This window comes from Elaeis guineensis, chromosome 1 (genome assembly GCF_000442705.2).
Source record: "Elaeis guineensis isolate ETL-2024a chromosome 1, EG11, whole genome shotgun sequence".
In the NCBI taxonomy this organism is placed as follows: domain Eukaryota; kingdom Viridiplantae; phylum Streptophyta; class Magnoliopsida; order Arecales; family Arecaceae; genus Elaeis; species Elaeis guineensis.
The window spans coordinates 91,128,556-91,200,644 of record NC_025993.2 but is presented as its reverse complement, the minus strand read 5'-3'; the positions used below and the strand labels follow the sequence as shown (position 1 = coordinate 91,200,644).

General features: G+C 36.3%; 1 protein-coding gene across 2 annotated transcripts; it reads right to left on the bottom strand.

Annotated features, from left to right (window-relative positions):
- Positions 1–18,968: 18,968 nt before the first annotated feature.
- On the bottom strand, positions 18,969–44,047 carry LOC105038166 (transmembrane 9 superfamily member 8). Of its 2 annotated transcripts, XR_830670.4 has the most exons (14): positions 43,723–44,047; positions 32,063–32,227; positions 31,836–31,945; positions 31,635–31,743; positions 31,385–31,497; positions 31,119–31,269; positions 29,732–30,942; positions 28,822–28,953; positions 20,552–20,668; positions 20,088–20,444; positions 19,929–20,010; positions 19,729–19,813; positions 19,545–19,645; positions 18,969–19,465 (listed from the first exon to the last, which is right to left on the bottom strand). XR_830670.4 is itself a non-coding variant. In XM_010913878.4 (7 exons), the coding sequence occupies exons 1-7, from the start codon at positions 43,840–43,842 to the stop codon at positions 29,785–29,787; spliced, it is 1,926 nt and encodes a 641-aa protein (XP_010912180.2). In that variant the 5' UTR covers positions 43,843–44,047; the 3' UTR covers positions 29,439–29,784. The 2 variants fall into 2 exon arrangements, 1 of the variants encoding a protein (XP_010912180.2); XM_010913878.4 differs by lacking the exons at positions 18,969–19,465; positions 19,545–19,645; positions 19,729–19,813; ... (2 more) ...; positions 20,552–20,668; positions 28,822–28,953 and having other exon boundaries at positions 29,439–30,942.
- Between the last annotated feature and the right edge of the window lie 28,042 nt (positions 44,048–72,089).

Here is a 72,089-nt window from a genome sequence, read left to right as displayed (position 1 = left end):
CTAGGGCAGGTTGGGTGGAGCTAGGGCGGGTCGGGTCCGGTCCGATCCGATCCATGCCGGGTCAGGGATGGTAGGGTTTGGGTCGGGTCAGATTAGGATGAGGTGGGTTGGGCCAAGTCGAGTCGGGCTGGGGCGAGTCGAGTGGAGCCGGGTCGAGTTGGGTCGGGGTCGGTCGGGTGGAGCCGGGGTGGGTCGAGTCTGGCTGGGGTGAGTCGGGTGGAGCCAAGTCGAGTCGGGCTGGGGTGGGTCGGGTGGAGCTATGGCAGGTCAGATCAGGTCCGGTCCGATCCGTGCTGGGTCGAGGATGGTAGGGTCCGGGCTGGGTCAGTTTCGGGTCAGGCCGAGATGAGACGGGTCGGGTAGGCCTGGGGTGCGTTGTGTGAAGCCGGGTCGGGTCGGGTCGGGTCGAGGTGGATCGGGTGGAGCTGAGGTGGGTCGGGTCGGGTCCGATCCATACCGGATCGGCTAGGGTCCAAGGAGTGCCGGGCCGGGCTAGGGCACCTGAATTATTATAATTGTTGCATATTATTATAATTGTTGCATATTATTTTTTAGTGTTACTGCTGAAGTTAGTTAATTATTTGACTGATTATTTTTCTACTAACACAATACACATTGCTGTTACTTGTTACAATTAAATTATTTTATGTGCTATTTTATATGCTGCTAAAATTATAAATAAAAAAAATATTTTTATTTTAGAAAAAATTCTATTGAAATTTTTGATCAAAAAATTTCAATACAGAGTTATTCTTTTTTGATAAATTAGAAATTCATCTTCGAATTTATGTTCAAAGATGGTACTTAAATTATATTGAGCCATAGATTTCTGTTCAAATTTTGATCTTCATCGAGATCAAAACTTGGATGTCCCGTATTCAAATTTTTTAAAAAAATAATAATATTATTGTTGTTAATAGTTGATATTTTATTTCATTATGTGATATTCAGTAGTTATCTATCTATTGTTCTTCAGGTATGTGGTGGATAGGGTGCGTGGGCACCATATCCACATCATATACTTGAAAAACCATGGAGAGATGCTGTCAAAATTTTTATAAAAATGAGATGAAATATCTACTAATAACAATAATGAGATTATTACTTTTTTGAAAGGGATAGGACCGCACTTGTTAGTAATGATTTGAAAATGATAGGATCATGTACTTTTACTTCATAAAGGGATAGGACCACACATTTTTTGTGTTAATGTTCAGTCTGCATGTTTTTTTTAATATGTGTTATTTTGTATGAAGTGATCCGGATCTGGATCCGAGTCGAGATTTTACCTGAAATTCAGAATGCGGTTTCGTCTGAAATTCAGATCGGGATCCTAAATATCACAGAACTTTTTTTGGTTGTTAATGATTTTGTGTTTATTGTTAGATGAATATCAACAAAAGTTGGATGAATGCTAGAGAAATTTTTTTGCCTAAATATCGCAAAGGAGTTTGAGATTTCATTGACTTTACATGGTATAAGGCTGACAGTACTAGTCGGATAAAGTATCCATGTAAGAGATATGTCAATATGGTATATTATCACATAACACTTGTTGAGGAGCATTTGCTACAATATGGTATGGATAAGAAGTATACTTGTTGGACATGGCATAGGGAGGGTGATCCGAATGAGATGGTGCGTGACGATGACGATACTGAAGATGATAGTGATGCTGATAGACCTGTCGAACATAGTGGTATAGAAGAATTGTTAGATGATTTACATCAAGGTGCTTGTTTGAATGTATAAATGAATACTGCTGCATGTGAAAGTAATTCTGATCATAAACAAAATATCCAGCTTGAAGTAGAAGGGATCTCTGAATAGTTTGCAAAGCTTGTAAGGGATGCACAAGAGCGACTTTATCCAAATTATACAAAATTTTTTAAGTTAGAGTTTTTGATAAAATTGCTTCATATTAAAATCATGAATCGATAGAGTCAGAAGTCATTTGATCAAATTTTAATATTGATTAAAGCAGCTCTGCCCGATGGAGAGAGACTGTCGAAATTATATTCTGAAGTAAAAATATACATGCAAAAAATTGGACTTGGCATACTCCCATACATGCCTGCAAAAATGACTACATATTATTTTATAAGGATAACGATCAAGCAACTGAATGTCTGAATTGCGGTGAGCCTACATACAAAATCGATAATAGGAAAGGAAAGAAGATACCTTAAAAGATTTTGAGATATTTTCTATTGATTTCAAGACTTCAAAGGTTGTATATGTCCATAAAGACAGCTGAAAAAATGAGATGGCATTATGAGCAGCAGATTTTGGAGGAGAACATATTTAGCCATCCGACCGACTCTTTAGTGTGGAAAGACATCGATGCAAAGCATCCGCACTTTGCGAGTAACCCGCGCAATATCAGGCTTGGTCTAGCGACAGATGGATTTAATCCTTTGGCAATATGGATACCTCTTATAGCATGTGGCCTGTGATACTAGTTGTATACAATGTGTCACATTGGAAGTGCATGAAAGACCATTTATTTTTATGTCACTGTTGATTTCGGATTCAAAAGCATCAGGTAATGAAATTGATGTATATCTACGACCTTTGATTGATGATCTGAAGGAGTTATGGGAAAATGAGGTTCAGACATATGATTCTGTGAGTCGAAGTAATTTTAAGTTGCATACTTTGATTTTATGAACTATAAATAATTTTTTGATATATGAAAATTTATCTAAATGGAGCACCAAAGGATATCTGGCATGTCCAATATGCAATAGGGATGCATCCTCCTTACATTTAAAGTACGGACGAAAAATATGGTTCATGGGTCATCGATGATTTTTTTCTGCTAATCATTCTTGGAGGACCCATTATAATCAATTCTTTGATGGTAAGTTCGATCGACGTCCGTCACCCAAGGAGTTAAGTAGATCAAAAATTTTAGAACAACTTGAAATCATTGAAAATATCTGATTTAGAAAAATATCGGGTACTCGCAAGCGGAAGCGTACTGAAGCTGAGCTGAATTGGATGAAGTGAAGTATTTTTTTCGAACTACCGTATTGGAAGTAGCTACTACTTCATCATAATCTAGATGTAATACACATTGAAAAGAATATTTATGATAATATCATCAATATTGTATTGAATATTTTAAGAAAAATAAAAGATGGTATAAAAACTCGTCTTGATCTGTAAGAAATGGAAATCCGATTGGAGTTGCATTTAGTTCATCGAGGTGAGAGATTTTTTATGCCACCCGCATGTTATTCGCTGTTTGGAGAGAAAAAGAAGAATTTCTGTGGATGGTTCAAAATCGTCAAATTTTCTGATGCATATGCTTCAAATGTATCGCAGTGTGTTGGGAACAACGACGGCAATATCTTTGGCATGAAAAGTCATGACTCCCATGTGATGATACAAGTTTGCTTTCTATAGTCATGCATGGCTATTTGGGTGGTGATGTTCAAACTGCATTGATTGAGCTGGGAGTATTTTTTTGAAAACTATGTTGCCGAAAATTGAAGATTAACTTACTTGAGAGATCAGAGAAAGATATCGTACTCATTCTTTGTAAGTTAGAAAAAAAATTTTCACCATCATTTTTTGATGTTATGGGATATTTGGCTATCCATCTTTCAAAGGAAGCTCTTTTGGTCGGATCGGTACTGTTGGGTAAAAAATACCCCCCGATCGAAGTTTGTAAAAGATCGACCCTTCCAGGGCTTCTCCGACTTCCGACCTTGTGTGGCATCTCTCTGAACCCCCCCAACCGTCTGAGCTTCCGGACTTCTCTGACAATGAGCTTCTCCATCCATCTACCGTGCCACTCCAAAGGCTCTCTAGGCCTCACTATCAGCCAACCTTCTACAGTGACCAACTATTCTCCGAACTTCTTCCGGACTTCATCAATATCCGAGCTTCTTCGACAACGAGGTTTCTACAGTAATCAAACTCCATTTGAGTTTCTACGACGGTCGACCACTTTCAAGATTCTAACCGAACTCCTACAGCGAGCGGTCTACTCCAAACTTCTACTGCGAGCGGTCTACTCTGAACTTCTACTAGAGCGGTCTACTCCGAACTCCTACAGCGAGCAATCTGCTCTGAACTCCTACAGCGGATGGTCTACTCCAGATCTCTACTGTGAGCAAATTCCATTCGAGCCCTTACTGTAAACACATCTCTTCCGAACTTCCATTACAGGTAGACTTTAGCCGAGCTTCTTTGTAGCCGAATCCCAGACGAGCTTCCACATCAGGCGAATCCCAAACGGATTTCTCTAGCAATTAGACTCCTATCGGGCTTCACTAACAGAAAGTCTCCATCCGAGCTTCTACAGCGGATGACTCCCACCTGTAGTATCAACGCCTAAGGTATCCGACAGTAGTAGACTCGCCAGCAGCTTCGGAGACATCCGAGCTTCTCCCAGATCGATGGGATAGAGAGCTATTCCGTCCCATCAGACGTCCCAGCCGAGCTTCAGCCGACAGATCCGAACTCTTTGGCAAGTCACGACAATGGCCACTACCCTGCTCCACTCTCTGCAGCGGATTTTGCGTGGCTCCACTACTCTCTGGCAAGTCACGACAATGGCTACTACCCTGCTCTACTCTCTATAGCAGATTCCGCGTGGCTCCACTACTCTCTGGCAAGTCGCGACAACGGACACCACTCTACTCTCTGTAGCAAACTCCACGTGGCCTTGAACGACCCCTGACGCCACTACTCTTCGTAACAAACTCCGGGCGGCTTTGAACAGCCCACTATCAGGTGGTTACAGACGTCGCTGTCACTTAGTTACGCGCTCCGTCTATAAAAAGAGACCCCCAGATACATTCTTCTCTAAGCTCAAAAACTCTATCTCAAAACTCTACTAAAATTTTCACTCGAGCACTCCATTTCTGTTGAAGCAGAGTACTAACTTGAGTGTTAGAGGGTCTTGCCGGAGCACCCCCAACTCCGGTTTAGACTTCCCTTGCAGGTCCCGGCAGCGGCCACAGTCATCTCGACTCCAGCAACTCCGACTTCGACGGAATTCTGCACCAACAGTATGTATGTATGTATGTATGTATGTATATGTGTGTGTCTATATATATATATGTGTGTGTGTGTATGTATATATATATATATATACACACATATTAAGTTGGTAAAGTCTTTGATTGTTGAATCAATTGAAATAGGATTAAATCTTACCTCCGCTTTTGGGGGTCTAGGGGTATTTTGGAGAGGGCAACCTCAAAACACAAAATGGACTAATCAAACAAAGATAGGAAAAGATTTTAATCGACATACTCATTTTACTCCAAACCAATATTATATATTAATTTATATATACAAAATTATATGTTACTTTATATAATATAAATAGAATAATATTTTATATCTTGCACTAAATAAATTGATATTTATCTGTCTTATTTCTGGATCAAAACTAAGGGTTGAAAACATAACTTTTGAATGTAAACAATTAGAGACTCGAGAATGACAAAAAGTAATAACAATTATTAGAATGACAAAAACCACAAGAAAAAATACCATGATAAAAAGTAGAAATAGAAATAAAAGTAATCACCTCAAGCATGCCTTCATCAATCCTATCCACTTCGACTCTCATATGCCCCAATATTTGCGACAACATAATTTTCATAGGCCATAACTTTTCACGTGCCTTTTATATACACATATCTTGATATTCTACATAATTTTATTTTATACATATTATTTTTTAAAACTATCTTATAATTTTTTATAAATATAATAATATTTATTATAATATATATCCTTCAATATGAAAGCTTTTTTAAATTTTTAAAATTTTTTAACCATTAGTGATGAAATATTTCATAGTTAAAACTTGTTCTAACGACGAAAAAAGCTTATTACGTGGCTAATAGTTTAGTTTTTTAAATTTAAAATTATTATTTTTAAATATTAATGATGAAAATAATTCATTATTAATAATCACAGATTTACAACGATAATACGATTTATCATCATAAATAGTTCATTATTTATGATAAAAATATTCCATCATAAATTATTTTTTATTTTTAAATTTTTAAAATTTAAATATTTATGATGAAAAATATTTTTTCATCGCTAATATTCATATTAGCAATGAAAATATTTTTATCATTAAGAAAATGACTAAGTTTTTGTTTAAAAATTATTTTCATCTAAAAATTTATTGTGAAAAAAAGCTTATTGGCATCACAAATAACTTATTTTTTAAAATTTTATATTTTTTTATTTTTTAATTATTAGTGATGAAATATTTCATCGTAAATGTCTAATTTTTTTGATAAAAATTTTATTTTTATCGTAAATATTTTATTATCTACGATGTTATATTTTCATCATAAATAATTATTCTATTTTAAATTTTTAATTTATCTAACTTTTTAAACTATTAACGATAAAGTTTTTTATCGTTAATATTTTTAATTTATGATAAAAAATTTTTATTGGTCACACATAGTCAAATTATTTGCGACTAAAATTTACATCATAAATAATTGAAAATATCTAATTTTTAATTTTTTTTGACTTATTAGTGACGAAAAAATTTATCGTAAATAATATTATTGATGACGCAAAATTTGATTTCATCAAAAAAATTTTAGTATTTTTATGAAAATAATTTCATTGGTAATATCTCTATATTTTTTATTTAAAAATATTTTCTTATTTATAATGAAAATTTTGGTCGCAAATATTCTATTTATTACGACATAAGTAATATTTTTATCGTTAATTATTTTTATTTATGATGAAAAAATTATGCATCGTAAATATTTTTTATTATCGATAAAAATTTTTACCGTCGTTGACATTGTTATTTGCGATGAAAATTCTATCCATTGTAAATAATTTCGTCGCTAAAAATCTCTTCTCTTGTAGTGTCTGTTACGATGGATTAGTGACGGAAAGGTTATCAGTAACGGCATGTGGACTATTAGTGATGGCAACTAGCCGTTGCTAGTAGTCTGGATTCTTATGGTGATAGCAGAGGTCTCAACAGACTCGGTCCACGATTGCAGCCACAGTCGGCCATAGCTGATGTGGAGGAGTTGAACATGAGAGTCCAAATCAGTTAACCTGATCCAATAAGTTCTTGATCTTGGAAAGACCAAACTTGGACCTCAAATATGGTCAAGGTAGGTAAAGGTCAGCTATGGCTGACCCAAGGGAGATGATTCAAATAAGACAGTAGTCCTAATCCAGAAGGAATCAATCTTCTTATGGTTTTTGAAAAGGTCAGATAAGGAAGAAAATCATCGAGATCAGATTCTGCCTTGAATGGCAATTAATGGTTGAATTTGCATCATGAATGTGAAAGCAACCACCACCAGCATGATCCATGCATAATATCTAGCATCAGTGTGTCTTCTCAATGTATGACTCTTATTTTCCCTCTATAAATAGAGAGAGAGCAGAGACCCCAGGTAAGTTCTTAAGAGGCCTCAAGATGCTCCACTTTCTCTTCGTTCTCTACTTTTCAACAGACTTGAGCGTCAAAAGATCTCCATAGAAAAATCTTTTGGTCAAGGGCTTTTTGCAGGTCTTGCCCCTAGCTACTAGCTACACCAGCATATCGTCCCAGCGGAAGAGTCTTCCATCGAGGATATCTACACATCCACCACTCGCCAAGACCAACTTTGACCTTTTTAACTTGGGTTTTGGCAACAACAGATTAGAATATACTCATTTCAACACCCAACATAGTTAGCCTAATAAGCTGACTCAAGTCATTCCAGCAACAAGGCCGGTCTATTAGATGTGGTTTCATAAACCAAAGATGATTAGATTGTCCAAGTTGGACTAGGGGTAGGAAGTTATTTGCCATAAACTATATTTTATACTATCTGCATTAGGGATGCAAATGGGTCGGGTTGGATCAGATCATAAGTAATCCCGATCTGATCTGATTTCTTGATCGGATCTAAACATTGGATCCAAATCCAACCCAACAGAAGATCAGGTCGGATCAGATCGAATCGAGTCCATGATCAAATTTTTTAGCCCAACGGATCATTCGGGTTGGATCAGATCCATATATAACCTAGTCCCGATCCATAAAATATGGATCCGATTCGGATCCAGATATGGGCCGATTCGGATCTGAGTTATAAATAACGAGATCAATAAGTAGAAGATCTATAAATAAACTTTATTTGCGCTACAAATTTTAATTTTGATATATGAGATTATTAGAGTCCCCGTGTCTCACATTCTTCACTCAAGAACCTAAAAGGTCTAATCACATTTTCTTTCCCATTTCTCCTGACTTAGTTAATTCAAATTCAAAATATTTTAATAAAATTTTAAAAGATAAGGATCTAAAAATTAATAGAATGCCTTTTCAAAATAACAATTATTAAAGTAAGCTTGATCAAAATTAACATTCATATAATATAAGAACAAAAAAGATAAGAAATGAGTTTGGGTCGGGTTGGATCGGGTCGGATCAGATCGGATCGGATTATTTATCTCAAGATTCAAATCAATCCAAAAATCTCCACGCATTGAGTCGGATCGGATCGGATCAAAATTCAGTACATCCAGATCGATCCAAAAATAGAACGAATCTAATTTTAGAATCCGATCCGAATCAACGGGTCTTTCAAAATGATTCAGATCGGATCAGGTAATGGGTCAATCTGATCTATTTGCAGCCTTAGTTTGCATCACATAATTGTGCATGGCGATGATTACAACTGCTCATTTCAATAATAGTGCATCAACATGGACGTTTGACGAACGGGATCTATATAAATGAGTGGCAACAATTGGTGTTATGCATAGCTATGTAATGCATGCGGATATAATTACTCCTCTGGTCCCAACTCGGTGTGGGAGAAGCGGAATAATTCTATTATCGTTGTTTTCAAATTGATATATCGGACACGCACGGCCGGCACATAAAGCATGATGTACGACATGATCAGAGGGGAGGCAATAAATAAGAGCTTCAAACCAAAACGACATTATTATAAACGAAATGCTACTCTTTGGCTCGTTCTCATTCTGATGCCTTTCCCTTCCTCGAGACTGGGGGCTAATCCCCTGTTCAAACGAAACCGCGGGGGGCCTCCTCTCATCTCGCGCGCAACCGAGAGCTTCCACTGCCTCTCGTTATTTCCCTCACGCGTTCCCTCTTCCCCTTGCCCTCTCTCACACGCGCTCCCCACCACACCCCCCCCCCCCCCCGCTCGCTCTCTCTCCCACGTCTCACTCTGTCCCACGCTCCACCTCTTCCTCTTTTTCACTTATTTTTCTCTTTTCTTTCTCCCTTTCTTCCGGTCTCTCTCTGTCTCCTCTCTCCATTGTCCCTCTCCGTATGTGTTGGTAGATATAGGACAACCGTGCCCTCGTTTCCATGGCCTATTCCTTCTCTCTCTTTGTCTCTCTCGACCTCCCCCATCGCTCTCTCCCACGTCTCTCTCTGTCCCACGCTCTCCCTCTCTCTCTTCCCCTTCTTCTTCTACTTCTTATCTTCTCGATCTACCTTTCTTCCGGTCTCTCTCTCTCCTCTTTCCCTTGTCCCTCTCCGTGTGTGCTGGTGGATGAAAGGCAAACGTGCCCTGGTTTCCATGGCCTATTCCCTCTCTCTCTCTCTCTCTCTCTCTCTCTCTCTCTCTCTGTGTGTGTTCTTTTTCATAAAATTTCTCTTGGTGTTCCCTTCTGCGAGTGTGTGCCGCGTGAGGTTGCAGGTAAGGATCCGCGGTGCGCCCTCCAGTCGCACCGCAATGCACAATAGAGTAAAGCTCGTGACTCAGAAATTAGGAAAATAGCCATTTCCTGTTATAACAGTAGTTAATTTAATAATTGAACTTCTCAGAATTGTTGAAGAAATTTTAGAAATTTTTTAAAATATCGATGTAGTCTTAGTTTGCTCTCTGTGTGATTCGGAGATGATTAGATCTTGAAGCATTTTTGTGAACCAAGTAGATTCTCTAGTTGTGACATAAGCATTTGCATGTTATAATACTTGTTTAAGATTAATTATGATAATTTGATGTTATGGTGCTTTAAAAAAATGTATATGAAATTTTCTATCTACATAGAAAATGACTTATCTCTGTAAATTGCTTATTAACTGGATGATCAAATTATCATCATGTATCAAATATGTAAAATTCAAAGTGATATTGTTTAAGAAAAGCCTCGAATTATGTATGCGCGCGCGCACGCGTGCGTGTCACCTGACTCTCAATATAACTATATGTGGAATCAGACTTGATTGCATATCCCATCAAGGGTTAATTGTGGTGACTCTGCCATAAGGATAACCATAGTGTAACCTTGTCACATGGATTAAATGTGGCAAACCTATGATAGAGGTAAGCGTAGTGGAACCCTCGCATGGGTTAAATGTGGTAACCCTGCTATGAGGGTGAGCAAGACGTGACCTAAGTCGTAGGAGCTAATCACGGTCATGTGATCAATATTTTGATTAAAAAGCCCATATCATTCGGGTAAATGTGAAGTAACACAAACTATGGTCCAATGTGGAGAGACAGACATTGCAGGGGTCAAGTACGGTGATAGTTATTAATTGTAGAGTGGAAATTAAAAAGTGGACATCTAGATATAGGCATGTATATAAGTATATGAATGCATAGTACGATCATGAGACTTACTCCATCTCATTCTGATTTCAAGAACTGATTCATTTTGCATACGTCATTGAAAAAATAAAATATTTTATTGCTATATGTGAATCATATTGAAACTAAATATCATGAAATTACTTGTGCAAATGTAGTATAATTTATATACTTTAATTGAGTTCAATCATGTAATTTTATTTGATTTAATTTTATAAAATTGATTAGTTACTTATTGAGTTGGGAAGCTTCTAATTTTTATTTATATTTTTTTCAAATCTAGAGATCAATAATTAGGCTAGTACTAGCTTTCTGAGAAAAGTATGGCCATCTTCATAGTTAGTGTTGTGGCCTTCTTCCGATCCGGGTAGTCAGTCTGGAGCCAACTAGCTGCGTTTGGATGCCGGCCGCGAGAACACCGAAAGATGATATGCCGTCGTCGGAGAAGGTGCAAATAGTCAAGGTCGAGAGTGAGAGCGAGAGTTGCAGTTGGTGTTGGCGATGATCTCCAGTCGACGTCGGGAGAGAAAGAGAAACTGCAAAGGAAATTCCGTCGAAGGTGGCTCCGATAAAGATCCTCCGACACTCAAGTCAGCTAGGCAGCTTAATAGAAAATGAAGAGCAGCAGAATATCAGCATCTGTATTAGCCTCGCATACCTAGAGGGGTCCCCGCTTATCTCTATTTATAGAGGGAGCAAACTAGATGGTGAGAGGATATGTGATCATATCAATCACGTCCTATCGTACGGTGGCACGTGGGCATCTTTAAATATCTTTGACAGCGGACGTGCCTTCTGTTCGGTATACAGGTAGCCGTGGCGGTGGATATTATCACACGTGTGGCATAATTAATGGCTTCATGGTGTCCCATCATGGCATGCAGCCACCACCCAAGGTATGGCCCCTAGATGACGTGACCTTATTGAGATTTGACACCTCAAGATTCGATCTACACTGAGCTCAGAATGAGGTCTAGGATGACAAATAGAGTCCAACAAGCTTAAGAATAGTCCAAACAGAGTCCAGACGGTGAAGATACACATGAAAGAAGACTCGGAGCATGTGGCACGGCCCATGAGGCGTGGAGGTCGGTGACGGCACAGTCGGGCCCGATGGATGCATGCGCAGGTGCAGGAGCGTATGGCCCAATGTCAGGGGGGCCCAGCGCAGGTGCATAAGCAAGCCGGTCCGGCGGGTGCGTGGGTGCCCAGGCCCAACGTCCTGTCATTGTCCACCATGGACTGCAGGGTGCTAGGTGGTCCATAGAGGCTGCATGAACTGATCACACGGTCTACGCATGGTTCAGGGATATTTGTGCATGATCCGATGGTCTAGATTATGTGCGGTCATGATCGGACGGTTGGAACTCAATCCGAGCATGATCAGGCTTATCTAAGGCTATAGTATGCGATCGGATGGCTCTGGTGCGAGCCGATCACGATCGGATGGCCATAGATGATTTTAGATTTGATTTGGACTCGGTATTCCTAGTATAACACTATTTTAAAAATTCTAGAGCCTATATAGCTCTATTGACAAGCCATTTATTGCGTTGAATAACTGATGACGTCCTGAAGGTACAAAAAAGTTTCAAAAGAAATTTCAAAGAGATTTTATAAGAATTTTAGAGCTTCTTGTTGAGAGACTCTTATATAAGGATTGAGTGGTGAGTTTCTTTTGTATTGTTATGCTTTATTCTCTCATAGTGAAGCTTGCACACTCCGTAGAGGTAGGCTTGAGATTGATCCACATATTTATATTGTTTCTTATTTTATTTTTTTTTTTTCTTGCTGCAACACGTGTACCAGATCTTGCACAACAGGTGGTACTAGAGTGTAGGGTGTGGTGGTGGTGATCGAAATAGAAGATAGAGAAGACAAGTACAGTCACAATGGAGATCAACTAATTCGATTGGAGGAGCAATTTTTCTTTATGGCAAGTGAGGGTGAAGGACATGCTTACCCCGCAAGAGTTGATCGATGCTCTCTTATATAAGGAAAAGCTGACTACCATGGATGTGCAGGATTGGAGATGGCTCCAAATGCAGATGGTGAGTACGATCTACTTGTACCTAACGGATGAGATGGTGATCCATGTGCTTGGTGAGTCTTTTTCGATGATGCTGTAGTTGAAGTTCGAGAAGTTATATATGGCGAAGTCTCTCACTAATACTCTCTTTCTTTGGAGGCAGTTCTACCAGCTGCAGATGACTGAGGGATAGAGCGTTGTAGGAGCATCTCAGCCACTTCTAGAAGATCTCACCGTCCTCCTCAATGTTGGTGAGAAAGTTGAGGAGAAGATCAGGGTATTGGTCTTGCTAGTATCGCTTCTCCCTTCGTATGAGTATTGGTGACTATTTTTCTAGTGGAGAAGAGCACCATCAAGATGGATGAGGTCACCATGATGATTCTCCAAAATGAGATTCTCAAGCGGAAGAATTTGATTTCGAGCTCAGACGACAGCTTAATTTTGTCGGTTTCTAGGGAGCAGGAGGTGACAGATGAAGTGATAGGAGATCATGACGAAGGCAGTCCAAGTCCAGGATGAGGGACTTGAGCAAGACCAAATGTTACTGATGTGACGAGTTGGGACATCTAGCCAGAGATTGCTCTCAACTTAGGGATCGAATGAGGGCTACTGCAGCAACAGTCAATAGTGAGTCAGAGGATAATGTCATGGAGATATCTGATGAGCTATCTATTTCTTTCCGGTAATGGATTTTAGATTCTACATGCACCTATCATGTATGTTGAAGGGATGAGCAGTTTGACTCCTTGAAGAGTAGTGAGGGCACTGTTTATCTATCAGATGGATCAAGCTGTACGATCAAAGGCATCGACACGGTCAGCTGGAGGACATATGATGGTGTAGTGAGGAGATTGGGGAAGTTCGATATATATCAATTTCAGGCAGAATCTTATCTCACTGAGAGATTAGATTCGAGAGGCTGTAGGAGGATAACTGACGGAGGAATTCTGAAGGTATTGCACGATGATAAGATTATTTTGGAGGAAAAGAGAAGGATGAGAGGACATTACTGTCTGATAGGGAGTTCAGTGCGAGATGGAGCTTCAGGAGTTAGGAGGAGCCCAGGACGAGGTGGAGTTTCAAGTGAAGGTCAGTCGGGCACGAGATGGAAGACTCGGGAGGATGAGAGGCGATATCACAGGATGAGATTTCTATTGCTGCAAGAGGATATCTCGAGCAGGTCTCAGATCAGGAGGAGCACAGCACATGACGGAGATGGGATCGAGTGATCTGGCTCGATTTTCATGTTTGCCCATCCACGAGACAGCAGACATGCCCCAGGATATGGGGACGAGATGAATCACAGACTCTCAAAGATAAATGAAGGCCGAATATCGAGTCGAGATAGAGATTGTTGAGATTTGATATTTTAAGATTCAATCTACACTGAGCCCACAGTGAGGTCCAAGATGATGAATGGAGTCCAATGAGCCTAAAAATAGTACAAATAGAGTCCAAACGGTGAAGATACGCACGAAAGAAGGCTCGGAGCAATAGCACAGCTCATGAGGCGGTGGAGGCTGGCGGCGGTGCAGTCGAGCCTGACGGATGCACGCACGGGCGTAAGAGCGTGCGGCCCAGCACACAGGCAACATGCGGGCCGACCCAGCGGCACGTGAGCACCCAGGCCTAGCGCCTTGTCGCAGTCCACTATGGACCTTAGGGTGCTGGATGGTCCATGGAGGCCGCGTGGATTGATCATATGATCTACGCGCAGTCCAGGGATATTTGTGTGTGATCTGATGGTTCAGATCGCATGCAGTCATGATTGGAATGCTGGAATTTAATACGAACGTGATCAAGCTTGATCTGAGGCTATAGTGTGCAATCAGACGGCTCTGGTGCGAGTTGATCACAATCGAACGGCCATAGATGGTTTAGGATTGATTTGGACTCGGTATTCATAGTGTAATACTATTTTGAAGATTCTAGAACCTATATAGCTCCGATTGATGAGCCATTTATTGCATTGGATAGCTGATGATATTTTGAAGGTACAAAAGACTTTAAAAAAATTTTAGAGAGCTTTTATGAGGATTTTAGAGTTTCTTGTTGAGAGACTCTTATACAAGAGTTGAGTGGTGAGTTCTTCTTGTATTGTTGTATTTTATTCTCTCATAGTGAAGCTTGCACGCCCCATAGAGGTAGGCCTGAAGTCGATCCATATATTTATATTATATTTTTTATTTTACTTTTTCTTTCTTCCTGCTGCAATACGTGGTACCGGATCCTACACAACAGACCTGATGTGACCTGATGGGATGGCATGATGGCCACACCTGTCGTTCGGCCAGGCTGACGTCTGTGTCAAGAAGTCGGTTGAATGAGCCCGTTGTGGTACGATCCAGTCATCGATTTGGGTAGTTGATAAGGCACCAAGGAAATAGTCGGCCTCCCGATGATGTCGACCTCCTGATGATGTCGCCTCCTCATGAGGTCGGCCTTCGGATGACATCGTGAGATGATCTTCATATGACCTCGTAAGGCTGCCCTCCGATGATGTCATGAGGTCGGCCTCTGATGATGTCAGTCTCCTCATGAGGTTGGCCTCCGGAGGATGTCGTGAGTTCAGCCTCCGGATGACCTCGTGAGGCCGGCCTCCTGATGATGTCGTGAGGTCAGCCTCCTGATGATGTCGGCCTCCTGGTGAGGTCGGCCTCCTGATGACTTTATGAGATCAACCTTCAGATGATGTCAGTCTCCTCTTGAGGTCAGCTTTTGGATGATCTCATGAGGTCACCTCTGGATGACCTCCATATCGACCTCAGTACTCTTAGTTGGTTAGGAGGTGAGGAAGAGGACTAGTCGGCTAAGTGACGAGGATCTATCTCAACACTTGACCCCCAACTCCTGTGTCTGATTGTGTAGACTTAATCGGATAAAAGGAGTTAACCGATATGTGGATCTGAGTTGCTTTTCCCAACAAGTCCAGCCATTTTGTCGTTTCATAGAAATAGATCAAATTTTCTGCTGTGATCATCGATTCGTCATTTGAAGAAACTTTTCGAATCGTCGATTCATCATTTGGAGAAGCTTTTCGAATCATCGATTCATTATTTGGAAAAGCTTTTCAAATTCATTGATTCATCATTTGGAGGAGCTTTTCGATGAGACAGACTTCTTTAGATTTTCTCCTCGATTTGTCAGCTTTGATTTGGATGCTCACAAGCATGCAGTCAGGAAGTTTTATGTCGGTCTTTTGGAGCTTGCTTCCTCTTTCGATCCGTATTATGTGCCCTCTACTGGTGCGGGTTTCTATCGAAGAGGAATGTTGTCATAGATCACTCCATTGAAGAGGAATGTAGTTGTAGACTGTTCCATTGAATCGAAACTTAAAGAAAATATCTCTATTTTTCTTTGAATCAGTTGATCCTTGGTCGGTCGGTAATAAGCAGACCAACCACAACTTATTTTCATCAAATCTTACAACGAACCATAGCTTACATGCTCACGACCCTTGGACCATTACGAGCAATGTTAGCGATTGTCGGATCATGCGGCTCCGATGATTGGTTATTGGCTAAACATGCATTTGTTTTATCACGTGTAATGACTCCATGGCTTATAGACCCTATCGGGCTCGTAGGCACTCGGACAGGTATGTCTTCGGTCGTCGAACTTCACAGCTTTGTTAATTAGGTACTAGCCAAATAACGCAATGATTTCACCAAGATCTCATGTACAACCTAGCGCTGCGGCCTTTGAGCCTTGGCAGGTGCACTTACGGTTGACGAACCCATCCATATACAATATGGTGCTGGGGCTTGAGCCTTAGCAGGCGCACCTATGGTCGATGGACCCATCCCAGCTTCATCAATCGGGTATCAGCGACTAACTCTTCATCGGGTACTAGCCAATAAGGGAGTAGTTGTTTTGTAGATTTTTGAGTCAAAGGAGTTTTTCGAGTCGTCTGCCTCCGGAGTCTCGATGCTTAGTCATTTTGTAGGGGCCTTCTGGTGAGGTGGACTTTCTTGAATTTTTTTCTTTAGATTTTCTCCTCGACTTTTCTCCTTGGATTTTCTCCTCGGCTTTGTCAAGCTTGTTGGAGTTTTTCCTCAAATTTTCTTCTCGGCTTGAATGTACTTCTGTGCATACTTGAGGAGCTCATCGAGGGGAAGGAGACGGACGATTGTCGGAGCCAACATGTGGAGCATGCAGGAGTTGGGATATGGTGATCGTCGAGTGGGTCGAGGACTCGTTCGGTGGGATCATCGAGTCGAGTAGCGGGTCGGAGATAGGGGCCGACGACTGTGTCGGGAAGGCACGTTATGTGGCACTGGCTCCATGGCCACTATTGCTGTTGCTGCTATTGATGCATCTATTGGAGGCATGGACAGCCTCTATCAGAGTCTTCACTTGCTACAAGAGGGCAGCAAATTGTTGGTAATCTGCTGTCACCACCGGTCGTGAGGTGTTTGGCTCTTCGAGAATCATCGGGGGTGCATCACGTCGCGATGAGTGTCGAGCAGAGCTTACGAAAGTATTTTGCACTCTCATTTTGGCCTTGAAGGTTCTTGAGAGAGAAATTTTTTCTCTGCTCGAGCCCCCCTATCTAACGCACCAAACTGTTGCGGCCTTTTTCTGATCTGGGGTAGTCGGTCTGGAGCCGACTAGCTGCATCTAGAGCCAGCCGATGGAAATGCCAGAAAATGATGTGCCATCACCAAAGAAGGTGCAAATAGTCAAGACCGAGAGTGAGAGCAAGAGTTGCAATTGGTGTCCGTGATGATCTTCGCTTGACATGGGAGAGAGAGAGACCTGCAAAGGAAGTCCCGTCGGAGGTGGCTCCGATGAAGATCCTCCGACGCTCAAGTCAGCGAAGCAGCTCAATAGAGAAGGAAGAGTAGCAGAGTATCAGCGTCTATGTTAGCCCCACATACCTGAAGGTATCCCCATTTATCTTTATTTATAAAGGGAGCAAAATATATGGTGAGAGGACATGTGATCATGTCAATCACGTCCTGTCGTACAATGCCACATGGGCATCTTTAAATATCTCTGACAGCGAGCATGCCTTCTGTTTGGTGTGCAGGTGGCTATAGCGGATGCTACGCACGTATGGCGTAACTAATAGCTTCATGGTATCCCATCATGATGCGCAGCCAGTCGCCTAAGGTATGGCCCCTAGATGACATCACCTAATGTGATCTAACGGGATGGCGTGATGGCCACACCTATCATTCGGCTGTTTGGCTGACGCCCATGTCAAGAAGTCAGTTGAATAAGTCCGTTGTGTGATGTGACCTAGTCGTTGATTTGGATAGTCGATAAGGCATCGAGGAAGTAGTCGGCCTTCCGATGATGTCGGTCTCCTAATGATGTCGCCTCCTCATGAGGTCGACCTCCGGATGACGTTGTGAGGTCGGCCTCCGGATGACGTTGTGAGTTCGGCCTCCAGATGACCTCGTGAGGCCGGCCTCCTGATGATGTTGTGAGGTCGACCTCCTGATGATGTCGGCCTCCTCATGAGGTCGGCCTCCGATGATGTCATGAGGTCGGCCTCCGGATGATGTCGTTAGGTCAGCCTCCTGATGATGTCAACCTCTTCGTGAGATCAGCCTTTGGATGACGTCGATCTCCTCTTGAGGTCGGCCTCCTGATGATGTCGGTTCCGGATGACTTTGTGAGGTCGACCTCCTGATAATGTCGACCTCCTCATCAAATCTGGCTCCAGATGCCTTGTGAGCACTACAATAGAAAAGAATATTTGCGATGTAAAAAAAATATCGTAAATACTAAATTTTTATCGCAAATACTTATTTGTGACGTAGATTTTGTCGCTAATATTTAGTCGCTAAAAATGAGATCACAGATAATATTTTACAATAAAAATAAAATTTTTATCACTAATAATATATTTTTTACGACGTAAAATTTATGTCGTAAAATATTTTATTTTTTTAAAATTATTTATGATAAAAAAAAATTATCACAAATATATAATTTTCATCATAATTAAAAGTATTTACGATGAAACTTTCCATCGTGAATAATTTAATAAATAAATTTAATATTTTAAAAAATAAAATTAATTAATTTTTTTTGATGAAAAATTTGCATCATAAATATTTTCATCGTAAAAAAAATAATTTGTGATAAAAATTTTTCATCATAAATAACTTTAAGAAATATTTTTATATTTTAAAAAAATATATTATTTACAACAAAAATCATACATCACAAATGATTGTATTTGTAATGGATATTTCATCGCAAATAATTTTATCACTAATTAAAATATAATATTTTTTTAAAAATAATTTATAAATGTATATTTTTTAATTTATATTTTTAATATTTTTTATTTATAATCAATAAAATTGAAATAAAAAATTCACACAATAAATCCATAAATAAATTTGATCATTTCATTATATTAAAATATAATTATAAAAAAATAAATTTAATAATTACAAGAGGTCTAAAATAAAAATAAAAAATATAAAATAAGTAACTAGCCATCAAGCATCAGCATCTGGAGAAGGAGAACGGTGGAGCACGACGGATCGACTTACTGCTGCCTTATCAGCTCCATCATCTGCTTCATCTATGCCATCCACTCCATCATCTGTATCTGAAATGACTGGTAGGAATCAACGCGTGCAGTCAACTCAACAGCTCACTGTTGATCCTCAGCAATCTGTCTCTGTATCTTCGTCAGTCAGACATCGCAGGCAACATGAATGTCAACCCTAGACGAGCATAAGGATGGAGGAGCTCTCATCCCATATCCTAGCCTCCTAATATAACAGGGTCTTGTACCAAGCATCTGATCACAGATCTCCTCATTTGTAGATGCAGTCAAGCCCTCAAGGGTAGGTTGGGATCTCATCTCTATCATACGATCCTGAAAATTAAAGTTATAGCTATTTTAAATTTATACTGAAAATCAAAATATCGATGCAAAAATAATTGAAAAAACTTACATAAGCTCTTGGCTCCCTACCGTCCACTCCCCTGACCATTACTAGTGGGTCTGCTGGTAGATCTCGATCCTATCAGGAAGCTCGTCACTCTCTACATCTTTCTACAATTTCAAAATAATTATTTAAAATTTTTTAAATAGTTAAAGAGTTAAAATATACTAAATAGAAATTATTTATCATCTACTCTATAAGGCGAGCGAACGGCCTTGAACCCCCACAGTGCGAGATGGTCTGTCTTGCCCGATTGACGCATTTCGGGCACATCGATCCTGTACAGTTAACAGTCAAATTAGTAAGTAACTAACTAATTTAAAAATAAATAATTTAATTATTAAACTCTAAAAAAAATTTGGATGCTTAACCTGATATGTCGGATCCTCATACCTGCGGTATATGACAGTCCAGTCCTCGATACTGATGCTATCATATGGCTGCTGCCGCACTGCCTCCACCCTCTGATCCTACACTACAGCGTACCAATGACGATGAATGCGATGGTAGTAATCTTTAAAATGCGAGCATAAATGATCATCCACAACTCACCGCATGTAATCATGCTTAAAATCAACATATCAAATACAGCCTGCCAATAATAAATATTATAAGAATACAGTACTAATTAAATATTTTACTAAATATTATTTTATCTGTAAATGACTATAAAAGATCTCCCTCTAAGTCGATGTAACATGATATTAATCGGAGAGCATCACAGGAGCATAGCTGCAGCATATGATACCCAGCTCAGTCCACCATAGCTCGCACTATCCCCTAATGTGCGTGGTGAAGCCGGACGAATCTCGATACGGAGACGATGTCCCTCGTGCTCACATCTCCAATGCTCCAGGGTGAGATTCTTTGACGGACTTCACCCTCGCCTCACCACCTACACTGAATTGTCTGAAACAACAACGAATAAATTATTAGTATGATGGTATCTATAAACCTAATAGATACAATTAAAATCAAATTTTATTATATAAAAAATATTAAAATATCACTCGGACCTGCCTCTGCAGTATCCTCTAGCGGCTCTGATGGTACGATAGTGAAAATGAGGAAAGGCTCATCCTCAGGGGGAGATTGAAAACTCGGACGTGGTCGTCTTCCTCCTAGCGCCAGACCTGCAATGTTTAAACCATGCATATAACTAACTTAACATATAAATAAATATAATAATAAAAAATAAAAATAAAAATATATAAATACTAATGAATAGAATTATATTGCATACCGTTATTGCAAGAGAAGATTCAACAAAGAATATAGATCCACTCATTAATATCCATATCCTCCTCGATTTATAGGTCCTCCTCCAAATTACAATAATCAACTAATGTATCGTCTTCTATCTTATCATCATTTATGAACCGATCGTCACCCTCTGAATTCATCCGAATCGGATCTCGATCTGGATCTCGAACCGGATCCCATATCGGATTCCAAATCGAATCCTAATCCGGATCCCAATCTAGATTCACTATCTACAGATTCTGCATATATAAAAACAAACAATTGCTATCTAATTATTTTATCATTTAAAATGACTTACATAATAAATACATCCGAGCACCAACTAATAGGTAAAGATAGATCCTATCTCTTTAAAAAATATATCACTTTTATTGTTACCACAGCTTTGCTCTTTGTTCTATATCCGAGAAACATCTGGCAGCATTTTCCTACAGTTCTCCAAGTACATGATATAGATGGATCATATTTTAACCATATCTAATATGTACTCAAAGAACAAATGAGATAACTGCGATAGAATTTTTCACAATAGAACAAAAAATGCTATGACAATAATAAAAAAATTGATGCATTTCTGAACTGTCCAAATGGGGCATCCAAGAGCCGTTTAGAGTTCGTTTTAGGGATTTTGGGACCGATTGTTGAACGAAAGTTTAAGATTACATCAATGTATGCATTAAATCACTACCATACATCTTTCTATGAAAATAAAGAGATGTATCCGAATCTGAATCGGATCCCGATCCAGATCCGAATCAGATCTCGATCCGAATCCTGATCGAATCCAATGCAGATCTCGACCTCGATCTGACCTGGATCGTGACTCGAATCCCAAACTGGATCCCAACCCCAATCTGATCCGAATCTCGAACCAGATCCGAGTCGATCCAGATCTGATCCCGACCTGGATCCCTATCCAAATCTCAACTGGATCCCGACTCGGATTCGATCCGGACCAGATCCAAGTCGATTCGGACCAAATAGTTCATATGCATTAAAAATTTATTATTTTTATTAATAAATTATTAATTTTTAAAAATAATTTTTTTATTTTATTAATAAATTATTAATAAATCATCCCTCCATCACCCCTCGGGGGCTTCAATGGCCTCGGTGGCCATCTGCGGGAACACCACCCCCCCTCCCCCGACCACTGCAGGCCGTCTGCAGGAACAACCCCCCCCACCCGCATCCTCCACCCGTTGGCCACCGCAGGCCGTCTACGGGAACAAACCCTCCCTAATCCTCCACCCCCCAGCGCCCTTCCGACCCATGGTCCCCGGCCCTCGTGAAACCCTCCCTCCCCTTGCCATCCCCCAACCCTTACAAAACCCCCCCTCCTCCGGCCCCGGCGTGACCCACCCCCGCTAAACACCCCCCCCCTTCCTCTCCTTCCTCCCTGCCCGGGCACCCACCCCCCACCCCTACCTTCCCCGTAGAGCCAAAAAAAAATTTGTTTATCTTAAAAGTCAGTGATGATAGTGTCGACAGCAGCGAGGGGGGGCGCTCGCCGGCGAGGAAGCTCGAGAGGGTTCAATAGGTGAGAGGGAGGGAGAGAGGGAGAGAGCCGGGAGGGTGGGAGAGAGAGCCGGGAGGGTTTTGCGGGAACCAAGGAAGTGACCTAAAATTTTTATAGAATTTTTAGCAATACAATTATTAGTGACAAAAAATTCACGTCGCTACAAATTATTATTAGTGATAAAAATAAAATTTTTATCACTAATAATTCCATAAAATTTGTTTCCCAAAAATTTTTTCCTCTAAAAAAAATTTAACCAAATTTTTTTAAAAAAACTAATTTACGATGAAAATGAAATATACGTTGCTAATAACTATTATTATCAATAAAAATAAAATTTTTATCGCTAATAATTCTTTTAAAAATTTTTTACTCTAAAAAATTTAACAAAAAAAATTCAAAAAAAAATTACGATGATAATTTCAATAATTTGTGACTCTTATTTTTTGTTGCAAATAATCTGCTATTTATGTTTTAAAAAAAAATTAAATTTTTACAGATTATTTGTGACTGAAATTTTATGTCGCAAATAACTACTATTTGTGACTAAAATTATTTTGCATCATAAATATTAAATTATTTACGATGTAAATTTTTTATCATAAATTATTTATTTTTTAAAAAATTTTAATTTTTTATCGATTAGTTGCAACAAAAATTTTTCATCATAAATAATTTAATATTTATGATGTAACTAAAATTTCTATCGTAACTAATAAATTATTTACGATAAAAAATATTTTACATCATAAAAATTTTATATTCTTGTAATATAATTTTTTTTATTTTTCTCTGAATATACTATAATTTTAAAATTTAAAGCCTATCTTCATCATTCATTATCTAAATAATTATCGTTAGAGTAGTGTCACAAAAGATCGCTTTGATCCGATAGCCCTAGCTATGTTGATCAATAAAATTTGATTTCAACGATCACGAATAACCATATGATGATTAATAGATAAAGATCATCGATGGGTCCAAAAATTTACAAGAATGATCTGATGATATTTTTAGCATACTATCAAAATTAACTTCAATCAGATATCATTATCATGATCAATTTAGTATAGGATGATTTGAGCCATTAAATAAAAAATAAGTAATCAAAAGGCAAACAGTATCTAATTATAAAGTAATTTTTTTAGATAAATGATCTTTGTTACTACTTTAATTATTTAGATGGTGGTGATCGTAAAGTTCAAACTACACATATATGAACCATCTAAAATTCTGTCTCTTGATACTCATTCTTAAAGTCCTAAAGTAATTATACTTATACTTTTGTAAGATCTACTTAACGTGGATAGTTTATATATACACGGTTTGAATTTTATAATTATCACCGTACAGATGATTAAAGTAGTAGTAAAGATTATTTATCTAAAAAATTATCTTATAATCGAATACCGTTTGATCTTTTTATCACTCATTTTTTATTTAACGATCTAAATCATCCTGTACTAAATTGACCATCATAATGATATCCAATTAAAGTAAAATTCTACAAATATCATCGAAATCATCATTGTAAATTTTTAGATCCATCGATGGTCTCTATCTATCAGATCATCACGTGATCATTCATGACCATCGAAATCAAATTTTATTGATCGACATAGCTAAAGCTATAGGATCGAGATGATCTTTTATGACGATACTCTAATGATAATTATTTAAATAATGAATGATGAGGATAGATTTTAAATTTTAAAATTATATCATATTCAAAAAAAATAAAAAAATTATATTCGATTGTAAAATATATTTACGATCAATTTTTCAATTGTAAAATATTAAAAAATTTTATGATCAAGAAATTGATCATAAAATACTTAAATTATTTTTTTAATTTATTAAATATTTTCATCACAAATCATCTGCTATTTTTTTTAATTTTTGATTTTTCATTGATTATTATGACCCAAAATTTACATCTCAAATAATATAATATTTCGACATAAATTTATTTTATCATAAATATGGTTATTTGTGATGTAAATTTTTTATCATAAATAATCTACTATTTATTTTTAAAAAAATTTTGATTTTTCTTTGATTATTTTCGATGCAAAATTTGTATTGTAAATAATGTAATATTTGCAACGTAAACTTTTCATCACATGTAGTTCTACTATTTAGTTTTTTTTAAAAAAATAATTTTTCATCAATTAATTATGATGAAAAATTTATATCATAAATAATTAAATATTTATGATGTAAATTTATTTTACATCATAAATATCTTTATTTTATGATAAATTTTTTTATCATAAATAATTTACTATTTATTTTTTCAAAAAAAATTTAATTTTTCATCAATTATTTATGATGGAAAGTTTTCATCACAAATAAATTTATATTTACGATGTAAATAAAATTTTTATCATAAATTTTATTCATTTATGATATAAATTTTTTATTACAAATAATCTACTATTTATTTATTTTTAAAAATTTTTAATTTTTCATTGATTATTTATGATGCAAATTTTGTATCATAATAATTGTATATTTACAACATAAATTTTTGTTACATTGCAAATATCTTTATTTGCAATGTAAATTTTCTATCGTAAATAATCTACTATTTATTTTTTAAAAAAAATTAATTTTTCATTGATTATTAGCGATACAAAATTTTGATCGTAAATAATTTACTATTTATGATGCAAATAATTTTACAGTCGTAAATATTCTCATTTATGATGTAAATTTTTCATCATAAATAATTTATTATTTATTTTTTATAAAAAAATTTAATTTTTCATCGATTATTTTTGATGTAAAATTTACGTTGCATCATAAATAACGACTATTTGCAATGCAAAATTTGATATATGTCATAAATAATATGTTATTTGTGACTAAAAGAGTTTTGCATCATAAATAGTTAGTTATTTATAATGTAAAATTTTTTTCGTCGCAAATAGTGACAGTTGCGATGAAAATATATTCATCACAAATAATTACATCGTAAAAACTCTATTTTCTTGTAGTGGAGGTCGGCCTTCGGATGACCTCCACGTTGGCCCAAGTACTCTAAGTCAGTTAGGAGGTGACGAAGAGGACTAGTTGGCTAAGCGACGAGGATCTACCCCAACATTTGCCTGTTAACTCTGAGTCAGATTATGTAGACTTAATCGGATGAAAGGAGTTAACCGATGTGTGGATCCGAGTTGCTTTTTTCGACAAATTTAGTTGCTTTGTCGTTTCATAGAATGAGATTGAATTTTCTACTGTAATCATCGATTCATCATTTAGAGAAGCTTTCTGAATTATCGATTCATCGTTTGTAGGAGCTTTTCAAATTCATCGATTCATTATTTGGAGGAGCTTTTTGAATCATTGATTCATTGTTTGGAGGAGCTTTTCGAATCGTTGATTCATCGTTTGGAGGAGCTTTTTGATGAGATAAACTTCCTCAGATTTTTTTCTCGGATTTTCTCCTCGAATTTGTTAGCTTTGATTTGGATGCTCACAGGCCTTTATATAGATCTTTTGGAGCTTGCTTCCTCTTCTGATCTGGATAACGTGCCCCTCGCTAGTGCGGATTTCTATCGAAGAGGAACATTATCGTAGATCATTTTGTTGAAGAGGAACGTAGTCATAGACTGTTCCTTTGAATCGAAACTTAGAGAAAATATCTCTATTTTATTGCAGATCAGTTGATCCTTGGTCGATCGATAATAAGCCAACCTACCACAACTTATTTTTGTCGGATCTTACGACAAATCGTAGCTTATATGCTCGCGGCCCTTGGACTGTTGCGAGCAATGTTGGTGGTTGTCGGATCATGCGGCTCTGATGTCCGGTTATCGATCGAACACCACATTTGTTTCATCAGGTGTTATGGCTCCATGGCTTATAGATCCTATCAGGCTCGTAGGTGCTCGGATAGGTACGCCTTCGGTCGCCATACTTCACAACTCTATTAATCGGATACTAGCTAAATAATGCAATGATTTTGCCTATGTCTCATGTACAATCTGGCGCTGCAGTCCTTGAGCCTTGGCAGGTGCATTTACATTCGATGGACCCATCCATATACAACCTGGTGTTGCGGCCCTTAAGCCTTAGTAGGGGCACCTACGGTCGATGGATCCATCCCGACTTCATCAATGGGTATCAGCCGACTAACATTTCGTCGGGTACTAGCCGACGAGGGAGTAGCTGTTTTGTAGATTTTTAAGTCGGAGGAGTTTTTCGAATCGTCTGCCCTCCAGAGTCTCCATGCTTAGTCATTTTGTAAGGGCCTTCTGGTGAGGTGACTTTCTTGGATTTCCTCCTCGGACTTTCTCCTTGGCTTTTCTCCTCAGTTTTGTTAGCCTTGTCGGAGTTTTTTCTCGAATTTTCTCCTCAGCTTAAATGTACTTCTGTGTGTACTTGAAGAGCTTGTCGAGGGGAAGGAGATCGGCAATCGTCGGAGCCAACACATGGAGCACGCCGGGAGTTGGGATGCGGTGACCATCAGGTGGGTTGAGGACTCATTCAATGGGATCATCGAGTCGAGTGGTGGGTCAGAGATCAGGGCCGGCGACTGTGATGAGAAGGCACGCTACACAGCACCGGCTCCTCTGGCCATCATTGCTGCTGCTGATGATGATGCATCTATTGGAGGCTATGGACAGCCTCCGTCAGAGTCTTCATTTACTGCACGAAGGCAACAAATTACTGGTGATCCGCTATCACCATCGATCGTGAGGCACTTGGCTCTTTGAGAATTATCGGAGGCGCGTCATTTCACGATGAGCATCGAGTGGAGCTTGTGGAAGTATTTTGCGCTCTCATTTTAGTCTTGGAGGTTCTTAAGAGAATTTTTCTGTGCTCGATACCCCCTACCTAACACACCAAATTGTTGCAGCCTTCTTTCGATCCAGAGTAGTCGGTTTGGAGTCGACTAGCTGCACCTAGATGTCGATCGATGGGAACACGAAGATGATGTGCCGTCATCAGCGAAGGTGCAAACAATCAAGGTCGAGAGTGAAAGCAAGAGTTGCAGTTGGTGTCGGCGATGATCTCCGCTCGACATCGGGAGAGAGAGACCTACAAAGGAAGTTCCACTGGAGGTGGCTTCGACGAAGACCCTCCGACACTCAAATCAACGAGGCAGCTCAATAGAGAAGGAAGAGCAGCAAAGTATTAGTGTCTGTATTAGCCTCGCATACCTGGAGGATCTCCACTTACCTCTATTTATAGAGAAAGCAAAGTGAATGGTGAGAGGATACATGATTATGTCAATCACGTCCTATCGTACAGTGCCGTATGGCCATCTTTAAGTATCTTTGACTGTGGACGTGCCTTCTATTCGCCATGCAGGTGGCCATGGTGGCGGACGCTACCATGCGTGCGATGTAATTAATGGCTTCATGGTGTCCCATCATGATGCGCAACCAATCGCCCAGGGTATGGCCCCTGGATGACGTGACCTAATATGATCTGACGGGATTGCATGACGGCCACACCTGTCGTTTGGCCATTCAGCTGACGTCCATGTCAGGAAGTTAGTTGAATGAGTCCATTGTATGGTGCGACCCATCATCGATTTGGGTAGTCGGTAAGGCATCAAGGAAGTAGTCGGCCTTCCAATGATATCAACCTCCTGATGATGTCGGCCTGTTCGTGAGATCGACTTCTGGATGACGTCGTGAGGTCAGCCTTCTAATGATATCGGCCTTCGGATGATGTCGGCTTCCTCATGAGATCGGCCTCCGAATGACGTTGTGAAGTCGGCCTTCACAACGTCATTCGGATGACCTCATGAGGCTGGCCTCCTGATGATGTCATGAGATCGGCCTCCTCTTGAGGTCGGCCTCCTGATGATGTCGCCTCCTCGTGAGGTTGGCCTCCGAATGACCTCCACATCGGCCTCAGTACTCTTAGTCGGTTAGGAGGTGAAGAAGAGGATAAGTCGGCTAAGCGACAAAGATCTACCCCAACAGTTAATATACATGATTTTGATTAGTGATACATATTAAAGTGTGGCTTTAAATTATGTATAGATATTTAGATTAAAAGTTGGAGTACTAAATTTTGTAAAATATATCTCTGTTTATGAGTTTAGATAATATGTACGAACTTATGTGATATTTTAGTTTAATAGTTTAGCTATTTTGATAATCACTACCTTCACTTAATTATATGATTTAGATAATATTGATTGACTGATAAGTGAAATAGCTTGCATGCTCATGGGACCAACTTCTGAGTAAAAGCCGGTTGTCATGCCCTTAAATTATATAGATGTAGGGTCTGAGGAATGACAGAAGTTGGTCCAGGAAAATCCTCTCCCCCACCCGTCTTCCACCCACTCCAAAGAGGAAACAAGGCTGGGATGCATGGATTGGGTGCTGACCATGTAAGTTCGCAGCAAACCTTGAATTGCTTCTCATTTCAGAATCTAGCAATCTTTTTCTCACATGTATCTGGATTTCTTTTTATACACACATTTGTTTCCAATGCAACATTAGGCAACTAAATTTTGAACGGTAGCGAGTTTGGTACCTGAAATATGAGCACCCAGACTTCATGAACCAAAAAGAGAAGAACCACTCCTAATCCTCAGCCCTCGTAGCCCTATCCTTTGCGAGCAAATGGTGTCGAATAACAGCGTGAACAATTTTCGCATGCTCCATCCTGCATGGCACCGCAACAGATAAGAAACAGCAATGCTGTCCATTAATCAAGGCACAGTTGCTACACTGGTCTCCCATCCAACTTCCTATGACCCAAACAATGTACCCAATAACATTTCTTGACATTTTACAAGCCTAAAACTCTGAAAACATATCTATAGATACAAGTATCAATTTCTAAATCTTTTCCATAACAAAGTAGTTGGAAATGATGTACTGAAGTCATATCAAGTAATGTCAGCGAAGTATTCCTGAAGTTGGGCAATGGTAAAAGTCATAACAAGCAATTTCTATCATAGTGCAGGAAAAATAACAAACAAACATGCCATTGCATCATGGATTAAAGGGAGAACAGAAAAAGAAAGATGGGTAACTAATTCGTAGAAACTTGGGTTGGATTGACAGGTTGTTCGAATACAAAAATTGCCCACTCACAGATCTGAAGCAGCTCCTAAAACTTTGGTGCACACATCAAACATGTCACCATAGACCAAAAGACTTATATTAATAGTTAAATCATTGCACAACTAGTCCAAATTTATATAAAGAACATATAAAATAGAACAATGTATAAGAACTCTTCTTTAAACCGCTAGCCACCCTCCTTGATCATTAAAAACATTAATAGATTACAGAAATGATTAAAGACATTCATCCTTGGGACCTGAACCTGGTGGATGCAACTCATTCTCGCACAAGAATCACATTGAAATAAAACAGCCATTAAACTTCAAAAATGAAGTCAAATTCTTGACTCTGGAACAGTTTAAAGTAGGAACCTGCAGTGTTGAATATCACTTGTGCATACAACACATACGGCCCAACCAAGCTTTTAGTCTATCTTCACAGATGAGTATATCAGTCTTGTGAACCAGAAGCACGCATAGAAGCCAATTGTGCCAGTCAGTACAAAGAAGGCATATGAGGCAATTAGCATGTAACCAAAGTATAAAATGCCAGAGACTGGCTTTGTGATCTCCAGCTTTGTGAAGAAGTAGAAGGTCGCATAGAGGAAAAGATACAGTGCAGAAGATCCAGAGGTCAGATACGACCTCCACCACCACAAGTAATCCTCACTGCACAGCTGGAAATAACACAGCACAATCGTGATCTCAGCACAGGTGACAATAAGGATGAGAAATACGAGAAAGAGGAACCCAAAAATGTAGTAGAACTGGTGCAGCCAAATGGATGTAAGGATGAAGAAAAGCTCGATGAAGACAGCTCCAAATGGAAGGATGCCTCCAATCAGTACTGAGAAAATTGGATTCATGTACCAAGCCTGTTCAGGTATCTGCCTGGGGATTTTGTTTGTCTTCACGGGATCCTCCATTGCTGGCTTCTTGGACCCCACATAGCTGCCCACAAACACAAGAGGCACCGAGATACCAAACCACAGCAATACAAGGGCAAACATTGTGGTGAAGGGCACAGCACCAGAGGACTTCTGCCCCCATATTAGGGCATTCAAGACAAAAAAGATACCAAAGACAATGCCAGGGAACATGAATGCCGTCCTGAGGGTGATTTTCTTCCATTCTGTACCCTTAAACATCTTGTAGAGACGGGCAGAGGAGTATCCAGCAAAAAGCCCCATGAAGACCCAAAGTAGAAGCATGGCTGTCATTAATCCTCCTCGGTTTGATGGAGAAAGGAAGCCAAGAACAGCAAACATCATGGTTACAAGAAGCATACCAAAGAATTGAACACCTGTGCCAACATATACACACAGTAAGTCCGACTTTGCCGGGGGCCTGAAGACATCCCCATGGACAAGCTTCCATCCTGTCTCCTCTTGAGCTTCTTCTTGAGTTTCCAGCTGGTTGTACTTGGAAATGTCACGGTAAAGGGTTCGCAGCATGATCATGGCCACCATCCCAGAAAGGAAGAGTACGATCATCAAGGAATTGACAATGGAGAACCAGTGAATTTGGTCATCAGTCATCAGAAGATAGGTATCCCATCGAGATGCCCATTTCACTTCACTCTCCTGAAAAAAAAAAAAAGAAAAAATTATAAAAATATCTTATAAAAAATGCAATTTTAAAGAAAATATACAAAAAACTTCATTAAAAGCATATTATATTAATTAAACAATCATATACATGCTAGACCCAGTTACATTTGATCATGTTACCAGGAACACATAATACTTGACAATCTCACCTCAAATGCAACATCATATGTGAGTACAATCTCCTTTGCTTCAACCTCTTGGGGAGAATCAGAATTCACAACCAAGCGTTTGGCATGGGGATCACAGGTGCTCAGGCGCGTGTTAACACCATTCCAGTCACCTTCATACTCATGTTTAACACTGCAATATGCATATATTTATTCAAAGTCCACATTGGATGAAAAGAATAAGAAAGAGATGTTTCTGCAAAATTGTAAATCTAAGAAAATATAATGCCATAAAAGTTAAGATCAACCTGAATGGCTTAACCTCAAATCCCACGATCCTTGCAAGATCTGCTTGAACATCCCTATGATACTTAACTACAAAAGATAAATGATTGTGGATAAAATACTTTTCATCCTTGCTCTGCATCAAAATGAAATTTTAGTCACACAACCATTCCATCATTTCTTCTTTTTTTTTTTTTGGTGGGGGGGGGTGGGGGGGTGGTTGGAAGAACAAAGGAAAGGCAGTTTAATTGTGTTATTATCATATGTACTTACCCCAGTATATGGGCCTTTGACACCAACATGGAACCCATGTTGATACACTGTAGGGGAATCCTGCTCGAGTCTTTTTATAGGAACAACTAGAGGAAGATTGTCAAGAACCCTGTAATATAACATGTCCATTCACCAAATAAATAATACTAGGATTTTCAAAATACATTTTAAATTGCATAAAAGGCTAGCTAGTTGACATACATGTTGACCCGATACTCATCCTCTATCTTTTCCTTAAGGTCTTTGGCATCTTTGTCATTGAGTGTAATCTTGCAAACAATTTGACACATGTGTGGCTCTCTCATCTCAAACTAAAGCAAGGAAAGAAAGGAAAAAGAGGGGGAAAAAAGGAAAGTCAGAAAAATCCTGACCGGAGTCCATAATATTGGAAATAAAAAATAGCTATAAAATATAACAAAGAGACTAACCACGTAGGGAGAGTTTTCAATACGATCACCACGAAGAACTTCCCCAAGATTCTCTGCACTGTCGACTATAGTATCTGGTCTACAATAAGGTAGTGAATAATAGGAGTATGGAAGCTGAGTTTTTGTGGAAGTTAATTTGTTCACCTTCACATAAAGTGGATCTTTCTGCAGCCAGAACATGTGTGACTCAGCAACACAAATTAGTGCACTTTAAAAGGGTAAAAAGACCAAATTTAAAAATCAAGTCAATGATAACAAAGAACTACAAAAAACTAAAGTTTGTGGATATAATACTAAAAAGAAGTACAAACACCACAAAATCATGGAATTCTACAATGGTGTAATTGGATAACTAAACAAAATTACCAAAAAATTAGCAAAAGTTTGAGTAGGTATTTAAAAGCATAGAAGACACATGTTCAATTAGATAGAATAACAAATCAACCACCACTCTTAGATCCTGCAAGTTGGCATACTGCCCCACACATACCATAAATCTGTTAGGCACAAATATAGAAATTAGACAATTTTATTTTATTTGGAAATTAGATAATTTTATTTCTTTTATATAGATTCTAGGACTAGAATTCGACTCTGGTAATCTATTTCTACGTGGACTCTTCTTAGGGTTTTGGGTCTATACAAACTCATCGCTACGTAATTGAGAATATAATTTGCATTATTGAGATTTTAACTTTTGAGAATATTGAGCTATCCCCTCTCTTCTCCTCCTCTTTCTTCCTTCTCTTCTGTCCCCCCTCTTTTATTCTTCTCGTTCCTTCCTTCCTTCCTATTCTTCTCTTTCCAATTCCCCTTCTCCTTCTCCTCTCTCATTCTTGTTCTATCCTGCGTCAGTTTGGTATCAGAGCACCCCATTCTCCCTGCCTCCCAAGCCTGTCCTGCACCTATAAGGCTTGATAGCTATTTGTTATGGGGTTATGAAAGATCTGGTGGAGGAAGAAGATTGACCAGAGAAGAACTCTTAAGGTCATGCCTTCTTGTTGGTTAACTTTCTCTGTAGCAAAATTCAGACTAGAGTTAATGGAATGGGAGAGGCTACAAACAATTTAGAAAGTGTTGTAACAAAAAATGTCTCGCATGATGTGAATCCATTCCCATCCCAAACTTATTCAACTTAAATACTTCATTTGAGGTCTTCCGATATCGGGCTCATAAAATGGGTCACCCTTCATAAAAACATAAACTTCTTTTCCTTGAGGAACTGTCAAGGTAGAGAATCAATCTAGCTAATATGGCAAATCTGGCAAACCATAAGCAAGAAGAGATTGGCAACCAAAATTATATCATACGTATGTGAATTTAAATAGATTCTATTTTCAACAAATGTGTATTGTACAGGCTCTATATAGTTTTTTACTGGCAATTCATGCAAGTCCAACAAATACTCTCCTTTTCTATGCTTCGACTGTCAGATTTAACCAATGAGCTGGGACAGATAGACGACCTCCTGCACATATCTGAATGTCCGATTCTTCTGATGCACCAAAGGAACCATCATAAATTCCTATCATCTTTATGTCAATACTAGCATATAACCCACACAATGCGCAGGGTGCAGTTTTTTTTTTTTTAATATATATATTAGATATTAGATTGCAATGGTTGTCACAGTGAATTTAGAGAGGACCTTATAATTCATATTGGGCTTGACCAACCCATTTAATTACAAAAGTGAATAAATCAGCCAAAGTTACCTCCTTGGATCCCACATAAACTTCATCACTGCCTGAAGGTTGGATGAAGGGAACCTCTTATATATCACAAAGGAACTTGGAATTTACTATTCTTGCTTAGTCTATTTGGTTCATTTATTGTATTATCATCAACATCATCATTTCCCATAGAGTTAATGGCCTAGGTAGATATCTTCAAAGCATTAAAACGTATGTTGCTTATTTTCTGACTTGCAGCAATCTACCCATACCTTTAAACCTTCCTCCGATAGAAGGCCTTTACAGTTCAAGAGCTCGACTAAAAGTAATCTACACAGAAATGACAATATCCATTTAAAACATCGTAATGACCAGCTCATTACCCTACACTTACCCCACTCCATCTCGGTCAGAACCTTGGCTCTTATGCAGCTTGTCAAAGCTCACACAAATGCTTTGGTTGAAATGTAACTCTTACGGCACTATTGGCAGCCCATAATGGATACCAGGATGCACAGTTGAAAAGGAAAAATATTAATTATAAGAGTTGAACACATTGATAAGATTCAAACCTGGCCCAAATCCCAATCTAGCATAGATTTCAATGATTTCATCCTATCTTCTCAATGTATCCCCTGCCCAGCTGTATGCATTGTGTGCTTGTGATAGACAATTATTTACCATAATGTATATCCAGGGCCAAAAATCTATTGCCACCCTACATTCATGTGATGTTTGGCCCTTGCACATGGACACAACAAAGGAATCTTTATTTGGAAGAAAATTTAAATCAAAGGCTTTTTTCCCTCAAGTTTCCTTAGATATTATATGTTGGTTGAAGATTTGAATTCAAGGCAGTATGCTAACTCTCCACACCATTATATGTTGATTGATTATATTCAAGGCATTATAAGTTTCATAGTCTATCATAAGCTGGTTTTTATTAACTTTTATTAATTAATTCTAATTAACATCTTGCAAACAACAAACTTAAAATTTCTATGCTACATGCAACCATAGTGCATATTTTTTATTCAAATATCAGAAGTGAAACCAAATTTTGAAAATAAATATTACTTAAAACTATTGAAAACGTGCAGACAAAAGTAAATCTGACCATAACACAATATTGAAGTACAGACAATCTATATCAACAAAATGATCTCTGGAAAAAAAAAAAAAAATGCTTGCATGTCCCTGCATCCTCAATACAGAATTTACAAAAAATATGCTTGCAAAATACTTCCTTTTCCCAGCTTCCATCACCTCCAGAGTCATGGTGCAAAGTGCCCGCAACCACTTTCTCATAATTAACGATGCTATAACTATTGCTATTAAATGTTTAGTACTAGTTGTTGTTATTGTTAATATTACTATTGATTTTAAAAAACAATCAATTGTTATTCTTATTATACTTAGTATAATTTATTTATTTTTAAATAGTCAAAAATAATAAATCCTTTATGTGCCTGCACATGTGGGCTGAATAGGGATATCAATGGGAATGGATACCCAAATATTTTATCCATATCTGAACCAAACAGAATGGTTTTAACTAAAACTAAATGGAGATGGTTTCGTTGATGGGTTTAAAAGTTAAAAACCATCCGATTTGGGTTTCAAGTTTGGTTACAGTTTTGATGATTCTCCAACCTGAAACCAAACCCGAAATCAAAACCAACATCAAACCCAAAACTGCAACCAAAAACTGAATATACCCAATATTTAATACCCTTTATATTTTGTGTAAATTCAAAATATTATATTATGAATTTGGCTAGATTATGGATTATATTATGAAGATTATGGATGATATCTTCAATTTGGTTGTTTATATGTGAAAATTTTGAAATAAATAAGACAAGTTAGCAACTTTTGGTTTTTGGTTTCGGATCCAGTTTTGCAAGTTTTTTAGTGGCAGTTATGGTTTTTTATTTAAAAACTAGTATGGTTTCACAATTTTAGGGCTGGTAGTGGATTTCAGTTTCACTGTTTTCACTACCGCACCGAATCCGCCCTGTTAACATCCCTAGAGCCGAATACTGCATATATGTTTTATAATCCTTGATCACATGTGCCTTTGTGTGTGTGTGTGTGTGTGTGAGAGAGAGAGAGAGAGAGAGAGAGATGTGCCAAGCCATTCCATATGTTAATCAAAAGTGAAATGCAGAAAGAGAACTAAAGAAGACAATAAAGTGGGCAAAAAGGAAGAAGCATCTCAGAAGAGCAACAAGTCTAAACCATCTAGTTTAGATCCTCTGTAGTGCGACTTTTGCACCGCAAAATCCTATACCATCGGGGATGGCTACCACCCCATCCATCTTGGAGATAGGTGGCTCTCATTTATCCCAAAAGATGTCCACACACCATTCATTGCGATACACAGTGCGTCAAGAGTTAAAAGAGAGCTGCACACCTCCAAGATAGATGATATGATGACTATCTACGATAGTACTGCACTTTGTGGTGCAAAAATCACATCATCGAGGATCCCTTTTCCTAAATCATCAAGCTTTGTAACCCCAAAAAAAAAAAAAATGTCATGGCTCAATAAAAGAGCACAACCCACAATAAAATAAACGGCCCAAATCCAAACCACCACAATCCAAGTCAATATGTTGGATTGGATAGACTAGGCTCTGCACCATCCAACCTATTAACTCAAGTAATGGAATCTTTCCTCCATGTATCTTTCCCTATATGCTGGGATGTCAGTATGTGCCCTAAAGATAGTTGGCTCACTGCTCCCATGCCCTACTTCGCCACTTCGACACCACCACCGAACTTTGGTCTGCTACCTACAATGCCCACCTCAATCTCATGCGCACGCATGCAAGGAGTGCTTCCAATTCACCAGAAAGAAAGAAGGGTGGGGAGTTGTTCCAATGGCGGTATTGCTATAGAAAACAAACATAACACAGAAAAAGATAAAAATCCTAATTAGATGAATGGTTCAGCTACAGAAAAAGATAAAAATAAAAGAAAGGGAAAAAAACCCTTAAACCAAGCCCACGGAAAAAGAAGGACGCTCCTTAGTTTTATTCATCAGCAAGAGATGTGATTGCACTCAGAAAGAAAAGAAAAGAAAGACTGCCAAGCCTCCTTATTGTGTTCTTGGGCATTGAAGCGACCAAACTCTTTGATCTCAATGCTGTTTTAGTTGCCCTCCGAGTCATACATGCCTCCAAGGGTGGCCATCGCAATCAAACCCTCTCCTTTGTGGAATTCGAAAGGCATAGAGATGGTCGATGAAGAGCAGCATAGAAAGAGTAGGAGAATAAAGAAATGGGGGTTTCTTTTAAAAGAAACCATCTTCCTCTTCTCTCTCTCTCTCACGCACGCGCACGCACACACACATACATGCATATACATATATATATATACACATATATCATATACATATATATATATGTATATATACATATATACGTATATATGTATATATACATATATACGTATATACATATATACACACACATATATATCACATACTGTATATACACACATGTTCGAATGGTATATATGTATGTATATATATATGTACACATATATATATATGTGTTATATACATACATATATGTGTATATACACAAGATTTTAAATCCCATAGGACAGAGATGTCCCAGTACCTTCATGGAACAAGATGCCCCGCTATCCCATCTTGTCCCGACAACCATCCCGATCATACATCCTGATAAATATCCTCCATCTCTCTCTCTCTTCCTTTTTTCTTTCTTTCTTTCTTTTTTTCTTTCCTTCCTTTTTTTCTTTCTTTTTCTTCTACCTTCCTTTTGTTCCATTTTTTTCATTTTGTCATCCCTTCTTCTCGTTTTTTTCCTTTTTCTTCTTCTTTCTCTTTCCTTTCTTCTTTTTTCATTGCTTTCTTTTCTTCTTCCTTCCTTTCTTTTTTTCATTTTTCTTCTCTTTTTTTTCACTCTTTTCTTTCTTCATTTTTCTTTCTTTCTCATCTTTTTTCTTTTTTTCCTGCAAGGATGGGTTTTGGAGTCCCGATCCCATTTTCTCATAGAAACGGAATGGAACGAAACAATCGGGACACCTCCATTCCACCGGGACATAAAATTTGTATATACATACATACATACATACATACATATACACATTCATATACATATATATGTGTGTGCATGTGTGTGTGTACATACACACATGTATGTATACAGATATATACGTATGTACACACACACAACACCACACACACATATATGTATGTATATATGCATGTGTGTGTGTGTGTGTGGGTGTGTGTGTGTGTGAAAATATGAGTATATGATATATGCGTGCGTGCATGCGTGTTTGTGTGTGTGTGAACATATGAGTATATGATATGTGTGTGTGTGTGTGTAAACCTCCTCAATCAGGCTCATGATTAATTTAGTTCTCTTTGCCTTCCCTTTGTATGTTTCTCAAACTCTAGAAACCTGCAAGTCCAGATAATCCAAGGGAACCTAGAACAACAAGAGCTTCCATGAACAAATACTACATAGTCAAGTTTCATATCGATCACTCATGTAACAATACGGGTGTTGATTCTCTACCAATCATTTACTGCCAAATTTGTTGGAAGTCTCGTGGCATATTGATGTTGATTTCAAGGAGTCCATTAAGTGACACTTCCACAAGCCATGGCAGTGATCACATGGAAGCTATGTTTTCTGCAGCATGCTGATTGAGTACGATTATCTTTCTTTATAATGTTCAATCAATCTATTTATTGTTGCATATTTTACCCTGCTTTGGAATTGGAATTCCTTCTCAAGGCAGCAGAAGGCTTTTCATCTAGTAACCAACATTGTTACAGCCTTCTACATGCAAGCATCCAAAGTCCTACATTTCTGCAAATCCTTAGGTTGCATTTGGTAGCTGACAATCTATCTAGATTGATGGCAATTTAAAGGGGCCCCACCGAATTACTGCGTTTGGTACGTTCTTTGGATGGCAATTTGGATTGACTTGGCAATCCAGATTACCTCCCAGAAGGTAATCTAGATTACCTAAAAGAATGATGGCTATCCAAATTATCGAATATTTGGTAATCTAACAATGAAATATTTCGACAAAACTGCCCTCATCAAAAAAAAAAAAACTAAACCCCTCTTTCCCTCTTTCTATCGCGTGAAGCCACTCATGCTGTTGCCTCCAAGCCCTAGCCACCAAAATCTCCCCCTCTCACCTCGCCTCCGGTCGACTCGCCGCCATTCAACTCATCGCTGGTGACAGCTCTTCGACCGGAGGGCCAAGGTGCGGTGGCCAGAGCAGCACGGGCAGCCAGAGGGCTAGGGTGCAATGCTGGAGGCACGACGGACTGGGAGCCGCGAGGATTGGGTTGCGGGGGACCGGGAGGGTGGGTGAGGGTGGCCGTGCAGGGGGGTGAGGGCGACGATGGAGGCAGCCATGAGGGGGCGCAGGGTGCGGGTTTGTCGAGAGGCCAGGGGGCGGTGCCAGAGGGTGGAAGGAGCAGACGGCCGGGGGCGATGCCGGAGGCACGACGGACAGGGTGCCGCAAGGGGTAGGATGCGCAGAGCAACCGAGGGCCGCCGAGGGTGGGGGAGGGGTGGAGGGGTGTGGCATGCGAGGGAAGGAGAAGGAAAAAAATAAAAAAATAAAAATAATAATAATAATAAGTATTAAAAAATAATAAAAAAATTTCTTTCAAATTTTTTTCATAATAATAATAGGCACCGAATCATCTATTTTGATAATAAATAATTTTTATAATTAAAAAAATTACATAAATAGTTTAATTATTTTTAAATTTTAATATATCGAAAAAAATTAAATTTTTTAATATATATTACATAGATTGATCTGGCTAAAGATTTGGATCACTGTTTTTACTAAATATATGTTAAAATGCTAAACTAATAATTTGATTTAAGGATATTTTAGAAATTTGATATTACATTACTAGTAATTTGATTGTCATACCAAACATGTTAATCAAGATTCTCAGTAATTTTACTGCAACATTATCTGCGTGTACTAAACACAATAATCAACATTACTGGCAATTTAATAGTGGCAATCTATCCAGCAGGTAATCCAGATTACCTTTTAAGATTGTCTGGCGATGCACCAAACGCAACCTTAGTGTTAACTTCCACTTATGCTCACTTCAAGCTTACATGACTTGTAAACCTTTAAGTGTGTCTCTTCACTTAGAAATCAACCACCATTGCAAGGTAATTAGATTTCATATAATCATACAAGATCATCTCACACAAAAATTGAATGGCTTCCTAAAGAGAATGCAGAGAGGAGAAGTGAAGCTCCTCAAAAGATAAGGATCATGAAGCGACTACATCACGAATTACCATAAAATAAATCATTTTGTTGTTGCACTTTCAATAAGCACAGATTTAACTAATCAATAAAGTAATAAAGTAATAATGATTCAATCAAATTTGAGGCTGATCTTCTTACATAACATAATAGAGCAATATAAGATGATTGAATCAAGAGGGACATCATGGAAGAAATAAGGAGTAAAGTTTAGGAGTAACTTGGGGAGTTGTTTGAAGGAGGATTCGGTTGCTAAGCCCTCCCAAACTCAAACTAATTTATGTCACATTAATTCCCCTCCACTCTGCACCCCATCTCATGAAGAAAAAGAAAAAAAAAAAGTAAAAAAGAAGGAATGAATTTTCAGCCCTTGGTTTCCACTGCCCATTTCAATATTAGGACTTGCTTGAGTTTCGCTTAATTTTTATTCCCACACATGTATTTCACACATTTGTGGCTTGTTTTATCCATGCTTATGCCCGTAGTATGCACTTATGAGTTCTGTTGTTAGAATCGTACAAGTCGCGATTCGACTTGTCCGATTCACGACCATTCAAAGCCCGACCGAGTCGAACCGAAAGGAAGAATCGGGAAAGTAAAGGAATCGCACCAGAATCACAGACTCGTCAGCAGAATCGTGCGACTCGCGGGATCATCCGATACTGGCAAGTCAGAAAAGGTAAGTTCTCAGAATCCTGATTTGTTGTTGGTCGTTGTTTTTAGAAGCCGAAGAGTAAAATTTTGGGAAAGAAAAAAAGAGAGATCAGATCTTGGCAAAATCTACTGAAAATCAAAGAGATTTGAAATCTATTCACCTTCTCCGACTGCTTCTCCGTCTTCTCCGATTACTTCGAGCCTTCGAAGACTACAGCGAGAAGAGAAAAAGGTCGCATGGGGAAGAAGAAACCTCGAAGCCTTCGAAGCATCCCACGAGTTCGTCGTTGGTCCGGTAGGTGCCATGATTCTCTCTGTTTCTCTTCCCCAAAGCCTCGAAGCTTTTTTTTTTAATCAGACCAAAGCGGAAAGCCTTCTTGCCTGATCTCCCTGTTTCTCTTCCTCGAAACCCCAAAGGTTTTTTTTTAATCGGACTGAATCCGTCTTTCCAATCTCCTTTTCTCTCTTCTCCGAAGCTGTCAATCTCCTTGTTTCTCTTCTAATCTTCCCTGAAGCCACCTATGATGTTCTTTTTTTTTATTGGACAGAAGCTCTCGGTTGTGGACTTATGGTTTCTCAAAGCTTCTAAGCCGAGTAGCTAGTCCCTTTGGTTTTTTTTTTTTAATCGGAGCTTGGGCTGGTCTCGTCGCCCCTTGTGTAGTCCCGTGGCAGCTAACAAAAAACCTCTTTGGGTTTTGTGTAAATCATGAAACAAGATCTCTTGTGTGGTCCCATGCCAACCACTTAACAAAAAAAAACACTTTAACAGGATTGTATTGCTTTTTTATAATTTATTTTTTAATAGAAATTGATTTTTTAATAGGGATTGCCTTATTTTTTAAACAGTTCAATTTTTTTAATAATTCTTATTTTTTAACTAGGATTGACTTACATACTTTACCATGGAATTCTTTACTATTGTTTTATTGAATAATGGTACCTAGAAGAAAAACTAATTATTATTATATTTTTTATCATTTTTATAATGTTAATTTTATTTTTATGCTAATATCTATTGTTTTATAAAAAATTGAATTTATTACTGAATCTTACGATTCGAATCACGATTCGAGTCGCAATTTGAGTTAAGGCATGGACGATTCACGAGTCGAATCCCAATTTGACAACTATGCTTATGAGTTATTTTATACACACTTATACGAATAACAAAGACTTAAAATTGAAAGGCATTGAAAACATGAAACTAGATTAAAATTTTGGGTCAATAGACTGTAATCATTAAATGGCTGGGGCAAGCAAAGTTGAAAAGTTAAGCCACCAAAAAAAAAAAAAGAAACAATGAAACTACCAGACAATAGTAAAACCATGGTTTTAAATCCCATGGAAATGGGGAGTCCCAGTTTCTCCACAAAATGGGAGGCCCTGTTGTCCTGCCCAATCCTAATTGCCATCCCCATCTCCTCTTTTCCTCTTCTTTTTTCCTTTATTTATTTATTTCTTTCTTTCTTTTTCTTCTTTTTCCTTTCTTCTTTCCTTTTCTTGTTCCTTCTTTCTTTCCTTTTCTTCTTCTTTCTTTCCTTCCCTTCTTTTTCTTCTCCCTTCCTTTCTTTCATTTATCCTCTTCTTTCCTTCCCTTTTTTCTTTTCTTCCTCCTTCATTCCTTTCTTTCTTTTCTTTTTCTTTCCTCACGTGGATGAGTTTTAGTCCTGCCCTCAACCGGGTCCCATTTTCTCACAAAAATGAGATAGGATAGCTGGAACACTCCCATCCCGTATTAACTTGTAAATCCACATTAACATTGCCTCCCAAATATTTCTCCATGAAACCAAGGCATTTGGAATGGGTCCTAGTGTGTGCCTTATCACTCCTTCATGTTATAACCCTCTCGTCACTTTATCAAATAAATCTTCCTAGTTTATGAATTTAAAAGCTACTACTCTCAAATCTTTGATTTCAAGTCATCCTCTCTCCTACATTGACTAGCTCTAATTTCCTAACAAATGTGAATTTCATTTTTCAACTTATTCTTACACAGTTTCAACAATGTTCACTAGATATCAGACCCAACTCAAACAAATTGTAAAACAAATATGCTTGTACTAATTTATCTCACCAAGTGGTTTTTTTTAAGAAGATTAGTACCACTACTACCAAACTTCTGGTTCTTAAGATCAAGAATTTATAAATGATTTCCTGGGAGATATAACTATGAACATTTCTAGACAACTGCCATTATCGAATGAAGTAAAATCTAATGCTATTTTTCAAATCAATAATAAGTTAAAAAAACCTATAGTAGCCTTTCCACTACTATGATGTAGATATTGTAAAGACAGATGAAACTGGTATGATAAAGCTAGAGCATGTCTGAATCAAGAATTCCTTTAGGTCTGACATATCACTAAAACTACTTTCATAGTAAATGTAATTTGTCAAATTATAGGGGTTCAATCGTGCAGATGTATGGATTCTTCAGACCATGCATAGATCCAATAACCAACAAAACCAAAAGCCACAAAGAAGCCAAAACTAACCATCAACAAACCAGGTCACGTTGGTGAGACATTTATTAATTCCAAATGATGCAATATAAAAAGAGAACGCATGCAAGAAAAAATATCTAAAAAGCAGCTTAGTATTCAAGATCAAAAGAAGTATACACCACGACGAGCGTTACATCAAACCCAATCATCAAGAACTAGAGTTACAAGCCAAAAATAACATAATAGCAGCACTTATGGCTCGAGTGGGGCGGCTAAACCCAGGTCTAACCAATATATGAAAGATCTACTAACAAATCGCATCAATCAATTTGTCATTTATACGCCTCGCCTCCATCAAATCTCACGTCTAAATCAAGAAATCAGCAGCCTCGAAAAACACGCATAGATCGAAGAAAATGCCCGAGAACAAGCAATCCGCTATCAAGCTCCCGAATTTAAATCCAAATCGAAGCGCACAACGAAAGTTTTGGAGTGAAAGAAGTCCAGATCTAAAAGAATGGCATCACCGGAAACGGAATGGACCAGACCTAAACCTAAGAGAAGAGAAATCGAGCGAAGGAGGACTGACCTTCTGGAAATCCGCGGGTGCGACGCCGGGGAGATAGAAGCAGTGGCCGCCGGTGACGGAGGAGAGCACGAGTGCCAGCGCGATCCACGGGAGGACCGCCAGCCATCGAGAGATCGCCATCGGAGAGATCTACGAACAGGAGACTCGAGGGAAAGCTAGGGTTTCCCGGGGGAAGTTGGAGACCTTCGGGAGATCTCGGAACGCGAAGAACAAGAAAACGAGATCTAACGCCACGCGCTCTCTCAGAATCTCTCGTCGCACCGAGCAGTGGAGAACCAGGAATTAAAAACTCGTGAATCCCGATCGGCGCTCGGCCCACCTGGCTCGCGTCGATGCCAAGGAAGTAGAGGACTAGAAATATAATAACCCTGATCTTTTCAAAGAATTACAGGATCGCCGCAAGGCTTCGACTGAGAACGCGGTCGTCCGTCGTGTTATCACGGGATTACCATTTTGTGAAGTCACTGTTACCGCGGCCGTTACAAACCAAGATCTCACTTTGAGAAATAAATACGAGACGGATCATAGGTGTGTATATAATTTTTTGTTTATTTTTAAATTACTTTTCAATGTAATATAGAAATATAATAAGTTATATTTCAAATTTATGTAGGTTTGCAAAAATTATCATGGTACCATTGTGCCATTACAACAACTGTTGCTTTAAGATATGCAGTAATTACACATGTGAAAGATAGAATATAGATAATACTAAATTTTAATATGATAGATATACTGATTAGCTTGAGTTTACATTAAAACTAAATTAGACATATACAATTATTCTATATAATATTAAATATGTTTTTAAAATTATTTTTATTTTGTATATTTTATTTTATTTTATATTAAAAAATTATGAAAATTAGATATTTTTAATTTCAATTTATATATAAATAAATTCTTTTTGAACAGTTATAGTATTTATATAATAAATTAAAAGCCATTATTTAGAGCCTAAAATGATTTGTTTACATTTTCAATGCAGGCTTTCTTATCCTGTTGATTTAACTAATATGAGCTTTAATTGAGAAGATTTAAATCCGGCCATAAATTCTAGTGCCCGTATGACAGGTAATTAAAAATCATTACTCTATACCCTGCAATTAATTAATATATGACTTTAATGCATTGATTTAATTAATAGATAAATTTTTGTTTATTAATGATAATATAGAATTTAAGAAGATTTAAATCCACTCATTAATATTAACCAAGTGAAGAACTTAATGCCAGCACTGCCTCTTATTCGGTAAAAAATAAAATAAAAAATGGAGAATATAGATTCATGATTTATAAAATGGAAAGCGGTCAATATGGTACTTTTCTTATAAATGCACCCTCTTTTTGCCTGTTTGCCCAAACTTTGAACGGAGAGGGATGGGTATAAAAAAGGAACTCATCGACGCAGGGCCTTCTATTGCACAAACCAGCAAAATGACATATCAACTTGCAACCCTTTGTGCCACCATAATGGGTCCCATGTTCGCACTGCATGTCGGCTCAACTTCTGCTGGTCTTTGGTCAACACTAGAAACAATTGCCGAAAAATAGTTGGTGGCGGATCTGGGTTATTGTTAATTTTGGTGATGTGTATATAAATGAGGGTAGACCGTGTGTCATGTCAGCCATCGAACAAAGGACAGACTGGTTGAAAATGGACCTGGAATAGGGGCATAATCTAGTGATTACGTGTCATAATATCATTTCCTGTGGAACCGGAAAAAGTTTGGCAGGAGTAGGTTTTGCCCATGTGACAAGTGCCATTTAACCTGACATTTGCCTTTATTATTTAGGACTTGACCAGTATCACGTGGTAAAGAAGCTCGGGACTACCTTCATCCATATTTTTTTCAATGCATCAATATTGACGAACCTTACTTTGGATTGCTTTGAGTTCAATGTGGTGCACGATCCAACGGTCGGCATCGTGAAAGAAGTTAAATCATCCTTTCATCTAGGATGGCCTATTACACTATATCTCTCTTTATAAATTTCTGTGACCATTGAAATATCGAACCTTAGCTTGGATTATGTGTATTGTATTTTATCCACTTAAGCAAGATATAAGGGATTTTACTTTAGATGACTACGATTGCTGCAAGGCTCCGAAAAATGGCAGATGTGATTGGAGGCAGGTGCCATCTGGGATCCGAGATGTCAGAGAAATCTGTAAGAAAGTCCACACTCACGAAGGATGTTTAGATGAAGAATTCTCCGATACTTAAGTTAATTGGAACTTTAGGAATAGTAGAGAGACGAGAGAGAGAGATAGTGGGATGTAGAATGCCCTCCTCCTCCCAATTCAGCTTACTTATCTTAGTCTCTTTCATATCTCTTTTATTTAGAGATTCAACTCATAGGCTGTTAGTCAGAATCTGCAAATTCATCAAGTCTAATTCTTCAGATCGTGGGCCACATTCTGACCATTTATTTGGAAGAAAATATATCTGTCAGTTATAGAATCAAGGTTATTAATCATGGGCATTGTCACGGGTTTCACTCATGTGGTCAATCAAGCTAGCAGCTTGACATAAGCGCAAGATCGAGCTCTTGAGCCTGCATCTGGTGTGGCTTCATCGAGTCATTTTGGATGCTCATCATAGGAACGGTTGATCTGGTCGATGAGTCACCTCTATAACACTTGCTCCCCACTCTCGAATTCAAAATGATCTTTAAAACTTTGGATGAAGGGAGTAATTGCCTTAATAATCGAACCATTGACGCAGTTTCCTCATGGATGCATCCACATTACTGTGCTTTGAAAGAGCTTTTGAGGATTCATGATGTGTCGTTTTGTGACCCACATCATCGTTATCAGGGAGAGAGTTTGAAGAGTTATAGAACGAGTCTCTAGAGAGAAGAAATCTAGGGATTATCTTTGGACTCACCAGGACTCACGAATGGCAGTAAGTCCTAAGGCGCACTTTACGAGTTGCCTCATATAGCTTGATGAGAGAAGGGTGCGACGAAGAGTCGTGATGTCTGTTGCTCCTAAAATTGGCCAAATGGCAAAATCTGATAATTCGATTGCCAAATTCATACTGTTGGTAGTCTATATAAATAGGTCATCTGTCTGGTTAGATTTTCTACCATCCAACTGCTAGTTGTTCTTTTGTCGTTGTTACCATCGGAGAAAAATTTTTTTTTTAATGTTGAAGTAATGAAGTCATTACTGTCGTCCATCAAATTGGCAATGAAGAAGAAGATGAGCTCTTGAAAGGAAAGTCCCCATCTAAGAGGACAAGGAGTATACTAGTTGGAGCCTCCTAATTTTGATCTATCATCATCCTTGGTGGCGACCAAGGATGAGTCAACTGTGGTTGGGCTATCGCGGGCTGCCGCATGGTTGCATTAGAGTCATCTTAGGCTTCTTTTCTTTCCAACCAGGCATAGCCTCCCCTCATGGGGTCAAGTGGGTCGGCGAAACTTGGGATAGACCCTTCTTTCCCCAAAGATAGAGGGGGTTCACTGAGGCTACAACAGGAGTTTCCGTCAAAGTCAGGTTTAGATGCATCGAGGAGTATAAAGCTTTGGTAGATTTTGAGGATGAGATCATCAAGATGTCTTTGGTTGTTTTCATCCAGGCTTCTAGGACTGCAAGGCATGCCTATAGTGGAAAGTCCTGAAGTTAGATCCGAGATGCTTTCGCCTTGGAAATAGTGACGAAGAAGTTGGACATTTTCTTCAATGAAGGCTGATTTTCTTCTTTTTTGTATTTATTTTTGTGCCCTCCTTTGGCAAAATTATGTAAATAAATTTTAGTTAATTAAAAATATATTTTTATCATATTTACCTTTCACATGAAGTCTCTTGCTTTTTGTGATGTTTGTACTGATTAGCTTTCGTTGTAGTCAAAGGCTGGTGGCTCAATTGGGTTAGTTTCCATGCCTGAGATATGGGTCTCCCTTGACTCTCCTTAAAGTGCTTGTTTCACTAGCATGCAATGGGCAAACTTTTGAAATTTGTAGCTTTGGTTGCACACTAGGTACTGGATGTTGATGGATGATGTATCACCTTCTGCAGATCAAAGAAGATGATTCATTTCATGGATCGCGTGAGAGAGTTGTACAATTCGGAGGCCTAGTAGGGCCCATCTTTAATACTAGCATCATTGATAAGGACGGTATGTTGGAAAGAGCCATTGGTGCTCCTTTCTCTAGGAGGCATAGTCTTTAAAGACTTTCAGATAGCGATACTTATCACACCATCAATGAGATATTTGAATGTGCTCGGGCCTGTTCTCCCTTTATAAATAGAGAACCTACTGCTCGAGGTCAGTCTTACCCTGATCATCTTTCAGAATGTCATGGTGGTGTTGTCTCATCCAGCATCAAGGGAAACCTAAAGGATCATGTCATCCCTGATATACATTAGCGGGGGGTGGTGACCATCAAAAGGGCTCCACTTTATGTGGATCACCAAGGATGGCATTGAGTGGCATTCGATTCTTCACTTGAGGATACTAGTTGAGTCCGAACTTTGTATTTTCTTTTTCTTTGTTGTAGTGAGCCTTGCTCAGATGAAATTGACTGATAATAAACTTTCTTTGGAATGAAGTATCTCTTGGTTGATATTCTCTTCATGTATCTTTCATAATTTCTTCTTCTTTGTGGCGGGTCTCCAAAGGATTAACCCTTTTATTATGTCATTGCCGACTTTTGCTAGTAGTATGGGGTTTTCGAATGTTAATCCGTATCGAATTCAGCGAGCCATGTAGGGTCTCTAGAGGGTTAGTCCCTATTGACTTCAGTGGACCATATGGGGTCCCCGAAGGGTTAGCCCATATTGATTTTAGTGGGCCGCATAGGCCTCCAAATGATCGATCTTTATTGACTTCAATGGGCATGTGGGATCCTCGGAGGGTTAGTCTTTATTAGTTTTAATGGGCCATATGGGGTCTTCAGAGGGTTAGCACCTATTGCTTCAGTGGACCATATAGGTTCTTGGAGGGTTAGCCCCTATCAGCTTAATGGGCTATGTGGGGTCTCCGAGGGCTATTAGCTTCAGTGGGTCATGTGAGGTCTCCGAAGAGTTATCCCCTGTCGGCTTCAATGGTTGTGTGGGGTCTCCGATGGATTACCCTATCTGCATCAGTGAGCTATGTGGGGTCCCAGAGGGTTAGCCCCCTCATCTTCATTGTTGTGGCCTTTGCTTCAACTTGTCCATAGGCAAGGAGTGCCATATGGCCTAGTGGGGTAAGATATCGACTTAAGTGTCTCGGATCTTTACATCAGTAGAACCCTCCAGATTCTAGAAAGCCTTGAGGGGCTTTTTATCCTTTCTTGGATATCGAGCTACCTTCGATCCCGAGCCTTAGGAGATTTGAAGCCTTGTTCATATGAGGGGTCCATCAGAAGACCCAATTCTCTGGGTTGGTTTGCAATCAGCTCCTTATTGGGTCACCATAAGCCCTATGAGCTTCTTGAGGCGGCCTTGGGGGCACTGTCGTTGGGGTCGAGCTTCTTTTGACTTCGCCTCGGCTCCATCTTTGCCTCTCTTGAGTGGCTAAAAATTTTATATTTCATAGAGCATTATGAAATAAATTGCCAGTCAATTTTTCATTATGAACTCAAATTGTATTTATGCTATGCTAGTCATTGTTAGTAGTGTGACAATGATGCCATTGCAAGGAATGTACTTCTCTCAAAAAGAAAGAAAACGAACCCCTCGAGCATTGTCCCTTATTTTTTCTTAATGTGGTCTCTTGCTCCCACATTGTTGGGGGGTAGAGATGGCATTGATGACACTAACCATCAGTCAATTGTCATTATTTGTCTTGCTAGGGCTTGATTTTGCTGCTCCCAAATGTACTTGTTAAGGTAGTCTCTCTAGATCATGGCCTCAATCTCATTCTTGAGCTGGTGGCATTCTTCGGTATCGTGACATGATCGCAGTGAAAATGATATTACTTTCTCTTGCTTCTTCTATTCAGAGGGATCTTCATTGGCTCGGGTCACCTTAGATACTTATGGTCCTTGATCTCTATCAGGATCTGAATCGAGAATGGACAGAGGGGTGTACCTATCGAATCGATGGGATGGCCTTCTGACTAATAGCTCTTTGGTAGTCAGAAAGACTCCCTTTCGTCTAGGCTGCTCGAGGATCTTTCCAGCCTCTCTTCTTAGTGGAGCTCTTCTTTCTTTCTACCTGCTTGCGCACCACTCGACTTCTTCCATCTGGATGTACTTTTAGACTCGGTATGTACTTTTAGACTCGGTACTTTTAGATTTTTGTCAAGAGAGAAGCATTCTGCAGCCCTCATTGCCACTAACTCATTGAGATTGTGAACCTCGAGTATGATGATGTTGAATCGCATGACATAGTCGCATGGCGACTAATCCTCTTCCCGTCAGAGAGAGAAGAGGCTGTCAGAATTCCTTAGTTGAGTTCGACTATTGCCAAAGTGGACAACAAATAGCCTATTGTGCCATTCAAATAAGTGAATGGACCTAGATTGGAGTCCTGAGTACCACATCCATGTTGACTTTCTGAAGGTGGCCGAAAAGGCAAGGCAAAAAAGGGCATCTGAGGCACCTTGCAGCATCATAAGGATTCTATAATCCTGTAGGTGACAAGAGAATCCATGGAACCATCATATAGCTCCAACTGAGGTATCTTAAACTGACTCAGGATTACTTTATGTAGAACAAACTGAGTGAATAGTGGTTGGAATTAAGCTGTGGTCATCGTTGCTTAGGTGAGGTTCACTCTGAACTTCACAAGGTGATGCTCAATGTCTTGGATTCTCTTCTTGAGCTCTTCCTCTCGCTAAGATCTCTCTGGCCTAAGGGAATAGATCGGAGCCGAATCAGTAGTGAAGGAAGAGCTCCTCGAATGTGCCTCCTCCCTCAAGCTCCGATGGGAGGAGCGAGCTGTAAAGGCAGGAAAATGATGGGAGTGCTGTTGGAAGGTGATCTCAAGCTCTAGGAATGAGATCATCAATCATGATGGGAGGGAGCCGCCAAGGGATTCGACTCTACATGCTATTATTGCTACTCCATTACTTGTTGAGTCACTGCACAGCATCGATCAGCATCTGAATCTATTGAGCCAAGGCATTGAGTGATGGTGGATCTATTATGGCCGAAGGTTGTACTATAATAGATCCACGGATAGCACTGCTATGGCTGCGACAGATGGATTACCGATAGAAGACAAAGAGTTTACACTCTCATCTGTACCATACTCTCTTATCTCTGAAAAAGGACTGGGTTCTTCCTTTAGTGCCAATCTATTACCGTAAAACTCTGAAAGATGACAGATGTGGCTGGAGGTGGGCGCCACCTGGGATCCGGGATGCGAGAAACCTGCAAGCAAAGTCTACACCATTGGAGGTGTTCCAATAGGGACCCTCCAATGCTTAAGTTGGTCGAAGCTTTAGAAAGAGCACAGAGAGAGAGAAATTGTGGGGGTGTAGGATGCGCTCCTTCTCCTCCCAATTAGCTTGCTTACCTTAGGATCCCTTTTGTATCCCTTTTATTTGGAGATTCAGCTCATAGGTTGTAGCCGGAATCTATAGGTTTGTCAGGCCTGATTCACCTAGCCGTTGGGTCACGTTCTGGCCATTTATTTGAAGAAAAATTTGCACGCCAGTCATAGAATCAAGATACTATCATGGGCATTCTCATGAGCTTCATTAAAGTGGTTAGTTGAGCTGGTAATTTGAAATAAATGCAGGGTTGAGATCTTAATCCAACATCTGGTGTGGCTTTGCCAAGTCATTTTGGGTGCTCGTTATAGAACGGTTGATCCGATCGGCGGGTCACTTCTACAACAACTACAATTTTCCTTTTGATCCCTAATTAGTTTTCTTATTTCATGAGTATTGACTTGATATACTAGGAAATTTGGATCTCAGCTCAAGGGTACAGCTGTAGGATAGGGTATGGGATTAGAATCCTCACTGCTTTAACCTAAACTTTCTATAGCAAGAAGATGCTAGCTTCGCCCTCCTATTCTCATATTTCAATACTTTAGCAAAACTAGCAATGATTTCAAAACTATTTTATTTTAAAATATTAAAGACATGTACACTATAACAAAAGAGACTATTAGTGATACAAATTTTGATGATAAAAGAAATTTTACCAACAAAAATATAATTTTGATGATAAAAATTAGCTTTTGTTATGTGACTAGAATTAGTGATTCTTTCATGATGAAAACTATTTTTACTAAAATATTATGTCACCAAATGTCTGGTACAAATTATTATCATACAGAGTAAGTTTTTTTTGTAACACCCTTTACAATATCATGATAAAATTTATCACCACTAAGATTTATAAATTTGGTAACGAATTGTCTCGGATTCCTAAACATTTACATTTTTGGTGACTTAAATTATTTATTCCATATTTTTATTTCATTTATAAAAACTAGAAATTATCTATGAGTGCTTTTCATGATAAAATAATAGTGTTACCAAAAATCTGGTATCAATTCTCACTATATCAAGAGAATTTCTTTGGAAAATAATTTTTACTATATCATAATAAAATTTATCATCTCTAAGAACTTGTAAATTTAGTGACAAAATATCTTGGATCACTAAATATTTATATTTTTAGTGACTTGAATTTCTCATCACATATTTTTATTTTATTTATAAAAAATACAGTTTATCTATGCTTTTCATGACAAAAATAATAGTGTCACCAACCATTTGTACCAATTTCTACCCATATATAAAGGGAATTTTCTTGCGATAACCTTTACATATTATGATAAAATTTATTGTCACAATAAAAATTTCTAAATTTAATAGTAAAATATGTTGCATCAATAAATATTTATGTTTTTGGTAACTTGAATTTTTTATTTTCTATTCTTATTTGATTTATAACAATTGTATATTATCTATAACTGATTTTTATAATAAAAATAATAGTGTCACCAAATATCTAGCACCAATTTTACAATATAAAAAGATAGTTTTGTGACAATCTTTACTACATCATACAATATTTACCATCATTGAGAATTTATAAATTTGATGCTGAACTATCTTGAGTTGCTAAAAATGTTTATACTTTTGATGAATTAAATTTCTCATTACCTATTTTTATTTATTTTTATTTTATTTATAAAAATTAGAAATTATCTTTGACCACTTTAATGACAATAATATCATCAACCATTATGATTTTGATGACGACAATAAGATTTCATCACCAATCTATTATTATAGAATTTTAGTGTTAAAAATTATTTTTGTAGAAAAATTTCATCACCATATGTTTGGTGCCAATTGTGCAAATTTTAAGAAAATTTTCTATGAATATTTTTATTAATTGCAACAAAAAATTATTGTCACTAACAATTCATACAATTTATAATATTGTGTCACTAAACATTATTGCAATCATCATTTAAATAATAGAAATTAACTATTTTTAACTATTGTTGGTGGCAATAAGATTGCATCACCATTAGTTTTAAAGTTATTAAGAAAATTATTGTTTATCATCAAATTCTAATTATGAGTAATTTGTATTAACAAAAATTATATTTATAAAAATTTGTCACCAGAAATATGGTGCCAAAATATGGCACCACACAGGATAGAACCCATACATTAAGGGAAAAAAAATGTTTTTACAAAAAAGCAAGGTTTTCATCACCAAACTAAACTTACTAGTTATTTATTGACAAAAATCTTTTGCAAATAAATTTTTTTACCATAAATATGGTGCAAATTTTTGGATCACTATATATAATTATGTATAATTAGTATTTGATGACAAAATGATGGTTGCAAAATATTTTGTTACCCATTATTTATTTTCTTTGTTACCAATTATTTATTTGTCGTAGACTTGCATAATTCGGACTGGATACTTATTCTAGTTTAAATAGGATTCAAATTTTTCAAAATAGACATAAATAGTGGAAATAAATATGAAAAAGTTAAAATTCTATGAGAGGTAGATCTTAACTTTTACATCAATTTTATCCTTAGTATTGCCGTTAAGTCATCCCAAATTGAAAGTTTCATTTGGTCAAAATCTTTGTTAAAAAGAAATTTTTTTTATTTGATTAGCTTAATTTGGGGTCTAAATGATGGAATTTGGGCCTAATTGTTTAGTGCATTATAATTTTTAAGAGTGTTACTATATCATGGAGTTCAAAAAATTACTTGATTTTTAAAAAAAAGATTATCCAAATCGGATATATATAGCTAAATTATGACCTTTAGAAATGTAACACATGATTAGGCTTCTAGGTATAGCAAAACTAGCTTCTTGGCCCTATCAATCCTTCTATAGTAGCTAAAATGATAAACATTATGTCGAATGATCCTTTTAGCTACTTTTTTTATGAATTTTGTTCTCATTTTGATGCAGGAATTGAGTTGATGAACTAATTTGGTTTTCAAATTTATTTGAGTCAAAAATTATAAATCAAAAAATAATTCAATCTTCAAATTGGATCCAACCTTCATCCTAAATTGATCCACAGATCTTCAAAAATGGATCAAGTTGAGTTTATTCAGGTTGGGACCAAGTCTGATCGTGAGACTACCTGATCAAAATGCACCTTAATTTTATATAAAAGGAGAAATGAGTTAATTTTAGATGTTCAAAAATAATATTTTTTCACCAAATTTTAATTATAGATAATATGTTAATAAAAATATCTTAAATCATTATTATGATAAAATAAAATAACATTATATGAGTAGAAAGCATTCTTATAACAACTTTAATTCTTGTCACTAGCTATCTTTTTATTGAAATTAAATAAAATTAATATTTTATCTAATGAATTATCTTGTCATAGTGATAAATTATTGTCAACTTATCTTAGTTATTTATTCAGTGATAAATTATTGTACTTTTTTCATTAATTATTTATTTTTCTTAAAAATAGAAATAAAATGGATGTTATATGATAACTTTTTATCACAAAATACTATCTACTATATTATAAAAGAATTTTTCAACCAATAATAACCATCCATGTTCCTATGAATGGCAATGATTGAGTGAGTAAACTCATATACCGTATTTAGATGCACACAAAACTTTCCATAAGATAAATTCTTTGAACAAGCTCTTTAAGTTCGTGGGACCACTATGATACTCTGCCCAGCCATTAGCACTATAAGAATCCAGTGCCGTCGCTAATAGTCCAACTACCATCGCTAATAATGTTATTGTTACTAATTTCATCGTAACAGTCAATCTAAAAAAATCTTATCGTTAAATATTCTTATAAGCGACAGCAAATACCACCATCGCTAATATGACTATTAGAAATGACGTTAGTGATGCAATAACTCTATCTCTAATTATTTTTTAATTTTAAATTAAATTTTAAAAAAATTAAAAAAATATTAATGATGGCTAATACCGTCACTAATAATTATTAGTGACAAAAAATACCATCACTAATTCGTCTTTATTTTTTTTAATTTTTTTATTAAATAAAAAATTTAAAAAATATTAGAGATGGCGGTATCATTGTTAATGCTATCGCTAATAAGTATTAGCGACTATATTTTTCATCGCTAATACCGTTGCTAATAATTAATTTTATTTTTTTAAAAATTTTAAAATATATTTTAATTAATCATAATGAATTATGGTTCTAATATCTATTATAATTAAAATCCAAAGATAATATGATAATAAAAATTAAAAATTAATTATATTATATTAAAAATATAAATTATATAATTTTTTTATAATTAGTATCAAAAAAATATAATACATCAAAAAAAAAATCAGGTTTGATCCTTATCGTCATCTGCCTCTTCTCCGCTTCTCTTCAGTAGTTGGTAGATGAGAACTGAATGTCCCAGCATCCTGTAATAAAAAAATAAAAAATATTAGTAAGTTTCGGTACGGAGGTGTATCTTTTGATATAGAGGTATATCTTTCGATACACTTCTCGATTCTCAAACAGATTATTCTACATATTCTATTCGATATACAGAGCTATAGACATCTCCGACTCATCGATTAGATGGTTAGATTAAATTTTTAGCCCCTAGATTCTTTTTCAAACAAACCTAAATATATGAAGCTTCTAAATATGAAAATTAAAAAAATAAAAGAATTTAGTAATATAATTACCTGATATGATGGTTAGGATAAAAATCCAGCCAATCGTGCAGCTGTAGATCCTGAAGAAGCTCCATGACCTTATCACAGATGGCATCCAGGAGGCTCCGAGATCGTTGCCTCAGAAGCTCTACACGACCTCCTCCATGTGTGCATTGTTCTAGGTTTGGACTCGAGGCCTGTGAAGATATCAAAGAATATCGAGCTGATGGAGGGTTGAAGCTGTGGTCAATCCTATAATCCAGCTCCTACTCACCCCCCCAGTAGTGCTAAGCCATCCCTCAAGGTCAGGGGTGAGAAGACAGGTCATCGCCATATCTCTAGCAACATACTCTGTATAACGCATCTGTATAGTTTAGAAAAATATTAATTTTAAATAAAAATTAGATCCTATAACAACTTAATTAGTAAATAAAATTTAAATTCTTATCACAATCTATCACGACATAAAATCTAAATAGTCACTAGTCCTCCTAGACTGGTGTGTGGCCTCCCACAGCTGCAGCTGTCTAGTGGACGATCCAACTACCATATCTATAATAAATAAATAATAAAATTAATTAATTAAAGTATGCATATAAGAGTTTTTATAGTTTGGTAAAGAATTTTCGTATAGATTTCTTACTGATATGTCGACCACAACATGTATGCCGATCGAGCCACCCGTGTGCCTGATTAGATCCTATTGGATGGTTTGATTCTGTCAGACCCTCTACCATCTATCGAAGTACTCCTCGCTGCTCCACTGGTTATAGAGGCCTGTCATATGTCTATCCGCATTCAATGATCTGTGAAGGACCTCCAGTTCGATGGTGACTGGAAATCGGTGTACTGGATGGCGGACTATTTGAGGCTGTAGAGGCATCTCGGAACCTCCATGTGGCCACCTCCTCAAAGGTCCGACGGCCAACCTCCTTGTCTTGGGGAGTCTTGAATCGGTAGTACTCCTGCAAGATAGAAGCAAGCGTGCATTAATATATAATTAAAATACCAACGTACCAAAAATTAAAAATTAAACTAATTTTGATTTATCAAAAATATCTCTCAGACTACATCACGAGCTCCTGACGGCCAACTCGAGCACTTGTTCACCATCCTGGTATCAATTGGCATATGATCTCGATAACGACATGAGATGTAGAAGGTTCTCTGAATGTGCTACAAAATTGATTTCAAAGAATATATGTTAACTCTAAAATTATTAAATTCTAAACATATTAATTAAGCATATAGTACTTACAAGCGGCTTTGGATATGGATGATCTCTCTATCCTCCGATCAAGTCGAAGGTACCGTGAGGCAGATGGGTCTCGACCATAGTGCTGTGTCTAAGAGCTGGTGGTCGCTATTGCATGCGACTGTGGGGTCACTGGTGACCTCCTATCCTCCGAACCTGAGCACAAAATACTAATACAAAGAATATTATATTAGTTAATAAATGATAAAATAACATAAATAAAAATATATAAATTAAGTTTGGAGCTTACTGCCCGATGAGAGAGGTGCAGAACCATACGAGTTGGCCACATGATCGCTCTCTTCTCGAGAACTCTATCCTCGACTGGCGCAGCTCTGGCCTCTGGAAGACATGATGTATATTTATGAAAAAAAATAAGTAGATTCACTAAATTAATTATATAATTATGGATGACAATGCAAGATTTAAAATGATGCAAGACAAGTAATTAAAATGATCCAAGAATTATATACTTAGCACTACTCATCGGCCTCTTCAGATGTTTGGTACCTTTGAAATCTTCTTCTGATTCTTCCTTTCTTCCATCTCTTCCTCTTCTTCTTCCTCTTCTTCCCTTCTTGGGGAAGATTGTTCTTTAAAATAATCTCATGTGGATCTACCTCCTTATATTGGCCATCTTCACGTAGAGAATTTTTGGAACATCTAATTTCACATCATTGAATGATTGATGAACTCCTACTTCTCATTCTCTTGAAAGCATTTTGATAATTGGACTCTTCTTCTTCGAGTATGTAATGAATGACTCGAGACTTAGTTTTGCATACATCTATTAATCTTTTCTTCCTCTTTTTCTTGATGGAAATGGAGTATAATACACTTGAGCAACTTATGCAGTTAGTACAAATGGCTCGTTGACATAAGCTTTTGATTCATGTTTGATTTCAATAAGCCGTGCCATGGATCAACCTTCATACCATTGTCAGTATCAAACCATTGGCATTTAAATAGAATGACACTATTACCTTCAATGTAACTCATCTAAATCACTTCTTCAAGGATTCTATAGTAGTCACTATTTTCTTAGTTCTCCCGTATAGGGAGAACAAAAGAGAAATACTGTCTAAAATTTCTTTCAAACCTCAGCGTACCATTTGATTATTATAATGACCTATAGAATTACTTTATTTTTTAAACTATCCATAATAGACAATCAATTGACCAACATACATAATTCTTCCATCCATACAAAAATAAATAAATATATGGATATATTAAATATATACATCAATTAATTGACGGGTCTATCACTCTACGCAATGCAAATTTTATTGAAATTAACACATAATGATGCTACCCAGCACCTTCCATCGGCCTGAGCGCATTGGGGCATGACGGCTAGATGCGTTGGATGCTAGTTGTGATCGAGGCCCAACACGCAGGACACGCTCAGACCCCATGTTTGTGATGCTGTCCGGTACCTTCTCTCAATCCAAGCACTCGCATGCCCAGACCCAAGTCTCGTGCATCTAATTAATTAATTAATTATCTAACTAATTAATTTAATCAATATTTAATTAACTTTTAGTAAGCACTCTAGTCATCACTAATAGTAGACAATATTAGCCATCGCTAATACTCATAGCGTTAATGCGGGGACGGATCACGGGATAGGGGCAGTGGGGCAGGGTCGAGGCAATGAGGTCAGAGGCGGGAGTCGGTAGAGTCGGGCCATGGCTAGGAGTGGTGGGGCCGCTGGGGGCAGTGGGGATCGGGGCGGGGGCTGCGGGCTGGGGGGGCGGCAGGATCGAGGCAGGGGCTTAGGGGTTGGCGAGTCAGATGCGGGCTGGGGTGGTGAGGCGTGGGGGGCAGCGGGGCAAGGCGGGCGGAGGGGCCGCAAGTTGGGGGTGGTAGGGCTGGCGGGTGGGGCGGGCCATGGGCCATGGGGGTGGTGGGGCAGGGGCCGGCGAGGTCGGCTCGGGTCAGGCCAGTGCGGGGATGGCCGACGGGTCGCAGCGGTCGTGGGACACCAGAAGGGGGGTTAGGGGGTAAGGACGTCAGAGAAGGGAATTGGGGGGCAAAATTGGAGAGAATGAGTGAGAAAAAAATATTTTGATTTTATAAAAGTCTATTAGATGACAAACTTACCGTTGCTAATATCGTTGGTGATGGTATTAACGATAAAAATTTTCATCACTAAAAAAAAAATCCATCGTTAATATTTTTATCAAATTTTAAAATAATATTTTTAAAATTATTAGTGATGGCATGATTTTTGTCATTAATACCATCACTAATAACTTAGCTATCATTAATACTATCTCTAACGCCATCGTTAATAATACTTTCGACGGCAAAATTACCGTCGCCAAAAGCCATCGCTAATAACCTTCCATCATTTACAACTATCCGAATATGATATAATTTTGAAATTTAAAGTCCATCTTCACCATACATTATCTAAATAATTATCATTAGAATATCATTACAAAAAATCACCTCGATCTGACAGCCTTAGCTATATCGATCAATAAAATTTGATTTCGACGGTCGCGAATGACTGCATGATGATCTGATAAATAGAGACCATCGATGGATTCAAAATTTTATAATAATAATCTGATGATATTTATAGTATACTATCAAAATTTTACTTCAATCAGATATATTATCATAGTCAATTTAGTATGAGATAATTTCAATCGTTAAATAAAAAATGAGTGATCAAAAGGCAAACGATTCCTATTAAATAATTTTTTAATAAATAATCTTTGTTACTACTTTAATTATTTATATGATGGTGATTATAAAATCTAAACTGCATATATATGAACCATTTATGTTAAGCAGATCTTACAAAAGTATAAGTATAATTACTTAAAGATTTTAAGAAGAGTATCAAGAGACATATAATTTTAGATTGTTCATATATGTGTATTTTAATTTTATGATCACCACCGTATCAATGATCAAAGTAGTAGTAAAGATCATTTATCTAAAAAATTATCTTAAATCGAATGCCATTTGGCCTTTTGATCATACATTTTATATTTAACGATCCAAATCATTCTATCTAAATTGATAATTAATGATGTCCAATTGAAGTAAATTTTGATAGTGTGCTACAAATATCACTGAGATAAATTTTTAGATCCATCAATTATCTCTATCTATCAGATCATCATACAATCGTTCGTGACGTCGAAATAGAATTTTATTGATTGACATAGCTAGGGCTACTAGATCAAGGTGATTTTGTATGAAATACTCTAACGATAATTATTTAGATAATAAATGATGAAGATAATTTTAAATTTCAAAATTATATCATATTTAAAAAAATTAAAAAAAAACTATATTCTACATTAAGTATTAGCATGGTAATTACTGTCACTAATACTCTTACTACTCGCTAATAATTTTAATAATAAATAAAATTATTTTTTTTATTTTTTACGATGGTGATCACTGTTGCTAATAGTACATAGCTAATGATTATTAGAGATGAATCTACCATCACTAATATTCTTTTCACCAATGATAATATTTAAATATATATTTTTTATTTTTTATTTTTTACAATGGCAAATACAGTCGCTAATAGTTCCATCGCTAATGATTATTAAAGATGTAATTATCATCTCTAATACTCTTTTTACCATCTCTAATAATTTTAATAAATATTTTTTTTATGATGGTGAATGCCCTCTCTAATAGTACCGTGCTAATGATTATTTATGACGGTGTCCGTCTCTAATATCATTTACATTATCAGTAAAACTAATATTAATGATGATGAAAATGTCATCTCTAATAGTGTTAGTAAAATAATTATTAGCGATAGAATCGTTATCGTCGGTAATGCTGTCGTTAATAGACATATTAGCGATGGTAAAAATACCGTTGTAATAGCCGTCGTTAATACTTTAATTTTTTATAGTGCAGGAATAGAGCCTATTAGCGATGGTAAAAATATTGTCGCTAATAGTCATCGCTAATATCTTAATTTCTTATAGTGCAGGAATAGAGCCTAAAAGTTCTAGCATGATTTTGAAAGCATTGAAGAAAAACAATAATAAGAAGACTCCTGATAGGAGTCTTCATCCTTTCATTTCTCTAGCAAAATCAAACTTCAAGAAGGACTCAAATAGCTCCTTCCACTCCTATTTAAGGACCCCATGATCTTTCCTTCCATCACCATTGAGAAGTGCATACCTCACTGACGATCACCAATGATTTCTCCTTTCTTCTTCATCAAAGCCTTTCATCGTGCTCATCATAATCGGGGTTCAATTATCATCAGAAACCTAGGTAAAAGGCCGGCAAACATCATCATAATCGACTATCACTGGACTTAGGCCGAGAAAACATAAGCCTTGATTCGATTTTTATTTTCTCTGATTTTTTTCATTGTTTTCCTTGATTTCTGGAGCCAAGTGCTGCCTTTGGTCATTAGATCAAGATCCTTGATTGCCATCGTGCTCTGCTTTTCTGACCACGGATGTTGCCAGCTAAGGGGGGACTCCTTTGCTTTGGGAACATGGGGATAAAGGATCCCTTGTTCCGTTAAAGAAGAGAGGAAGACGAAGAAAAATAAAAGAAAAATAAAAAAAAGAAAAAAGAACAAAAAGAGAGTTTCATTTTCTCTCTCTATAATATTTTCTCTCTTTAAAATTATTTTTATCTATGAAATTTTCTCTCTCTAAGATTACTCTAATGAAAAAAAAAATTTCAATAATTTTGATCGAGCTTGGTGAAGGATCTTGATCCACAATCATCGAAAAATGTATTGACAACCATCTTGGTCATATCTAGATACTATTAGATTTGATCATTTATAATTTTTATTGAACCATCTATACACTAGTTCAATCATGATTGGATGAATCATCTTGCTCGAATTAATCGGGTTATCGGACAATATCGTCTAATCAGTCATGTTCCATCTTGTTAATTTTTTTTCCTCTAATATTCTCTCTCTATATGATTTATGAACCCAGTGAACCATCCTGTTGCTTTGAATCTGAGTTGATATTGATAGAAAGTTTTGAATCATTCTATTAGTCGAATAATATGCCCACACCATCGAGCCTTTATCGAGCATCGAAAGATCTGATCCTTATTGATCTCTATTAAATCATTATATCTTAAGTGATCCTGATTAGATGAAGCTACTTGATCAAATGAGCTCTAATCATTGGATGGTATACCACTCTCAACTTTGATTTTTGTTGGGCACGAATAGATTTGCTCACTATTGATCTCTGGTTGAACCATCTATTTCTCATTCTAATAGTGATCATATAAAATTATCTTGATCTGACCGATTTAGATATTGAATGCTATCATTTTTGTTAGTTTTATGAGAGTGTCAGAACTAAATATTTTATTAATTGAGACTTAAAACTGATAGAAGAGTATATTTTGAATAATAGATTCTGAAGGATATTTTCAGGATTGATTGAATCAGTTTAGTATTCTATAAAAGATAAGTATTGAACCATCCTTTCAAGATATTTCTTAATTTATTTTGAAGGCAATAATTAGTCTTTGATTTATGTATGATTTATGAAGCTACATTTTGAATGTGAAGTGATTTAAAAAATTAAGATTTATAAAATATTATGATTTACTGATTTATTATAGAATATGCATATGTTGAATAGAATTATGACATATATTATCTTACAAAAGTACTTTGATCCTCATTAGATATGAGCTCTCCGTCTAAATATATTCTAGACCCTGACAATAAAAGTTATGTATTGGTACTATGGACTCTACTAATAGTGTTTATACATTGGTTCTCTAGAACCTATCAATAGGGGTTGTGTATTAATTTTTTAGATCCTGTCAACGGGAGTTATACATTGGTAGTCTGATTAAGCTCACTATTTCTATTCTGACCTCGAGATAGGATATAAGAGTAGTTATAATTAAGATTTTGAGTTATATATTATTTGATTCAAATCAGATTTATGATTATGTATGCATACAGATATTTAAAAATATTTGATTTACTTAAATAAGTATGAAAAATATTTTTATATTTATTCATGATATTTATTTTTGAATATCATATTTTATGATAATATTGAGATATTCATTACTTATTGGGCTATCAAGCTCATTACATCTTCTTTCTTTTCAGATTCGAATTCTTAATTTCAGACATGGGTACTACTTGGGAGTGAGTTTAGAAATGAGAGTCAATAGTATCAATCAACTTTAGATATAGACTTATTACTATATTTTATAAGATTATCATTTAAGATTTAATTGATATAAAATCTTTTAAGACTTAATTTATTATTATTTCTATTGTAATGTATTGATATTATGTTTGAAATATCTTATCTATTTGTGGAGAGAGTTTTCTATGAATATGTGGAGGTTGTCATAATCCCTAGACTCACGATCTCAAATTGGGAGCATCATAATTAATATAGTATTAGAGCACAAGTAGATCAATTATAATACATAGAAACAACCATGTATAGGACAAGTGTAGGTGGGTGGATACTAAGGACATTGGGATGTAGATCTTTAATGATCGTGGTATAAGTTATCTTTATGATTTTTGGTTAAATCTTATAAATATATATATGTGAAAATATTTTAAATGAATTATGATTCATAGGGTTTGATATACGATGCAACAACCTATGGATCAGGATATGGTTAGCTAGCTTTTGATCTAAAGTAATGGTAAGAGGATTAATCATGAAATTTTATTATACATTATGATTATTAATTTGATCAATAATTGTTTAAATAATACTATAATATTACTATGATATTATTTCTAGTCTTAAAGTTAATTATTTAGTGATAAGATAAATATTTATTCTTTAAAAGATATTTAAGGTTAGACTAAGAAAAATATTTATGATATCTGATTGGAATATTCTTTGAAGCTGAACCTAATATATAGATCATGTATAAACTAATATGTAGGAGAAAAATATATTTAGAAACATTATAAACAAGTCTGTTTCTAATGGAAGAAATTAATTTATTTTGAGATCATCGAGTATTTATCTTGGTGGAATCATTAACAATTTTAATTGTTATCTTGGGATTCAAATGATAGATCTTATTTATGTCTATCAAAGACTATATGTATATATGAAAACTTGAATTCAAAGATTATATTTTTAAGTTGATCGAGAGATTTTCTACCATTATTGTGAAGGTTATTAGTAGAATCCTTGATTGCTATCTTTAGAATAAGATAAAAGATTCTATTTATATCGATTCAAGATTTTGGAATATATACTCGTGAAATTGTAATTCAAAATTTTGAGTTTAGGACACATGTGAAATGGTAATTCAAAATTATAATTCATAGGGTTTGACATATGATGTAGCAATCTACGAATCAGGATATGATTAATTAGATTTTGATCTAAAGTAATTGCAAGAGAATTAATCATGAAGTTTTATTATGCATTGTGATGCATGATTAATTTAATCATCAGTTGTTTAAATAAATTACAAGCTCAAATTTGATATTGGAGCAATACTATGATATTACTTCTAGTCTTGAAGTTAATTATTTAGTAGTAAGATAAATGTTCATTCTTTAAAAGTTATTTAAGGTTGGACTAAGAAAATTATTTATGATATCTAATTGAAATATTCTTCAAAGTTAAACCTAGTATATAGATCATCTATAAACTAGATGTAATAAGAAAGTATATTTAGAAATATTGTAAATAAGTTATTTCTAATAAAAGAAATTAATTTTATTTTGGGGCCATAAAGTATTCATCTTGATAGAACCATTAACAATTTTAATTATTTTCTTGGGATCTAAATGATAGATCTTATTTATGTCTATCGAAGGCTATATGGTATATATGAAAATTTGAATTCAAAGATTATATTTTTAAGTTGATTGAGAAATTTTCTATCATTGTTGTTGAGGTTGCTAGCGAAATCCTTGATTGCTATCTTTGGATTAAGATAAAAGATCCTTTTTATATGTATTTGAGATTTTAGGATACATGTAAAATTATAATTCAAAATTTTTGGTTTAGGAATCGACCTAGAGTTTCTTTACTATTGTTATTGAGATCGATGTTAAAATGTAGTATGGTATGAAGAATTTGATTTTAAAAGATTTACATAATTACTGTGGAAGATATTTGATTGATATTAAAGATCTCGATGGAAGAAACTTTAAAAGAGATATTGAGCTAATTTTACTTATATATTTTGATTTAAGTCCTAACTTGATAAAGCATTAGAAGATTTTTCTCACTAATTTTATTTATAGGATTTTGATTTAGAATTGTCTAAATAAATTGATAAAAGAATTAAGATTTAATTTATACTGGATTATAGGAAACTTGTATAATGGTTTTAAATGTGATATTGGACTCAAGGATTAATCAAGATGGTTGTACTTTGAACAAAATTAAGGATGAGAATCAGAAGTTTATTTTTGACTTTAATTGAAATTTAAAATTTTAGATCTTTTCCATAAATGGTATAGAGTAATAGTTTGGTTGAAATTATTTGATCAATCTAAGAAATATTGATGATTCAAATCAGAGTACATAACAAAAGTATGGTGATCTGGATTATTTTGAGCCTGTCAATAATATTGATCCTTTGAGTTAAAAATTTATAATAAAAGAAATGATTTAATATTTTTTAAAAAAAGTTATTGATAATGGAAAGAATAATATTTTTGATTTTAGATTATTTTGCATGTCGCCATAATCTTCATAAGTAGGTCCTTAATCTATCATGCTAAGAAAATTTTTTGCATCCTAAGTCTAAGATGAGTGGACCATCGATTCTTGATCTTAGATTTAGAATATTTAGTGATAGATTTCTTTTTTTCTAGAATTGAAGCTTATACTTCTCTCTTTATTAGAAAGAGTATGAGATTATTTATCGATCTTAGATTTTATATTCGAATGTTATTCCATTGAGAGTATAGTAAAGTTTATTTATGATCTTATGATAGATCAATTAAGTCAAGAGTAATTAATATTTTTGATGAAAAACTTGATATTCTTATCTAGAATTAAGATAATAATTTTGATTTTAAGAAATATATGATTTAATTCAGATCAACTCTTGTGGTATTGACCTTTTTCTTATGAAATGATTTAATGATAAAATTATATCGAGAATTATAATCTCAAAAATTTTAAGCATTAGATTTAGACCATGAATCCCAATTTTTGAAAGCATAGGTAAGAAAAATTTTGTGGACAAAATTTCTTTTTAGGGGAGGGGGGAGAATTTGATATTTCAATCCCAATTCAGGCTTAGCCACTAGGAATAGAGCCCAAAAGTCCTAGCATGGTTTTTACAGTACCAAAAAAAAAAGAAAAAAGAATATAAAACAATGATGAAGAAGACTCGTGATAGGTGTACTCTTTTCCTCTTGTTTCTCTAGCAAAATCTAACTTCAGAAGGGACTCAAATAGCTTCTTCCACTCTAATTTAAAGACCCCAAATCTTTCCTTCCATCCCATGCTGAAAAGTGCATAGCTCGCCGACAATCACTGATGATTTCTTCTTTCTTCTTCATGGAAGCTTTTCACCATGCTCTTCATAATAGGGGCTCAATCACCACTGAAAAGCTAGGTAAGAGGCTAGTAAACATTAACTAACCCTCTTCTCTTTCTTCCTTAGCCATCAAAGATCAAATTCTGGCCAATTATCGCCAGATTTAGGCCCAAAAAAATAATGCCCTATTCTAATTTTTGTTTTCTTTGATTTTTGGCATTATTTTCCTTGATTTTTGGCACTGTTTGCTACCATTGGTCATCGAGCCAAGATCCTTGGTCGCTACATGGTCCACTCTTCCACCATGGGCATTATCGGCTGGGGGGTAACTTCCTTCCTTTGGGAATAAGGGGTTAAAGGATCTTCTGTTCCGTTAAAGAAGAGAGGAAAAGAAGGAAGAAAGAAAAAGAAAAAAAAAAAGAAGGAAGAAAGAAAAAGAAAAAGGAAAAAGAAGGAAGAAAGAAAAAGGAAAAAAAAAAAAAAGAGATGTTCTCTCTTCTCTCTCTTCTTATGCTTCCACTATTTTCTCTCTCTAAAAAATTTTATTTTATCTCTCTATAATATTTTTCTCTCGAGAACTATTTCTCTCTCTCTATAAAGTTTTCTTTCTTTAAGATTAGTCCAGTGAAGAGACTTTCTTTCAATGATTTTGATCGAGCTTAGTAAAAGATCCAGATCCACGATCATTGGACAATATACCGATGCCCACCTTGGTTAGGTCTGGATATCATTTGATTGATCATCCATGATTTTTGTTAAATTATCTATACATTAGTTCAATCATGATTTGATGAAATTATCTTACTCGACTAATCAAAATGTCAGACAGTGTCATCTGATCAGTCATATTCCATCTTGTTAATTTTTTTCTCCTTAGATATTTTCTTTCTATATGATTTATGAATCCAGTGAACCATTCTGTTACTTTAAATTTGAGATGATTCCTATAGGAGGTTTTGAATTATTCTGTTAGTCGAACATTGTGCCCATACCATTCGAGCCTTTATCGAGCATCATAAGATCTAATCCTTGTTGATCTCTATTAAATTGTTATATCTTAAGTGATTTTGATTAGATGAAGCTACTTGATCAAATTGACTCTGATCATTGGATGGCATATCACTTTTCACTTTGACTTTTGTTGGGCACAAATATATTTGATCACTATTGATCTTTGTTAAACCATTTCTTTTATATTCTAATCGTGATCAGATAAAATTACATTGATTCGACTAATTGGGATGTTGAATGCTACTGCTTTTATTAATCTTGTGAGAGTGTTAGAATTTGGGATTTTTATTAATTGAGGCTTCAAACTGATAGAAGAGTATATTTGAATTATAGGTTTTGAAGGATGCTTTCAGGATTGATTAAATCTGTTCGTTCAGTATTCTGCAAAGATAAGTAATAAATCATATTTTTAAAATATTTTATAATTTATTTTGAAAGTAAATAATTAGTCTTTGATTTATGTGTGATTTATGAAGCTATATTTTGAATGAAAAATGATTTGAAAATTTAAGATTTCTGAGATATTATGGTTTATTGATTTATTATGGAATATACATATGTTGAATGAAATTATGATATACATATTATCTTATAAAAGTACTTTGATATGGATCGATCAGCCTAATTATGTTCTAGACCCTACCAATGAGGGTTATGTATTAGTTCTTTGGACCCTATCAATGGAGGTTGTGTGTTGATTATCTGGATCCTATCAATGGGCGTTATGCATTGGCACTTTGATTGAGCTCACTATTTCTTTTCTGACCCCACCATAGGATATAAGTATAGTCATAGTTAAGACTATTAAGTTATATATTATTTGATTCGAATTGAATTTATGATTATGTATGCATATGGATATTTGAAAATATTTGATTTACTTAAATAAGCATGAAATATATTTTTATGTTTATTCATGGTATTTATTTTTGAATATCATATCTTATGATAATATTGAGCTTATTATCTCCCCTTTCTTTTCAAATTTAGATTCATAATTGTAGATATAGGTACTATCTAGGAGTGAGTTTAAAAGTGAGAGTGGATAGAATCAATTGAGTTTAGACATAGACTTATTACTATGTTTTACAGGATTATTATTTGAGGTTTAATTGATGTAAGATCTTCAGAATACTATTAAAATTTTATAAAAATTAAAATTAATTTTAGTTAGTCAAATTTTAGACTCAATTTATTATTATTTTATTATAATATATTTTATTATATTTGAAATATCTTATATGCTTATGGAGAGAGTTTCTATAAGTATGTGATGGTTACCATGACACCTAGACTCATGATCTCGGATTGAGGGTGTGATAACTATCCTTATTTATTTCTCTTATTTTTCATATTATTAAGGGGTGTTTGGTTGGGGGGAGTGGAGATCTGAAATCAAAATCGCAATGGGTGACTCCCATTCCAACTGTTTGGTTGAGAGGAGTCTCATTCCGATTCTAATTCTAGAGTGAAATGAGAATAGCTCAATCTATATAGAACTCAATCCTTATTCTCTTCTATGGATTCAAATTTTCATTCTAATTTCGATTTCGATTTGAGTCACGAACCAAACACTTCGGGAGATTTGGTCATTCTAATTTGATTCCAAGCCATTTCGATTTCCATTCTCATTCTGATTCCAGTTGCGAACCAAACACCCCCTAAGATTTAGGATTTGAAGTGTGTAATATTCACAAATCTCTTTGGCTTCAAATTTTTATTATTTGACTACAATTTTTCTTCTTAAATTTTTGGAAGCTTTTATTGTCTACGAATCCTAGACTCACATACAATCCTAGATAGGGATGATAATGGGTTGGATTTGGATTGGGTCAACTAATACCTATATCCATCCCATCGTGAAAAAAAATCCATACCTATATCCATTCCATACTCATCTTGGGTCGGATAAAGCAGAAAAAATCATGCATGTACCAAGATTAAGCTCTCAAAACCTCAAGGGACCAATTCAAACCACCACCCATAGATCTCCCTTAGGTGCTCTCCCCTCCCTCGATCTCCCTCAGGTGCTTTCCTTCCCCACAGATCTTGCAAAGAGAGAATGAAATGAAAAGAGAGGAAGTGAAAAAAAACCAAAAAACCCCTCCAACCTCCCTTAGGTGCTATCCTTTCCCTATAGATTTTCCAAAAAGAGAATGAAATGAAAAGAAAATGAAGCAAAAACAAAAGAAATAAAAGAGCAATCTATATGGGAAAGGGTCTTACCTTCTATTTTTTTTTCCCATCTTTTCTTTGTTTTCATTGATTTTTTCCTTGGTTTCCCCTAGTTTTTCATCTATTTTTTTTCATCCATAGGATTCTCGGGTGGGAGGCATGAAGCAAGCCATTTTTTCATCTGTAGGAGTCTCAATCAGGTAAGAAGCTTGAAGAGGAAAGCTTTTCCTCTTATTTTTCCATCCTCAAGAGTCTCAATCAGGTGGGAGGGTTAAAGCTGCCGAATGGAGAAGCTTAGAAGATAGTAGGTTGTTGGAAATTGTGTCCTAAAGCCAATTGACTTATTGTAAATAATTAGATTTTTATATAAATTATTGATCAATAAATAAAAATAATTTTAACTTTTTCATCATAAGATGTACATCTTAGTTATTAGAACTCTTCTGTTATGATGAAGTCCTTAAAACTATATTATGATCGATAAAGGAGGATTTATTGAATAGTTCTGAAATATATTCGTAATCAAATGATATGTCATTAATAGGATGATGATATTTATCGAGTATAGGTCATTTTGTGCCATATAGGTTGGTTGTCCTCATAACCAAAGAGTGTAGAGACACTGGTATGACATACAGGTAAGATGTAGGAGTACATTGTTACTGAACAAGTGACTCACCTGCTGAGTACTCTACTATCAAGAGTAGCTCGTGAAGCATATGGGCATAAGTGTCCCTCAGACCTGAGATTACCATAGTGACTTGCAAGCAACTCACTATACTTTAATATCGAACTACCTACATTTTAATACAGTAAAGAAGGCTATTGGGTACAGTCAAGTACTTGCAAAGTCTATGTATGGATCAAGATGGGATTGATCCCTCCGAATTATAGGAGTTAATACATCACTGTATTTTAATTTAGTAAAATCTTGACTAGAATAATCTATATGATGGATTTGAAAGTTTGAAATACAATGTAGATGACTGTTTCAGAATTTACAGTTAAATCCTAGGTCATCTTTAGCATTCGGGTCAAAGAAATGAATTATACGATAACCATATATCGAGATTTTGAATATTATTTTATAATTATTTGACCTATCCGAACGTCGGATATCATTGTTAGATGGTCATTTTGATTAGTATAGGAAGGAGTTCCTATACTACCGATTTAGTATTTGAACCTATGGAGTCATGCACAAAATTCAAATAATATAGAATAGAATTGATCGGATATTTATGTGTTTAATTTAGAAGTATGAGAATTGATTGAACATGTAGACTAACTAATTAAGAATTAAGTTATAGGTCATTGGCGTGGAGATTCTTTTGGTGTGGGCATCCCCTCTCTTTTGGGCATCACCTCTCCCTGGGTTTCTCTCTCCTCTTGGGTGTCCTCTCTTCCCTTGGCATGGTGGCATGTGATTATTCCAAAGCCTTAAAATTAGATCTCAATGCTTCATCTCCTTTCTCTCCAAAGAAGACGTTTATCCTTCTTTTTTATAGAGTTTGACGTGCATTCGAAGAAGAGATTTGCACATCCGAATCTCGCAAGCAAATTGATAGAGGAGCTTCTTCAATCTTGATCTTTTTTTGCTGTGAATTAAGGTAATATCTCATAAAATTATGAAAATTTTAATTACTAATCTATTCTTTCCTCCTGGCATCTGATGCGATCGAATAAATTTTTTCTTCAATTAGTATCAAAGCCAGATTCTATATGTCATGATCGTATAGTCTAATTTTAAATTTTTTTAATTTTTTTTAATTTAGTTTTAAATCAAAAATTTTGATATGATTAAACTTTGATTTATCTAATATTTTTATATAATTTTTATCTGATTTTAATCAAAGTATCAAATCAAAATCAGCCCCTGAATCTGATCTACTAAAAATATGTTTTAGCAAAAATTTTCTATGCAATTTTTATACTAATTTAATATTTGATTATCCATAGATTTAAATCTATTTTGATAGAATTTTTGTGATGTAATTTAATTAGAGAATTGATGTTGGAATTAGGCTCAGATCTAAATTTATTTGACAGAGTTTCAGATCTGATTTCAGTATAATATCTATGCATGTTTGATTACATCTCTAACCAGAATTTTTCTATGCAATCATACATATATTTGGAATAGATTTCTATATTATTTTATATCTAAATTCATAGTTTTATATGCTGTATAAAAATAAGTTCAAATCTGAAATAAACTTATGTGTTGATCCAATATGATTAGATGCACATCATATTTGTATGATTATGTGCATGCATAGATTATATGACAATTTACATGTTCATGTAATTAGTTTTTTAAAATTAAATTTTAGATCGTAGTAGCCCAGTACTCAAATTAGGAAGATCATCAAGCTGTCCAATCA

Coding starts and splice junctions, on each gene's coding strand:
- LOC105038166 (XM_010913878.4), bottom strand. CDS start 43,842: ATGGCGATCTCTCGATGGCTGGCGGTCCTCCCGTGGATCGCGCTGGCA. Junction 31,946..32,062: donor TTGAAAACTCTCCCTACGTG/GTTAGTCTCTTT, acceptor TCCTTGCTTTAG/TTTGAGATGAGAGAGCCACA. Junction 31,498..31,634: donor TCAAAGGCCCATATACTGGG/GTAAGTACATAT, acceptor ATTTTGATGCAG/AGCAAGGATGAAAAGTATTT.